Source organism: Phocoena phocoena, chromosome 6 (assembly GCF_963924675.1).
Source record: "Phocoena phocoena chromosome 6, mPhoPho1.1, whole genome shotgun sequence".
Taxonomy (NCBI): Eukaryota; Metazoa; Chordata; class Mammalia; order Artiodactyla; family Phocoenidae; genus Phocoena; species Phocoena phocoena.
This window is the reverse complement of record NC_089224.1, coordinates 101820684-101891618: the sequence shown is the minus strand read 5'-3', so window position 1 is coordinate 101891618 and position 70935 is coordinate 101820684. Positions and strand designations below refer to the sequence as shown.

Sequence of the window (70935 nt, the reverse complement as noted above, 5' to 3'; positions counted from 1 at the left end):
TATTTTGAGCTGTGTCATACTGGTGCGCGTCAGCAGCAGTCAGTAACTGTTTACAGTGCGCGGTCCCGGGCTGGGCTCCTTGGGTCTGGGGTGGGGCTCAGTCTTTCTAACAGGTATTGAGGTGCAGGTGTCTCTCCTGATGGGCTGGATGGCTGGCTGGGGCCCAGGAGTGATTGTATAGCCGCTCAGCACCACCGATCCGGGGAAATGGATGAATAGTGATCCTTTGAACACAGCTTTTGGCAATTACGGTGGGGCTCTGAGTTCAAGATCACGCTCCCTGACAGATGCCCAGAGTGTAGCTCTGCTGAGTCTCTGGGGGAGTCCTGAGTCAGGTGCTGTCAATCACAGTGGTGCTTGCCCTTGGTTGCACGTTAGAACCACCTGGAGAACTTTTCAACCCATCCTCAGGCCCAGGCCACCTCCCAGACCAATTAAATCTGAATCTCTGCGGAGAACACAGGCGTCAGCCTTTTAAACCTCCCCAGGTTATCCCAGAGGACTGCCAGGTGTGAGGCGCAGGGCTTAAAAAGGACCACGTTCTCTGGGCGAGGTCTGGTATCAGCTGGAGAGATACTGAGATGAGGAAGGCTTCCGGGAGAGCGGAGAGGATGGAGGTAAGTGGACTGTCAGGGTAAGTGTGATGAGTACTCTGGGAACCCAAATGGAGACCCCTAAGCCAGCCTGAGGGACTCAAACTCTCCACCACCCCATCCTCTGGAGGAGAGGCCTGGGCTGAATTTTGGGAATAAATACCATCCAGCCACATAAAGAAGGAGAAGGAGAATCCCAGCCAAAGCAAGGGTACAGTCCAAGACTCTGAGGCCTGAACAGAGAGGGGGAAGAGATAGAGCGGAAGGTGGTCTGGTGCAGCTGAGTCAAGGGTAGGGGGAAGGAATGTGAGAAGAGGCCACAGAGGCAGGGAGGGGCCAAATCACAAAAGGCCTTGAATGCCAAGCTAGGGAGATGGAATTTTGCCCTGAGGCTCAGAGGAACTTCTGGAGGGTTTTAAGTCCAAGAGTCATATGGATGAACAAATCCATAATGGGCTTGGGTTATCAAGGAGGGCTTCCTGGAGGAGGTCAGACTTGAGCTGAGGGAGGGGGGAGGATTTGGAAAGCTGGCCGGGAGGGAGAGGTGTGGGTATTCTGATCAGCTTGCTACTGTTAAAGCTCTTCAAAACCCTTCCCTCCCCTACGCCCTTTGAAACCATTTGAATCACAAGCTGCCCCTGTTTAGAGTTGTGTTTGTCAGTTATTTGAAAGTTGTGGTTTCTCTTTAGCAGATTCTGGGCCCCATCCTTTGACTAGGAACCAGGAAGGAATAAAGAACGCATCCTCTTGCCCAGAGAGCTAATTATTGAAATACTGTGGGCCTCACCAGGGTTTATGGCGTCACTGATCTCTGTCATCCAACAGCTCCTAAATTCTAACTGGTCAAAGTTTTCAGTACATTTTTATGGGCTGCCCCAAAGCCAGCTGGAAGCTTTTTTTCCATAAACTTTCCCTGAGACAAGTAGCCAGGTTTCACATATTAAAATGAAAACGTCAAAAGGGTTGTTTAAAAAAAAAAAGAAAGAAAAGAAAAAGATGCAGCTCAGCTCACAAAACTCACATCAGAGTCCAACAGCATCTGCCTGGGTTTTTCTGCAAGGCTGATGGTCAAGTTAGAACGGATGATGATAATCCCATGATCACTTTATCCATTCACTCAACAAACACTTCCTGGGCATTTACTGGGTACCAGGCTTGAGCTGGGCACCAAGCTGAGACGATGCCTTAGGCATGATTGCCCCATCCCCACTGCCCCCAAGGGCTCAAAATACTTTAGAGTTTACAAAGTGTTTTCACGTGTAATTTTGGGAGCTGTAGGTAATGTTATTATCCCCATTTTTCAGAGGAGGAAATTGAGGCTCGTAGAAGTTAGGTAACTTGCCCAGAGTCACAATAGTAATAAGGGGTAGAATTCAACCTTGGGTCATCCATGTTCAGAACCCACGTTCTGTCCACTCCACCCTGCTCCTTTTTAAGCAACACCATCTAACCCTTATTGGCTTAAGTTGAACAATAGCTCCAAGAGGTTTAGCTGCAACTTATAATCTGTCTAGTATCTGCCCTCATCTTAGAACCTGATTTCTCTTTTGAGGGAATTCCCCCGTTGTGAGGAAGGGAAACTAGCACCCACCTCCCATGGCACCATCACCATGTAAGCCTAGTGAAACCCAGTGCTTCCCCAGCATCTCCTGCCCAGACAGTTGATAGGCACATGTGAAATACAACCTCCGCCAATCAGATACTCCTTCCTGGGACTGACTCTTGAGTGAGTGGTGAGAGGACCCTTGGAGGTCAAAATCAGTCTCAGCAGAGGGCCCCAGGTCAGACTGCCTGCAGCATTCCCTTGGCTGGGGTTCCTGTGGCTCCCATGGCTGCACCCTTGGTCCAGACCTCTCAGCCCTTCAAGCTGCTACCAAGCTTGCTCTTCTATGGGATTCCATTCTCATCTGGGTCCTTCTGGCCTTTTAAGGGTTATGAGTGTAGAGATGGAGGCTCAGGTAAAACCCATGGGTGTGGACTGCTGAAGGAGCAATGGGCTGGAGTACACGGACAGAGGGGCAGGAGGGAGGGGAATAAGGGGACCCGAATATGTGCCAGGAGATGGTCTGGGAAGGGTCTGATCAGTGATCTGTTCTCAAGGCTCTGAAAGAGGGATCATCAGTCAGGATCCTCCAGAAAAACAGAACCGATGGAGATAGATAGATAGGTACCTAGGTACATAGATACATACATTGATAGATACAAAGATACATAGATACAAAGGTAGGTAGATTGATTGATAGATACAGAGAGGATAGATACAGACATAGACACATAGATGGACACATAGATAGATACATAGATGGTAGATAGCTATAAAATAAATATGTACATACAGTTTTTAAAAGAAATACCTGTATTTTAAGAAACTGGCTCACGGGATGGGGGGACTGCCAAGTCCAGGGCAGGCTCACAGGCTCATACGCAGGCCCGAGTTGACACTGTGCTCTTGACACAGCTTTTCTTCTCTGGGAAACATCAGTGTTCGCTCTTCAGGCCTCCAAGTGATTGGATGAGGCCCTCCCACACACTACCAGGGTCATCTTCACTGCCTGTAGATGTTAGTCACAACTACAAAATCCCTTCACAGCTCCACCTAGATCCACATTTGATTAAATAACTGGGTGCTAAAATTAACCCTCATGGAAGGGTCATCCCAGGTTGGTACCTCCTGGGATTGTCAGAGGGGGGGTGACTACGGACAGGATGGACCAGAGATTGGAGTGAGAAACACTCAACTTGGCACTGGGTCATCTCCTGACTGCAGACGAGGACATGGTCCTTGGTCTCACCAAGGGTTCATTGCCAAAGCCAGGTTGGCTGTGAAGGGCTTCCGAACAGATTACTCATGGTTTGAGCCTGTGCTCTCTCTGCTCCCGCTGCGACCTGCACATACAAGACCCCTCGCTGCGGAGTCCTGTCCCTGCCTCTCCCTTTCCCGGTGGCCACCCCCAGCCCCTGACCTTTTTATGTCCAACTGCCGCAGCATCTCTCTTTCGGCTGAATGTTCATACAAACTGTGCCTACTGTTCCCACCAACCTAAGTCCCAGGGCCTCTTTCTTGGAAGCCTACCACTCCGGATTCCCTCTCCCTTTCTCTAACCACCCCCACCTCAGCCACCACACACACCCTGGGCCTGTCGAAGCCTCCCAGGTGGGATCCAGACCCCAGTGGTCTGAACCGCATCTGAAGTGAACAGCTCTTGGCTCACGGGCTCCTACCCAGGGTGTCTCACAAATTGGGCTCCCTCCACGCACCTCTGGCCCAGATGTTTCCTGTCCATGGCAGGAGATGTACGGGATCTTGAACTGTAATCTTGGAAGGGGCAGCTGTAAGACACAGATCCAAGTGGTCCCAGCTAAACCTCTCAAAGCCATTGCCCCAGTTTAGGCCCAAAGGTTAGGGAGCAGAACAGACCACAGAGAGAGAGCAGCCTTGGGAGTTTCTTCTGAGAGCAGCAAAAGCGCGAAGATTCTCTTTAAATCGCTAGAGACTCACGGCCTCTCCAAGCTGATTGTCGCCTAGACATTCCCCCACCCAGGCAAGGACTCCCTCAGAAATTCAGGAGAATGTCATATATCACAGAACACTGAACAAGAAGGGTTTTAAAATAAATTTTGGCTGTAGGAAAACCCAAGAGGATTGCTGGAGATCTGACAAAAGCAACAGGGTGTAAATCTCTCAGCAGGCAGGCAGAAACCTTTATCAAACTATGGCTCATTTGCTGATTTACCACTTGAAACAAACAGGGAGAAACAAACAGGTACCAGTTTGCCTAACTGAACATGAGCAGTTGGGTAACATGACGTGGAAGGTCCTCTCCAGTGGTGACTACCTGACCCTGAGACTTGTGTCTAATACCTTCCAGCTGCATGACCTTGGGTACCTCACTCAACCTCCTTAACCTCAGTTTCATCATCTGCAAAATGGGGGATTCGTAATCCTAGCCTTGTTCGTCTTGTAGCGTTGCTGTGGGGATGGAATGGGAGATGTGGAAATACCCTGTGTAAACTCCAAAGAGCTATTCTTATATGAAGTATTAGTGCAAGATGAAATACCATTGTATGATGTATCTACGGTGTCTTCATTGCATAAGAAGCTACAAGACCAAATAGCATTCATAGGGGCAGAAGGGCATGGTGGTCAAAGGCTCTGGACCCAGCCTGCCTGGGTTTGTGGCTCAGCTCTCCCACCTTTACCAGTTTCCTCATGAGTAAACTGGGTTAAGAATAGCACCTGTGAAACCCAGGGCAGTGCCTGGCATGTGGTGTGTGCTCTAGCAACGCTGATGATTATCGTGATTATCCTCCTATGGTGAAGCAAGGAGGAAGGGTGGGGCAGTGGGATGGCCGCTGGTTTGTTTTTTTTTAACGTCTTTATTGGAGTATAATTGCTTTACAATGGTGTGTTAGTTTCTGCTGTATAACAAGGTGAATCAGCTATACATATACATACATCCCCATATCTCCTCTCTCTTGTGTCTCCCTGCCACCCTCTATATCCCACTCCTCTAGGTGGACACAAAGCACCGAGCTGATCTCCCTGTGCTTTGCTGGCCAGAACTAACTGGGTTCAAACCTCCATTCTACTAGCTGAATCATACAAATGATCATGTGATATCCACTGTCTTCTTTTTTGCTCTCCTCTGATTATTTCTTGAGCAGTTAATAGTTTGTCTCCTTCATGAAATGCCCAGCAAGGGGTTGGCTCCTGGGGACCAGTTCTTGTCTGTTTCCTATCTGCTCAGCTTGGGGCTGGGCGCTCAGCCACCAAGTTGACAGACTCACGGGTTGCTTGATTCTAGAAAAGATGCCTTGTAAATACTGGAATTCACTAATAAAATTCTCCTCTGTATTTTAATATGGGGATAATTTGAAAGATATCTTTACTCTTCCCCAGAAGTATCTGTTGTACAATGGCATAGATGAACAAAAGACAACAGTGCCCTTGCTTTGAGCTAGAATTCTATTTACTTATTCAATTTACTTATCTATTTATCTAATTCTATCTTTTATAATCACATTATTTGTATCATACCAATCAAAATCTCTGATTGAATATAATATATGCACCTAATTCCTAAAAAAGAAAACAAAATAACTCTCACATAATAAATGCGATGTTTGGTGGATCAAATCTCTTTTAGGGCGGTGCTGCGGCATGTGGAATCTTAGTTCCACGACCAGGGATAGAACTCGTGCCCCCTGCAGTGGAAGCCTGGAGTCTTAACCACTGGACAGCCAGGGAAGTCCCTCAAATCTTTATATAAGATTCTTTGTGCAGCAAGATTGGGAACTACTCATTTGTTTAAACGTTATGCTTTGACCAGTGAGTAAATCTGAAGCCCAGACCGGAGAAGTGATTTATTCAAGGTTACCCAGTGAGGGAGAAACAAAGCTCAGATTAAGTTCATAAAATCAAATACTTTTGCAGTCAGAGGCACTTTAGAGATCATGGGTATTTACTCAGAAACAACCACTCCTTGTCTTGAGCCATTTCTTTTTTTTTCTGTTTTTAATATACGTGAAAAAAATTTTAATAGTAATTACAGTAATAAAAATTGAAACACAATGAGAAATACAAAGTTTGTATTGGCAAAAAAATAAACTTTCTGACAATCCTGAGTGTTGGTTGATCCCATCTCTTAACAGACTATCACAGTGACGTGTTGATGTGTCTGTCCGCCAACCCTACTGCCGGATATGGGCTTCTTGATGCCAACGACTGGGATTTATTTATCTTTATGGCACATCTCCCTCTGCCCTGACCCTTATTCCTAGGGGTACCTGCCCACAGCACATTGCCCTAACCGCCTGCTGAATGTTGCAAGTGTGAATAAAGCCGTACTTTATTTTTAACAGATGGGGAGAGCAAATCAGAGAAGAGAAGGGACCCACCCCTGGTTCCATAGCAAGCTTGCGGAGAGGGTCAACAGGATCTCCTACATCCCAGTGGAGGCACTCCTGGGCTCCCAAAGAGGACAGACACTTGATGTCTCTCCTTTCCCCACAAAAGCCACAGGTAAAGGTGTTTATGGCTTAGCAGCCAACAAAGGCCACAAGCACTTCAATAGGCCACAGTCTGACCCTGTCAACTATTTCTTTTTTTTTTTTTTTAATTTTTAAATGGTGTTAAAAGTCATCCTTTCTACTATAATTTGAAAGCTCTCAGCACCTCCATGCTGAGGCCTTAATAAACTGACCCCCAAATTCAGGCAACAAAACACAGGCCTGCCTACCGGCCAACTGCTTTGATGGATGAAATCTTAATTATTTCCAAATAATTATTGTCAATGATTTCCAAAACCTTTATTATAATCATAATTATTCAAATTTGTGAAAAGTGTTTTCTTCTTTGTAGAGCACTTTCATATATACTAACTGGTCTAGGACTCAAACAAATATGTCCTCTAGAATTAAGGTACTGTTGCACGTTTGAAATAGGTGAATTTTTTAATGTGAATTACCTATACCTCAATAAAGCTGACTTAAAAAGTAAGACAGTGAAAACCACAAGTGACTTTTATTTTCTTCCTTGTGCTTTTCTATATTTTCCATGGTGTCCTTAATTGAAAGCAAAAATAGAAGAGGGCTGCAGATGGAAGAAGATGGATTCTTGCAAGGTGGGAGACCTTCTCTCGACATTCCTTGGCCTTTGCTGGTCTCCCCTGAGACACAGCTGAGAGTAAGAGTACTTCCCCCTACTTTGTGTGGCCTTGGGGAAGTCACTCCACCTCTCCAAGCTTTTGTTCTTTCCCCTGTGAACAGATCTGATGCCTGCCATGCCTGGTTCACCATGCTGTGACAAGTCTCAGGGAACAGACATGTTAGGACACTGTGAGGTCTGATGGCCCTGCATATGTGACAGGTTAGTGCTGTGACTAAACCTCCTCTGCTGTAATCTCCCAGCCCCCGCCCCCATCTTTAAAATTACCAAATATTTCAAACGTACAGAGAATAGAGAAAAAGTTTTGGACTTGAGAAGGAGAAGGATCATTGCGAAGAAATACAGACAAGACACCCAGCTTTGCCAAATCTTGACACCTTGCCATATACGCTTCAGATTTTTTTTTCTGAAAAATAGGACATTACAGATAAAATTAAATCCCCTGTGTTCCTCTTTCTGATCTCATTCCCATCCCTCCCTTCCCAGAGGTAACTACTATTCTAAATTTAGTGTCTTTGATTTCTTATGCATGTTTTAACACTTTCACTATCTGACTGTATCGCTAAAACTACATATATACCCTAGTTTTGAATTAAAAAAAAAAACTTTTGGTATCACACTATTCTACCACTTGATGTTCCCTTTTTCTTTTTTTTTCTAGACTGTATCTATGTTGAGGCTACAGCCTCGTTTTATTTTCCCTCCATTGCACAGATAGACCACAATTATCTATCTGCACTGCTGTTGATGGACAATTAATCAATTCCTCATTTTTCATAATTATGTGCTGAGTGAGTGAAGTCACTGAATTGTAGGCACGAGCATCTTCGACTTTATTAGATGTTGCCAAGCCTCTTCTTCAGAGAAGTTGTACCAATTTACACCTCCATCGAGACTGTACAAGGGTTCCCAGGGTGCCGCCTCTTCACCCCCTCCACCCTTCTCCCAACATTGATAGAATGCTTACTCCTTGCCAGTCCGGAGGATGTGAAATGGCGTCTCACAGCTCTTTTCATTTGCATCTCTCCCATGACCCGTGAGGTTGAACATCTCTTTACATTTTTGGCCACCTAGGTTTCCTCTTTTGTGAATTGCCTGTTGATGGTCTTAACCCATTCTTTAAAAAAATGATTGTTTGTCTTTCTCTGGTTTGTCCATGCTTTCAACCTACTTCTGCCAGATCGCAAAGCAAACTCGGATCATGGCCCTTCTCAGTTCTAAACTCCCCGAGGCTCTCTAGGATACACATAACTTACAACCTTGCTCAGTGGTCCTGCTTTGCTGTGGGCTGAAAACCAAGCTCAGCCCAGGACACTCAGCTCCACCTTCTCCTCCAGCCTTACCGTCGGCACCCTGGACTCCGGTCCAGCGGACACAACTCACTCTGTCCCAGGCCTACTGCACACACCATGCCCTAGGCCTGGAATGCCTCCCTCCTATCTCCACATTTCCTCTGAATGCCACCTTTTCTGTGACCGTTCTCAATTCAAAGTTGGATTTGCCTCTAAACGGTCAGGTGAAATTATACCCTTCTAGTGGCATTTATCATTTCTCCTTTTGTAGTATTTTAACCACTCCTCATCTTGCCCATCACTTTTTCATTGACAAAAACACCCGCCCCTGCATTATGCTATTTTGTCCTCATCTCTGCAATGGCCCTGTGAATTGGGGTAGTACCACTACCCTCTTTGAACAGATAGGGAACGTGGCCTACAGGGGGAATAGTTCACCCAACATCTTACTCTGGCTCAGAGGCAGAGGTGGACTTGAAGCCAGGACTCCTCCAATTCCATGTCCAGCTCGCTGCACCACGCCCCTCATATTTATATATGCATGTTGTTGCTGCTTGAGCCAACACCTGACTCCCCCATGAGACTGTGGGCCCCATAGCTCCCAGTTCTAGTCCTACCCAGGGGGGCACTCAATGAATATATAATTTCTTGACAAAGTACAATAATCACTTACTGCACACCCACTGGCTGCCGGGGGCTTTGCATACATTCACCCTAACCTTCCTCTTCCTATGAGGACACTGGGGTTTAAGAGTTGAAGTGCTATGCTCAGGGTCCCACGGCCGGTAATCAGTGCAGTTGGCCTATGGGACCCAGAGGTGCGTGCTTCCAACTGTAATCTCTGCCCTGTGCATCCTAAAGGTAGACCCGCCAGCCAGAGAGATCACAACCCAAGGCCCAGAGGCAGGGGGCCAAGGGTGGGCAACTTGACAGTCAACAGGAGGGACTGGGGGCTGGGGGAGTATGGTCCACCCGCTACACCCATGATGTCCACACTCCACAGCCTCACGGGTGTCTGTGCAGTGTGATGGTAGCAGGTGAGAAGAGGGCTGAGGGATAAGGAGAGGGGTTGGCAAGTATTCTCCAGCCCCCAACCCCCAAAGAGTAAGTCTGGATGGGGACATTGCTGCCCATTCTCCCCAGGGCAAGGACTGGATGTGACTGGAGCCACGCCCCTTTCCTCAATCTGCTATTCCTATGACTCTGTATGCTGTCTTCCACTGTGTGCCACTTATTTAAATGTTGTGTTTGTGTGTGTGGTATGTATTTGCAGCTGTATCTTTGTGTTGTGTTTCGGTGCATTACGTTTGTGTACAATTTGCTGTTGGTGTACTCTTTCTCTTGTGCGCCTGTGTTACTGTGTTGTGGCTCTATGCCTGTTTGTCTACTTTATGTGTATGTTTTGTTGTGTGTCCATGCTGTGTACACGGTGCGTCTCTCCTACGTATCTATGTCCATACTCTGTAATTGCCTCTTTGTGTGTTGTGTCGTGTGTATCATGTGTTGTGAATTTGTGTTTGTGCCGTGCGCATTGTGGATCTGTTTCTGTGTGTGCTCTCTACACCGCAAGGGCGGGATGTTTGTGTGTTCTGTCGTGCGAATCCCGTTTGGGTTGTTCTAGGTCTGTGTCTACGCAGGGAGTCCGTGTGTATCTGCACCTCCCCGCTGTGTGTCTGTGCCAGCTGACGTCTGTGCCCTGCGCGCAGAGTTGTGTTTCCTCAACAAGTGTGTGCCGGCTCGGAGGGCCGCGCGCGCCTCCTCGTGTGCCCGCGTTGTGCCTGCGCCTCCGCCGGGCGGTCGTGCCGGTGCGCAGGCTCCGCGTCCGTGTGCGCTCGCGCCGCTTGTCTGCGTCCGGCGCGCGGTGGCGGCGGAGGATGCGCGCCCGCGGGGGCGGGGGCGGGGGCGGGGGCGGAGGCCGGGGCGCGGCGCGGGGGCGGCCCGGGGGCGGGAGTGGGCGAGCCGGCGGGCGGGCGGTGCTGCTGGGCCCCGCGGCCGCGGGCTCCAATGGCGAGGCCGGCGCGGCCCCCGCTAATTACATAAGCGAGACGTCAATAATTCGCGGGAAAACGCGAAAAAGATGGCGCCCCGCGCCCGGGGGGCCCCTTCCTGAGCGCCCCGGCCCCTCCCTCCTCCTCCGCCCCCCCTCCTCCCCGCGGCGCCCCCGCCCCGCCCCGCCCCCGCCGAGACCCCGACCCCGGCCCCACGGGCGGACACTCGGCCGGGCAGCCGCGGGCCGAGCGCAGCCACCTCCGCCGCCGATGCGCCTGGTGGCCAGACTCCAAGTGGGACCGGCGGACACGCAGCCTCGCGGTAAGTTCAGCGCTGCGGGCTGACGGCCCGGGCCGGGGGACTCCCCGCCACGCTCGCCTTTCCCTGCAATCATCCCTCTTTTGGAAATTTCCTGAACTTTGGCGGGTCAGACGCCTCCGGGGGCGTTGGAGTCCTGGGAAGCCGCACGCCTTGGGGGTGGAGAGGGGTGAACGGTGTCCGCGGGGTGGCGGGAGCCCCGCCCGGGTCCCCGAGCCTTTGGGGGGCGTGTGTGACAGGTCGCTAGTCCTGTGCCTAAAATCTTTATTTTTCCTGTTGTGTGTATCGGGGGGTGGGTGGCTTGGAGACCGACGGGGGCGTTTGGGATTTTGCTCACGTCCGAAGTCAGGCTGCGGCAGGATTGGGATGGGGGAGGCTTGGCGTCGGAGCGGCTAAAGAGAGGAGCGCTTGAACCCGAAGGGGGTACTTCTGCAAGCTTTTTCCCCTCCCAAACACCCTTTTTAAAAAGCCAACGGCCGCCCTGGGAGAGGCCCCTGCGCATGAATCATCCTCGCTTCCTGCCCCCGCCCGGCCCCGCGATCCGGGTGCCGCGGATTTGAACTGGACGCCGACGGGAACCCGCAAACAGGCATTTCTTTGCAGATGGGTTTGAATCAGCCAATCACAGCCCGCGGGGGCCCGCTCCGGGAGGATGGAGGCGCGGTTGGGGGGGCCGCCACCCGAGGGCCCCCGCCCCGCCAGGGGGGGTGCGGCGACCGGGCCTGCTCCCAACGGCGCGGCGGGGGAGGAAGTGTCAGTTTGTGAACCTGCCGCGGGCCCGGGCCCCAGGCCCGGCGGGCAGGGACCTTGCAGCGCCCGGGAGCCAGGTGGCAGGGAGAAGGCAGAGACTTGGACTGCACACCCTGCCCGGTGCCTGCGCGCTCTGCCCTGGAGAAAAGAGAGGAATGGGGGGGGAGGGGCGGGGGCGGGAGGGGGGAAGGCAAGAGGGGACGTGGCCGCGCCACCATCTGGAGAGTGAAGACCCCAGCAAGGCCCTGCCTGCCCCAGGGCCCTTGACATGCACACACATGTATTCCATTTCATATGCTCACTGACATAAGGCTGTAGACATCAAACGGTCTCACAGGAGTACACACACAGGGAAAAACACAGGACTCTCTCCCTGTCTACAGGTAATCATAAAACCAGGTGCCCAGCGCCTTGGCAGAGAAGGAGGGCACCAGAGTAGCGGGTGCAGGGAACAGAGGGATGCTGTGTTTTTGGCTTAGTGGAGAGTCTGTGGAGGGGCCTGGAGCCAGGTGAGCCCAGATTGAGGAGGAGGGGGCCGTGGGGGGTGCTTTGAATGCCATTGAAGGTACTGGGGAGCCACAGAAGGTTCCTGGGAGAATAAGAAGATGGGAATTGAGGGCCCTGTGGAAGAGTCTCGTGGGGAGGCAGGAAACAGGGAGTGGTCTGTTTAGCACTGGGCGCTGGTGGTTCCATTCCGAATCCCAGGTGCCCAGCATAGGTGAGTGAGCACAAGGCTCAGGAAACAGTTCTTGAATGAATGAATGGCCCAGGCAAGGTGAGGCCTGAACTCAGACCAGGACAGGGGGATGGAAAAGAGGAGTAGGGTTGCCAGAAGTCGCTGTGCTTGGCTGCTGTGGCAGCTCATCGGTTGGAGAAGTCTGAGATGCTTGGGGGTCTGGGGACCATAGTAGTACCATTAGCAGGAAGCAGCGAAAGCAATGGGAGCAGCACATTTGTAGGATGGTGAAAGACAGATGTGGAGAGGTTGGCATGGCAGTGACTTCACTGCTTGGAGCCGGTTTGCATCTGAGTAAAAGCATAAGTGAGTTTAAATGTCCCAGAATTGGTGTCCATTAAATCATCCCATAATTGAGAACAGAAAAGGAGATTGCAGAAGACACAGATGGCCAAGTCTATACCAGTTCACAAGCCACCCAGGAGTTTCCCTCTCCAGGTGAGTTTTCTCTGGCCAGCTCTCAGGGTAGGGGTCAGGGGTCTGAGAACTTCCCGCTGCTCCCCTGGAGAAGGTCCTCCACTCAGAGAACACAGAGTATGTTTGCTTTAGGGATAAAACCTCTGGCTGTGAAGCCAGGGAGTGAGGTTCAGGCCCCACTGGGCAGGGAGATTTTGCTCCGTGGTTGGTTGAGAGAGCCTTTCTATTTAGAAGGCTGCATGGTATGGGTGGGGAGAGAGCAGGACTTAGAATCAGCTCGCCCGATTATGGACCATGACTCTGCCTCTGACCCCATAGCCACTTCCCCTTGCCAAACCTCAGTTTCCTGACTGGTAAAATGGGAATAATAATGCCTCCCTCACAGCGTTGTCAGCAGGATCCAGTGAGATGATAAAAGCATCTGGCACGTAGCACGGGTTACATAAATGGTTGTTTCTTTCCTTCCTTCCCCTTCTCCTGAAGTAAGGAGTAAAAACCCCTTTCTCTTTCTCTTCCAGTGTCAGTGGAAGCTGATGGAGAATCGAGGTCTGGACCCAGGGACTCGGGACTCCTATGGTGCCACCAGCCACCTCCCCAACAAGGGGGCCCTGGCAAAAGCCAAGAACAACTTCAAAGACCTGATGTCCAAGCTGACAGAGGGCCAGTATGTGCTGTGCCGGTGGACAGATGGACTGTATTATCTCGGGAAGATCAAGAGGGTAAACCTTTCCTTCCTGGCCCCAGTTCCCAGGCTCAGCATCTCTCTGCTCATCCTCTGGTCTTGGCCTCAGACCAGTGATGGAGGCTGGGAGACTGCTGGGAAATTCCCGCCTTGTTCTTACGCTCCAAACTGAAAGTGGAAGGAGGCGGAGCCTGCAAAAGCAGGTGCCATCCTTAGGGCCAACATCTTTAGAAAAGTGCTCTGTGAGCCTACAAAACAAAATAAAATCAGGTTGGAGAGGATCACAAACGATCACCTGGCCTGTTCTGTCCTTGGCGTTCCCGCCAAGTTGCCGTCCCCCAGTCCCTGACTGCACAACTCCAGTGAGTGGGTGTGCAGTACCTCCGGAACTGCCATCCTCCTTCCCCTTCTAGCCTGGCTCTCCTTTTTGCAGCACAAGGAGAGGTCTAAAGCCTCTGACCTGTGGGAACAGAAATGGGAGAGGAAGACCGTGTTCAAGTGGCTTTTCCCCAGCTACTGTCTCACACTGCCCCTCCCTCTCTCTGCCCCAGGTCAGCAGTTCTAAGCAGAGCTGCCTTGTAACTTTTGAAGATAACTCCAAATACTGGGTCTTGTGGAAGGACATACAGCATGGTGAGTATTCCTGTGATTTCAGGCACCACCCCCCGCCCCCCCGCCCCCCCGCAGCCCAATCCCCGATCCTCTCTCCGCCTCTCCCTCCATTTTTTCCTTCTCTCCTTCTGTCTCTAACTTCTGGCACCTGGCCTTGTCCTTGGAGCCCCAGGCGCACCTGAGATGCTGATCGGATTACCAGCTGTACAGTTATGTGGAAACACACTTGTGACATCTGTCATCCCCTTGAGTACTCCTACCTCATGAGGGAGGCAGGCAGATGGAGAAAGTGGCCCAGGGAGGTGCTGGGAGAGCAGGTTTGGGTCCCAGGCCTGTGTTTGCTTCCTTGCTGCCCAAAGCTCTGGGTCACTCTGGGGCTAGGGAACAGGGAAGGGCCCAGGCAATCAGAATTGTCACCTTTCGATATAAGCACAGTGTCCCCTATCAGCATGGTAAGAAAACGAGGGAGGCAGCTTTCTTCATGGGGGAAAGACCAAACAAGCAGATATGAACCAGGCAAGGTGATGACAGACTTACCGGGATGGAGCTAGACCAGTTTTCAGGGTTGAAAGGTAGCTGGGTTGGGTACCATCCCTGCTCTCAGAGAGCTGATACTGTCTTACAGAGATGACAGATTGGGGGCATTCTTGCCACCTTTCTTCCTTGCCATGTACATGACAGACATCACTAATCAATCACAACACTTGTATATTTTCAACATGGAGCTCCAAGCAGCCACTACCAGTCAGAGTTACCGTGAGAGAAGAGACTTTTTTTTTTTTTTGCCATTTATGCTCTAACAGGAGAACCGACATGGCGGTATGTGGGGAAGAGGCAGGTTTTAGGGTCCAGTATTCCTCGGACCAAGATATTCTAGCTCTGCCACTTACTGCTGCGTATCTTTGGGTGAGTGACATAAGCTCTGTGAGCCTGTTTCTTCATCTGAGGAAAAGGAGACTGAACGTACTGGCCTCACAGTGTGGTTAAATGCTTAGCCCAGTGCTGCTGAGTTACAGGGAGGCTGTTTCTGAAGAATTTGTTACCGTAAGAGATGATTTCAAGAGCCTGCCAAGCAGAGGCCACAGAACCCAGCCAGTTAGTCGAGCTTCCAAACTGCCTTTTTCTCCAAGACGTTGTGGCTAATACAGGCTGATGCTTCTCCAAGCCCCTCTCACCCTAAAGGTATTATTTAAAAATCCAAAGCAACGAGGGTCTCCTCTCCTGGGCTACCTTCTTTTTCAAAGCAGAAGGAGCCGGCTGGTGAGGAAAGACAGTCTAAACCATGGATCGAAGTAGCACACCATGAATAGAAGGCCCACTGTGTGCCAGGCACCAAGGAGGTGCTGCAGTGCTCACCGTGTGGCTCCCCAGCCAGATCACTGCTCATCACAGGTAGGACAGCAGCCCTCTGGGGTCGCCCTAGAGCATAAGGCTGAGCACACTATAGTTACTGACCCATCACTTCATTAAGCCAGTGAAGACTTACTGTGACCCACAGTGGGTCCCGCCTTCCTGGGAGCATATTCAGGGATCATTTACTCAACAAACATGGCTTGAACACGTGTTATGTGCCACACCCCATAAGAGGTCCTGGGGACACAGAGATGAACAGATACCTTTTCTGCCCTTACAGAACTTTCCGTCTGCTAGGGGAAATGAGACAGAAACACAATCAAAATGTATCTTACTTTATTCACTCAAACCCTTCAGTCATAAATACATATTTCTTCTTCAGCAACACCAAATTGCAAAGGAAAAAAAAAAGAGAGATGGAGAGGGAAACTGTAGATTAAAAGCAATTGATCAAACTTAAAATTGTTATGACTTTTTGGAGACAATTGAATATGTGAACACTAACTGAATTTGTTGATATTCAGAATTTAATTTTTAGGTGCAATAAAGGTGCTGCAGTTATTTTTTTTTTAGAGTCCTGAATTTTCAGCAATATGTACTGAAATATTTAATACAGGAGGGGGGGAGGTGAGTGGAAATATAGTCAAAACAAGATTGGCTGTGAGTTCATGATTGTTGATGAGAACATGGCGTTTCATTATAACATTCTGTTATTCCATAATAAAATTTTTTTAAAAATTATTTAACATAAAAAACTTTAACAGATCAAGTTAAATTAAGCAGGAGAGGCAGCATGACACGGTGAAAAGGACAAATAATGTGATGTCAGATAGCTGCGGGTTTGAATCCCCCCCCTCCTCCTTACCAGCTGAGCATGGGACTTAACCTCTCCGAGCTTTAGAATGGGCTAATGGTAATAGGCAGCTCAGACTGGTCGGGGAGATTCAGTGAGTTGGCCTATGGGGCCCAGCACTCAGTAGAGGCTTAGCACCTGGAATGTAATTTTAAAACTGCTGTTTCCTGTGAGCCCGACCTGACCCTAGAGGGCCTCTTTCTTTCAGCTGGTGTTCCAGGAGAGGAACCCAAGTGTAACATCTGCCTGGGGAAGACATCAGGACCGCTGAATGAGATCCTCATCTGTGGGAAATGTGGCCTGGGTGAGTGTGATGAGCAGGGCATGGAGAAGGCCCAGACCTGTGGGTCCCCATTCCCCGCTGGCTCGGGACCTGCGTCGCCCCAGACCATTAGGGCCTTAGCTGGCTTCCTGTTTCTTTTGGAGCTCCAGAGTGACAAGGGGCCAGTCTCTGGGAATGAGGGCCCGGGGAGGTGATCCTTGGGGAAAGCTGGGGCTTCTGGAAAGTGAGAGAAGTTATGCACTTTGGAGCCCCCGTGGGTGGAGAGGATGGGTAGGAGAGATGGGGCACAGAGGCTGAAGCCAGACCTTTGGTGCTTCCCGCCCTGGGCCAATGCTGGCTCTTAGTGGCCTGCTTGGACACCAGCCTGGCTGCCTGGTGAGCATGACCAGCCAGTCCCCTGGCGGCTGGCAGGCACACAGCTCCTAGGACTTGCCGCAGCCCTCCCCAGCCTGCCGCCTCTGGGCTGACTGGCCTCGGGCGACTGCTTCCTCGTGGGCACTCACCCCCTCTCCTTTGCCATAGGTTACCACCAGCAGTGCCACATCCCCATAGCGGGCAGTGCCGACCGGCCCCTGCTCACACCTTGGTTCTGCCGACGCTGCATCTTTGCGCTGGCTGTGCGGGTGAGCCCTCCATCCTTCCCACCCTGCTTCTCCCCATCCTCCAGTCTGGAAGCCCAGAGGCCCCCTGGGCCCGGGCCTCACTCCTGGTCACAGAGCCTGGCTTTGGAGGCAGACAGCGACTGCCACTTAACCAGCTGTATGTCCTTGTGCAGTTCCTTAGCCTCCCTGAGCCTGTTTCCTTGGCTGTTAAATGCATACAGGTTTGGGGACTTCCCTGGTGGTCCAGTGGTTAAGACTCCACGCTTCCAATGCAGAGGGTGCGGGTTCGATCCCTGGTGGGGGAATTAAGATGCCACATGCTGTGTGGCCAAAAAAAAAGTACTCTTTAAATGGATACAGGTTTGGTGTCAGGAGTAGGAGGCCCCCAACAAATAGTGAGAAATCACTATTAAGAGAGAAAATCCATATAAGCGCCCACTCTCAATATGTGTTGGTTATTATTGTTACTTTTACTGTTGCGCTTATTACTATTAATATTATTGAAAATGCAGCTCCTTGGGGATAGAGAGAGGATGGATCTGGGATTGATGAGAAGAGGCTTTGTGCGTTTCTGACTACATTGGAATATCTTGTTCCACCTGGTCGGCATTAGCCTTGATAGGGAGCCACGTGTGGCCCAACCGGGACCCCCGCGGGTAACTCGGGCCCTCATCTTCCCGCAGAAAGGCGGTGCGCTGAAGAAGGGCGCCATCGCCAGGACCCTGCAGGCTGTGAAGATGGTGCTGTCCTACCAGCCCGAGGAGCTGGAGTGGGACTCGCCCCACCGCACCAACCAGCAGCAATGCTACTGCTACTGCGGCGGGCCGGGAGAGTAAGGCCGCGGGGGCGGGGCGGGGCGGGGCGGGGCCTCCCCGAGGGGCGGGGCGCGGGGCGGGGCCCCAGGGAAGCCGGGTAGGCGCGGCTGGCTGGGGGAGCCAGACCCCCATGGAAGAGCCCGTATCCTCCCTCAGGCCTCGGGGATGACACCTGAGCGCGCGCGGGGCTCGAGAGCACAGGGCTAGCGCTCTCCGCAGCGGGGTGCAGGGGAGTGGTGGTTGTTTTCTTGGGGCACCGTGGAAAAGAAGGCAGTATTGAAGAGTGCTTACCAGACTGGCCCCCAGTGTCCAACCAGCCCCTTAGAGCTGTGCTACCCCTGAGCCTCAGTTCTCATCATAGTTTCCCCGTGACGTGGTGGTTGTGAGCGGTGGGTGAATTAGGTCGTTCACGTAAAGGCTCACACAGTTCCTGGCTCTTGGTAAGCACTTGAACAACTGTGAGCTGTTACTGTTGGTGCATGGACGTTGAGATAAAGCTTTCCGTTGCCAGAGTCAATGAGACAGGCTGCTGATGAGATATGAAGGTCCTTTTCCCTGGAGGTGTGCAAGCAGGGGTTGGGGGGAATACCTTGGGGACGCTGTGGAGGGGGTTCTTACCCTGACTGTATGTAGGATGGGAGTCTTTGATTCTTCCTTGGGGCTTGGGCCTCCATGCAGCCATGGCTGATTGAGCCTGTTCCCTTGGGCTGACTGCACCAACACTGTGGGAGGAACCACAGAAGTGAGAGATGGAACCTCTGCCCTCAGGAAACAGCCTACAGTTCACCCTGAAGTCCTGAGTCTCATCCCCAAGTTCTGCTGACAAGCACTAGGGGTCTGGAGGCTGTGCTTACGACCTCGCCGGGTGATTTGGGCAAATCACTTGAAGTACTTCATCTCTCCAGTGGGATTAATAACCTCGGCCCCATCATCCTTCCGTGGGTGTTGAGGCCTTTGGGATAACAGATGGAGAAATGCTTATAGAGACCTTTGCAGCATTGAGGTGGTGGTTCTCAGTGCTTACTGGGCAGAGTTGCTCGGGTGATTGTCGGAAATGTGTCTCCCAGGGGCTATCCCAAGGACTGAGTAGGCCTGGAACGGGTCAAGGAATCTTCTGCATTTTAACCTGGACCCCAGGTGATTCTGATGCAGGTGGTCCAAGGACCACATCTGACAAGGTGTGAACAAAGCATTGACTGTTAATTAAGAAAGCACCTTTTTGGTTTTCTTTCTTATTCAATGAGTAGTTGTTGAATGGTTGTGATAGGGTAAATACATTACCAGGTGAGGGGCTTATAGGAGCCTTTATTCTCCCATGAAGCCTCCAGGACAAACCTTTCCCCATCAGTAGTGTTTGGGAAGCAGTGTGTGAGGCACAGACCAGAGATGGGGGCTCCAGTGTGGCACAAAGAGCGTGGGCTTTGAAGTCAGGGAGGCTAGGATTTGAGTCACCATCCACCACTTGCCTCCTGAGTGACCTTGAACAATCTGTCTAACCTCTGACTCACCTGTAAAGTGTGGTCAGCGGCCCGTGTTTGACCAGATGGTGAGATCGAATGATATAGCCTAAGCCCTGCTGCCAGGGCTTCCCCCGGTACAGCCCAGTGCTCAGTAACTGTGAGTTCTCTTCCCTTTCCCCCGCTGGAGAGCGAGTTTGTGTTGGGAAAGGTTGCTGAGGCTGATCCCTGGCTGGGAGTGTGGGCCTGGCTGACCCTGGCTCCTCTGGCTCTCCAGATGGTACCTGCGGATGCTGCAGTGTTACCGGTGCAGGCAGTGGTTCCACGAGGCCTGCACCCAGTGTCTCAATGAGCCCATGATGTTCGGAGACCGGTAGGTGCTAATCTGGTCTGGCTCAGCCTTGGGGGCGAGGTGGGGGGATGGGGGCAGCAGCTGCAGCAACTCCTTCAGGTTGCCTGCCAGGCCCTAGACCCCCAGTGGGGGGCTGGGACAGTGTGTCCCTGTCTACAGAGGCAGCTCAGGGTAAGGAGGCCTTCCCAGTAGAGGGACACTCTGGGCCACATCCCCAGTCGCAGCCCCACCTTCCCTAAGCCCCAGACGCTTCAAGTGTCTGGGGAAGGGGGAGAGACACAGGCCCTGCCCCAGCCCTGACCGGGGTTGTTGGAGGAGGCAATGGGGGAAATGGATGACTTGATCTGGCCTCTAACCAAGGGGGCTAAGCTAGTGGAAGGCTTATGTGTGTCAAACAGGATACTGTGTGTGTCTTGGTTGGTGTCTCACGTTGTTTGTGATTGAGTGCGTGTGTGTGTGTGTGTGTGTGTGTGTGTGTCAGGCAGAGGGGAAGAGGGTGGTCCCTGCAGCCCAGCCTAGTTCAGCTCACTCTGAACTCAGCCACCCTCCAGGGCAGTGATATTTGGGAAAGGGTTTGAGGTACGGGTTAGAAGGGGTAGGGGAGTAGTTCTTGGTCCCTCTTCTGCCCCATTTTTATCCCCTCCCCAGAGGGAATGAGGACAATGCTGACTCTGGGAAAGTGGGGCGGGGGGGGGGGGTGGTGGTGAGGGCACTGGACCAGGGTCAGGTGTCAGAGCCCCTCCTACCACAGGCCCCCTTTTCACCCACCCACAGGTTCTACCTGTTTTTCTGCTCCGTGTGCAACCAGGGCCCAGAGTACATCGAGAGGTTGCCCCTGCGATGGTGAGAGGGTGGGGCTTGGCCCAGGCCCACTCCTGTCCCTTCCCAGTTTCTCCCTTCCCTCCTCCCTCCGGGAACAATTCCATTTCCAGCCACCAGGTCCCAGCCTTGCCCCTGCCCTTCAGCCTGGACCCAGGATGCTCCAGCCCTGGCTGCACAGGCTGCCAGCTCACTCTGGGCCTGCCTCCTTGCACCCTTGCCCAGGGTCGATGTGGTTCACCTGGCCCTCTACAACCTGGGGGTGCAGAGCAAGAAGAAGTACTTTGACTTTGAGGAGATTCTGGCCTTTGTCAACCACCACTGGGAGCTCCTGCAGCTTGGCAAGGTATGCAAGACCGTGGGACGTCAGAATGGCGAGAATCCGTTCCACAGTGGGGTTCCCTAAGTCCAGAGAGGTGAGATGTTTGCCCAGGGCCACATGGCGCCGCACTAGGATCTGGGTCTCTGAGCACAGTTCTTCAGGAACGCTGGCTGTCCGTGAGGGCTGCTGAGTGGGGACAAAGACCCAGAGCCTTTGAGCCGTTGCATCTCTGAGTCCAGGCGTCTGAGCCTTTTCCCTGCAAGGAGCTTCCTAACCCAGGCTTTGGTAGTGGGTGGGTTAGGGCCTCACCAGCTCAGCTGTAGGGAGCTGGGGGTCGAGTCTGGCTGGAGGAGATCTCCCTACAGAGCTATGTGACCCACTCCAGATTACCTGGCTAGGATGGAAAGTGAAGTGGGCCTGCCCTCTGCCGGTCGTACTCTGAATAGCAGAAGAGATCACCAGGGGTCTGGGAACTTGGATTCACGGAGTGAAGTCACAAACCAGAGACTTTCAGGATGTCAGAGGTAGAGAGCTGAGCCAGGGCTTCCCCAACCACTTCCACGGCAGGGCCATGCACCCTTTAATGACACCCTCTGAATCCTCTCCACCACATCCAGAGTGAGTCATCTCTGCTGACTGCCCCAAATCCTTTAGTGAAATAGGGCTTTTTTTTTTTAAAGTAACTTTATGCTCGGCAGAAGTTCTTCACATAGTAACATCTTCATTTACAGTGTTTGATAATTTACAAAAGGCATACATATTATAAAGCCCTAAAAGATAGGTAGAGCTGGGATTTTTAAACAATTTTTTCCTGATTTATTAAAAAAAAATCATACATGCTCCTGGTAGAAAATTTTCAAAGTACCAAAAAGTATAAGAAAGTACACTTAAAAGAAAACCATCCATACTCCTGCATCTCACCACTCAGAAACATCCACTGCTAACACACATAGGTGCACAGAGTTCAATCCTCTCATTTACGTCTATTTTTCTTTTTATAGGGCTTAGATATACGGTATTTACAATTTTTTATTGAAGTATAGTTGGTTTACAATATTATGTTAGTTTGAGGCATACAGCAGTGATTCAGTCATATATATATATGTATATATATATATATATATATTCAGATTATTTTCCATTATAGGTTATTACAAGGTATTGAATATAGTGCCCTGTGCTATACAGTAAATCCTTGTTGTTTATCTATTTTATGTATAGTAGTGTGTATCTGTTAATCCCATACTCCTCTAATTTATCCCTTCCCCCTCCTTTTCCTCTTTGGTAACCATAAGTTTGTGGGAATGTAAATTGGTGCAGCCACTATAGAAAACAGAATGTAAGTTCCTTAGAAAACTAAAAATAGAGCTACCGTATGATCCAGTAAGCCCACTCCTGGGCATATATTCAGAAAAGATGAAAACTAATTCGAAAAGACACCTGCACCCCCAATGGTCATAGCACTATTTACAATAGCCAAGACATGGAAACAACCCAATTTCCCATCAATAGATGATTGGTTTAAGAAGATGAGGTGTATATATACAATGGAGTATTACTCAGCCATAAAAAGAATGAAATATTACCATTTGCAGCAACATGAATATTATACTAAGTGAAATAGGTCAGACAACTATTATGTCACTTGTATGTAGAATCTAAAAAATAATACAAATGAATCTGTATACAAAACATACAGTATATACAATTTTAAGTCATTTTTTTTGTTTACATTATATCATAAATACTTTTCCATGTTATGAAAGAGTTTTTAATCAACATTTTTCATGGCTGCATGGTTTCCACCATAGTTTACTTGCTTGTTTCTTTCCTGTTGGGCATGTAGTTTCTTTCCCATCATTAGGAAAATGATGCGGTGAACTTTTTTGTACATAAAGCATTACTTGTGTGTCATGTCTGTATGACGGGTTCCACGGAACAGCATTACTGGGTCAAGGGCATGGACATTTTTAAAGCTCTTGATACATTTAGGACAGGAGTTACGCTCCTCATTTACAGATGGCGATGTGAGCTCAGAGGTGAAAAGACTTGTCTGAGATCATGGAACAAGTCAGTGGTCCTCGCCTGGAAGACTCGGGGCATCAGGAGATTGAGGGGAGGGTGGGGACGGGCTGAGGTCTTCTCAGATGCCATGCGCCAGGTCTGACTGTCCTCTGCCCTGCTCCCCCGTAGCTCACCAGCACCCCCGTGACGGACCGAGGACCGCATCTCCTCAACGCTCTGAACAGTTACAAAAGCCGGTGCGTGCAGGGAAGGGAGGGAGTGCTGTGGGCCCCCCGACAGGTTGGATTTCAGTTAAAGCGTCTTCCTACCTCATAACCTTTGCACAAGCTATGCTCCCACCTGGGTCTCCCTCCATTTCTCTTTGACTATATGAATATTACCCGTCCTTCAAGATCAGGGAGCACCCACTTCATTTGGGATGCCTCCCCTGACCACTCCAGCAGCCAGACACATTTTGATACTGGACTCAGCTCCATAGGGGGCTGAAACCCCTGCTCTCTGAGGGCCCCCTGCTGTCTGAGGTCTCCCCTGCACTAGCCATCTATGGTTCTGGGCCAGGCACTGAAGCATGGACTCATCACCTGTCCCCAGCCCATGTCTGCCCATCCACACTGCTGAGTTCTTCTCAGAACACATGGCTGGCATGCCCCTCGCTACCACCACAGAGAATGCCCAAGCTCCTTAGCATGGCACTCAAGGCCTCTTATGATCAGACCCTGCCCATACCTTCTGCCACGGACCCTTTGCTTTATTTATTCTGGGCGTCAGCCATTCTGAACCCTTTGCTTTCCTACTCAGTGCTTTTGCTCACACTCTTTCTTCACCTAGGATGCTCTTTGATGCCTTTCATTCATTTGTTCCATCAGTGACTATTTATTGAACTGCTCTGTGTCAGCCCTGTGTAGGTACTGAGGACACCGTGAATAAGACACGGTCCCTGCTTCTGTGAAACCTCCCCAGACATCTCTAGACAGAACTGTCCACTCTCTCTTTCATCTTGTCACGGTTTGGGGCCCAGACACAGCCCTCTACTTGAGTACGTGGGGCCTCCTGACCTCTCTGTGGACGGTCTCCTGAGGGTAGGACTGTGGCTAAGTCACCTCTGCAGCCTCATGGCAGCTCAGCCAGTGATGAAAGGGTGAGGGAAGTGCCTGGAGGTGCTTTCAGTCTCCTTGGGGAGAGCAGAGAACAGAGTGGTGTGGAATGCAGTGTTTTGACCACAGGGTTCCACGGGGAGCTGGAGGAGGGCTTCCTGTAGGCAGAGGCCTTGGGGCTGGTTGAGGCAGAGAAGAAAAGGGAGGAGGAGCAGCAAGAGCCACACACAAGACAAGGAAACACCGGGACGAGCCGCCAGCTGCGTTCTCGGCCGCCACCTGGAGCCCCTGATCCCACAGGCTTCGAGGAATCAGTGTCTCCACGGGCCACTCTGGGTCCGGGGAGGCAGAGAGGGAGGTTTTAACACTTGACTCTCCTCCCCAGGAGGATGGACGGACAGGCTCCAGAGCTTTCTCCTCTCCCTGCCCACCCCCAGGTTCCTCTGTGGCAAGGAGATCAAGAAGAAGAAGTGCATCTTCCGCCTGCGCATCCGCGTCCCGCCCAACCCCCCCGGGAAGCTGCTGCCCGACAAGGGCCTGGTGCCCACCGAGAACGGCACCTCTGAGCTGCGTAAGAGAGGAAAGAGCAAGCCTGGGTCAGTGCCTGGGGCCCTTGGGCCGGGGCCGCAGCCGACCTCGGGTCCTCTGCTCCCGGCTCCGGCTGCAGCCCCCTCCGATGGGCTGTGTGGTGGCATCCAAGTGATCAAGGCAGGCCTCCAGCCAGTTAGTCCCAGCTGGAGGCACCCTGAACCGGCCAGTCAGTGGCTGAGCCGGGACCTGATCCCACGTTCCCGCTCCTTCAGCCACAGCCCCTTGTGGCCTCGCTTGGAGGGAAAGCCAGATCACGGGACCCAGTCTTGCTGGCTTAGGGCTGAGGCAGAGGTCAAGGGGCAGTCAGTGTGTAAGGGGTCCCTAGCGCTCCCGGCTGAGCCCAGCCCCCTCTTCCTGGCATGGGGGGTGAGGGGCAGAGCGCCTGGATGCCCGAGGCAGGAGAAGTACCTCCTCTCCTGCCTGCCCACTATACCCCGCCACCCTCGCACACCTGCTGCCCCAGAGGACCCCCCCCTCCCCAGGTCTCCTTGTAAAGGAGAGCCTGTGCCCACCCCCACGCTGTGACCCCACCCCTCCCTGCCCAGCCACTCCTCCCCCGGGGCCACCCCCTGGGCCTTCAGGCTCTGACTGGGCCACCCTTTCCCTTTTCTGTCTCCACAGTTTGTTGCCTCATGATTTCCAGCAGCAGAAAAGGCGAGTTTATAGAAGAAAAAGATCAAAGTTTTTGCTGGAAGATGCTATCCCCAGTGTTAGTTTCTCGTTTTCTCACTCTCCACTTTCACACTCAGGGTCAGCACATACTAGGGATTCCTGTGCAGAAAACTAAGTCCCCCAGGCCCAGGGGACTCTCCCACGTCCCCGAAAGGATCCTTTTACAGCTGGTTGAACAAGGAAGGGCCAGGCACTGCGAGACTCCTCCTTCATCTCCCCAAGTTCTCCCAAGAACCCAGAGCGGGGCTGGGCAAGGGCAGGTAATATCCTTGCCTCCACTGTCCAGGTGGGGAAACTCAGGGCCCAGGAGGGCAGTGGCCCTCCTGAGGTCACACCTCAGGCAGTGGCAGAGCCCAGCCCAGAACCAGGGCTCCAGAGCATTCTTGCCTTCTTCAGTAGCCCTGCATCCTCACTGAAGCCCTCGCTGTGGGCAGTAACATTAGCCGTGTCTCCAATGGACCATTTATAAGGCACCTTCGCATCTGTCATTCCATTCTGCCACGCTCCCTGACACCTCTTAAGAGTGAAGCTCAGAAGGGGTTATTACCCACCTTTTGCAGTTGAGGTAACTCAAGCCCAGAGATGGAACAGTCAGACAACCGGCCAGAGACAAAGCCAGGACTAGAACCGACATGACCTGGCTCCCTGGTCAGGACTGGAAAAAAGAGGAAGGGACAAGTCTGACCCTCAGAAGGCCAGCTGGCCCCGTGCAGCCTGTGCGGCCCTCAGCGGGGAGGAGGGTGCTGTGAAAGGTGGAAGTGATGCTTGCCGGCTGACCGCCCCTCCTTCCTGTGTCCACAGAGTGACTTTACCTCGGCCTGGAGCACCAACCACCACCTAGCCAGCATATTTGACTTCACGCTGGATGAGATACAGAGTTTAAAAAGGTAACAATGAGGGACCTGGCAGAGAGGTCTGCTCTGGAGACTGGGATGGAACCAAGCAGGGAGACCACCATTCCTCTAGCTATGGAAGATGTGAAGCAGAGAGCCTTTGGAGGGAAGGGAAGCTCCCTTGGGGTCACTGAGTTAAAGGGTCTGCATTGCAGAAGGCTGCCTGAAAGGTCTGTCTGCATTAGGGCAGCCTAACACCCATGCTGTAAGCCTGCAGGGCTCCCGGGGACAGCTCCGCAGGGCAGCGCTCAAGGCCTGCCTAGTCCGGCCCTCCCTACCTCTCCCACTTCTCCTTGCCTCACGCCTGACACCAAAATTGCTGTGATCACCCCACATTCACGTTCCTCCAGGGAGCCTTCCCTAACCCTCCCCAGGCTGTGGCGGATGCTCCTTGTGTACTCCCCCAGAGCCTCGTGCTTGGTACACCCAAGGGGAGGGGCTGCATCCATCGTTTTATTTCCAGAACTATTAAAGGTCGTTTCGTGCTTTCCTGTGGGCATGGAGGAGAGAGCAAGGGCTTCAGTCAGTCAGGCCTGGGCTCCAGCCCCTACTTACCAATTGCCATCTGTGTAACGTTAGCAAAATTCTTTAACCTCTCTGAACCTCCTCACCTGTTCCTGCGTGGTTGTTATGAGACTCAAAATCCTGTACACGAAAGCACTCCCGGCCTGTAAGGTGTTGCACGAGTGTCTGGGGTCATGGTGATTATCATCTCTAATGACGGTCACAGTGCTTATGTCAATGCCAGGGGAGGGTGGTCAGGGAAGGCTTTTGTGACTCCTTGGACTCTGAAGGCTGGATGGGTAGGAAATGTTCAGGAGAGAGGAGGTGCCACTGCAGCTGTGGTGGCGGGAAGCTCAGTGGGAAGGTGGCTTCGGCTGGGACGAAGGATGCATGTGAGAGGGACCAGGAGACGACGGGGAGGTCCCAAGGGGCGCTGAGGATCAGCGGCTGGCTCACCCTCTCCTCCCTCTTAGCGCCAGCTCAGGCCAGACCTTCTTCTCGGACGTGGACTCCACCGATGCTGCCAGCACCTCTGGCTCCGCTTCCACCAGCCTTTCCTACGACTCCAGGTTAGCTTCCCAGCACGATGGATTCAAGTTCCATCGCTCCCCCCAGAACCCCCAGCCCCCTTTGGGATGTGTGGCTCACTGTGCATCTGAGTCTCAGGACCTGGCCGCCCTCAAGTGCGTGAGGGTCTGGGACCCTCCGGTTCTGAGTTATGGGCATTCGGGCTGCTCCTCTTAGCCGGCTACAGGTTATGTGACACCTCTTGCTGGGCAGTTTCAGATCCAGGGTTCTTCCATTCTGGGGTTCTTGGCCTCTGCTTGCCATGATTTTGCAATGTCTGTGCCTCTGACTGCAGGGTCCCCTGACCCTGGTTCTTGGCTGTCTGAACCTGGTGTCTGTCTTGTGGGTCTTTAAGGAAAAGAGCCTGGGAGAGGGGAAATGGCATCCTGCAAAGTATAAGGACTAGGAGAGGGCACAGAAATCCCTGGAGGCCTAGCTAAGGGTACAGCCTGCTTGGCAACAGCTGGTCCTCAGCAGCAAAGGGAGGGTGGTGCTGCAAAGCACACAGACAACTTTTTAACTGAGGCTCTTTTAACTGTATTTAGGATACTTGAGGCCCTTGCAAAAAGTAGAATTTAAAGCATCGATGTAATGCCTGTTGAATGTCTTGTCTCCAAACATCTCTGTCTTTCTCTGCTGTTGCCTCTGTATTTTCTTTTCTCTCTTCGGTTCTCACTAGCTCTTTGGGTCTTGGTTTGTTCCTAAGTATCTGTGACTGTGTACCTCTTCTTTTGTGAGTTTCTTTCCCCCGCTCCGCCTCTTTCTGCCCCTGTGGAGGGGAGAGGGGAGGAGAGGGGACACATGTCTGCCTCCCCATCCCTACCCGTGCGTGACGCCTCCGGCTACAGTGAGTCCAGGTGACCGACTAGGCAGAGTAAGCAGGGCCTCTGCACTGCACGGCTGCAGGAAGCACCAGGATGGTGCTCCTGGACTCAGGCCACACTGAGCTCCTCAGCATAAGAAACACGGTTTTAGAGCTGGACACACCTAGGTTTGAATCCGGGCTCTGCCACTCCCCGGCTGGTGGTTTCTCCTCTGGAGCCTCCTCAGGGCTGTGGTAGGGATCCAGGGGGATCATCGGTGCCCAGGGCCTGGTGCCCGGAGTGCTCAGGGACAGGGACTTGGTGGGATAATCCCGTTTCATTCCCGTCGTCGTCCCCCTCCCCTTCCGATACAGACGGACAGTGGGCAGCCGCAAGAGGAAGCTGGCAGCCAAAGCGTACATGCCACTGCGGGCAAAGCGGCGGGCGGCCGAGCTGGGTGGACGCTGCCCCTCCGACAGCAGCGCAGAGGGGGCCTCAGGCCCTGAGCGGCCCGACGAGGGCATCGACAGCCACACGTTCGAGAGCATCAGTGAAGATGACTCGTCCTTGTCCCACCTCAAGTCATCCATCACCAACTATTTTGGCGCAGCCGGGCGGTTAGCCTGTGGGGAGAAGTACCAGGTGCTGGCTCGGAGGGTCACGCCTGAGGGCAAGGTTCAGTACCTGGTGGAGTGGGAAGGGACTACCCCTTACTGACCAGCCCCTAAAGGATGCCAGCAGTCCTGGAAACCAAAGGAGAGACAGCGGAAGCCACAGGCTCCCCAGTTCTCTCCAGGCTGGGGTGGGGGAGGGAAGCAAGACGGAGCTGCAAGTGCCTGGCCAGAGCCCTGCCTGCCCGCCTGCCCGCCTGCCCGCCAGGGCTGTGCCTCCACTGTGCCTGTTCTGCTCTCCGGCCCCCTCAGGCTCACCACCTCTTTGCCTGTGTCTCTGAGGTCCCGCTGGCTACTTCTCAGTGTCTCCACACACTCCCTCAAACTGTTTACCTGTTCCTCTGAATTAGCGTCCTGCTGGCTCTGTGGGCTGTTCCTGAGGCCCGAGTCTTTGTCCCCAGTGCGTCCCTTTACCTTTCCTTCCCCTTTTGGGTGTGTGTGTTTACACACCCAACCCTCCACTGGACATCCTTACACCTGACCCATCCCAGGGACCACATCATGAGAACAGAAACCTTTGAGAAAGACCGGGTGAAGGTGGGTAAGAGGATGCCTTGAGGAGCCTTTCCCTCTCACTTTCCTGCCTCTCCTTCTGCCCTTGGGAAGAGGTGGTGAGGGTGGGAGAGAGAATGCCTCTGGAAAGCCTGTGTGGCAGAGGCCCTGGGACCCTCAGGATCTGAGGCGTGAGGAGACTCGGCCTCTGCTTCCGAAGGCACCAGCACCAGAGCCCAGTTATTAAGGCCGAGTGCAGGCTGCAGGCGTCAGCTTCTGAGACCCGTGTTCCCTCCCCTGGCCATATCCCTCTCTGTTACCATGGAGCTGGGCCTGGCCTCGCAAACCTGAGGCTGGAGGAAAGGAAGCCGTGTCCTGCTACACCTCAGACTGTCTCCTCTGCCTCCCACCCCCAGACTCACCCCCCCACACAGAAGCTTCCATCTGCATGTGTGCTTTCACCTCCAGGCACACATGGGCCCCGGCCTCCAGGTGTACACACACACACACACACACACACACACACACACACACACACACACAGCCACACGTTCCTTAGGGTGCCAGCGTGGCTCCTGCCCATGGCTTTTCCTTGGGCCTCTTCTGGGGGCCACGTGCTGCAACTCAATGTGAACATCCAGCACCTGCCCGTGAACCAGCCGCGACCCTAGAGGGAGGCACGGGGGAATCATACCCTCTTCCTTATCCCCTGCCCCGTTCTGAAATTGACAATCACTTTTGGGGCAGGTTGGGATTTTTTTAAAGGGCCTGAGTCATTGAGTCCCCTCAAAGGGAAGCCTTTGTCAGTGGGAATATACATAGAGTTCTTAGAACCAACATTAAAACTCAGACCCACCTGGAGGGAGACCAAAAATGGGAGGGGGAGGAGACCCCTCATTTTTGCTGCTTCCAGAGGTATTAGAAACTGACTCACTTGATTGGAAAGAAGTGCCTTGACTGGGGCGAGGGGTGTTACCTGAGGGGGACCATCCTTGCCAACTGCTGCTGTGGCCTCCAGCTCGGCTGGGTTTTGGAGGCTGCCGGCTGCAAGGTGAAGGGGGGTGAACAATGAGCTGAGAGCAGCAGGCCTGGAGCTGGTTTTTCCATTAGGCTGGCCCCCCCCATCTATGGGCATTCGGGGGGGGTCCCTGAGAGAGTTCAGATGCCCCTTGCCTCAAACCTCAGCCCCAACAGTGCCTTTCAACTGGGACCTCACCTCCTGTACACAGCCCACCCACTTCCTTCTGCTTCCCAGCATGGTCCAGGCAGGAACAAGCTGGTCGGGCCCAGTTCTCTCCCTTCTCAGCTCCCCAGCTGCTGCCACTGAAGCCCGCAACTGGGGCCAGGTGGAAGGGGAGCTGAGAAGGCAGCCCCCAACCGCCTGAAGTACGGGGCCAGGCCTAACCGGATGCCTCCTGCCTGGCTCCAGAGAACACAGCAGCCTCCCAGGCCTGCCTTCCAGGCTTCTGAGAAAGTGCAGGATGAACACAGCTTGTCAGTGTACCTGCATCTCCTCTACTCAAGCTCCAGAGGCTCTGGCCTTGAAGAGGAGGACGGTGGGGGCGGGGGGGGGGGGGGGGGGGGGGAGACAGAGACAGTGTCTTCCTCACCTGGAGGTCAGTGTAAGGCCTGGCAATGTCACACTGACTCCACACCCCAGCATTTCATTCGTACCTGAAAATAGCTGCATTACTGCCAACTGACCTTATCATAACCCTGTGCACCTTCGAAAAGATTTATGGTTTTGAATTGCTGCTTTTAATAACATTTGTTATATTAAAATTATAATTAATGTGTCTGATTTACAATTTAAAGGCTCACTTTGAAAAACTGCCTGTCATTCCCCTAGTGAAATATCAGCTGTTGGGTACCAGGAGGAATTAGCTCTGGTTTCCTGGAAGGTGAAGAGGACTGGTGAGGCCCCATCCTCTCTCTGGCCACCGTGCCACTCCTACCACCACCACATTCTCTCAGCAATATTCTCACCTTTGCCACCAGAAGGATGTGGAACCTTTTTTCTGTGAGTACCTGACCCACGGGGGCAAAAAACATTTGCTGAGGGCCACAGAGAAGTGAAAGCTGGGGACTGAGTTTAGAATGCGACCCTATGAAGATGCTTAAGCACAGGCACTGTGAAACTTCGTTCAGAGTTTGCAAGCACACAGTTGCAGAAATCTGAAGTGCATTCCTGGCCTGGCTCTGCTGGTTGGAACCTGCACCACTCTGTCCGGTTCCTTTGCTCCAGTTCCTCACCCTTCACATGCCTGGGAGAATCCCTGCTGTATTCAGCACCGCAGATATTGAGGGAGCCCTCTCACATATAAATATGATGGATTACCACCTTAAATAAACTTCTCTAAATCGGGGGTAGTTTGGAGAGAGAAAAAGAGGCAGCATGAAGGGATAGGAAAAAGCTACAGGGAACTGAAGGCTATGAGTTCAACTGAACTCTGTTTTCAGAGGTTAGTGTAGCATGTTAAACCCCAAGTGTTAATGTCTGCCCTTAAAAATCTTCTTTAACTACGGCTCCCGCTTTTTCCTACCACTCTTTCCGCTGCAACTTTATAACTGCCCTTGGAACAAAACCACAGTTGGAGCTAGGGCGGGGTAGAGGATGGGATTATTCTCTGGGCTGAAATCAGTGTAATGGAATAAAAAGTGAATGGCACCAAGCATCCAGAGATCTGGGCTCTAGTCCAAGTTCTACAGTGAATAGCCCTATATACCCTCCTGAGGTGAGCGGTCTCCCCAAGGTGGGGAGTCCCTGCTGTTCCTCTGTGGTCTACGTTAGTGTTTACAAATTTACAACACATATCTATCTACGTTTAGAATTTAGGAGCAAGAAATTAGAACTCTCAAAAATTTCCCAAATCATAACTTATTCTTAAAATACTGCAAACATTCTTCATACTTTCCCCGTTATTACAGATATCTAAAAAAAAAAATTAACAAATAGGAATAGTAAGCTTAGTAGAATTTAGAGAAAACTACAGCCTCTAGGGAGTACTTAAACACTGGAAAATACCAGGGAACATTATTGGATAGTATTCAAATAATGTAACATTCAAATATCCAAACAAGGTTAAGAGTATATAGAATCATGTGTCAAAATTGCCAAATTAAGAATTTATTTTGCTTCCAAAGCTTATTTCTTGGAACACTGCTCATAGGATTTGTATAAAGTACACTACATGTATAAACTTATCTTATTTGCAAGAATCACTCACAGTTTGCGGCAGACAGGGCTAGACACATGCTCTTATGACGTGCCAACAATCAAAGGCAAGACTGGCTTGGTGGAAACCATCTTTCTTCTACATGCTCCTGTCCTGGTTCTCTTAGTCTTCAACTCTATGTTAGCATGTCTTGCTCTAGTTTTTTATTTGATGAAGCTGGATTCCCTCAAAACAGCAACGTCTTTATGCTTTTAAGCTTTAGTGTTCACAGATAAAACTTTAATACTTTTTCACATTTCCTCAACTGACTCTCCTCTCCCAGGGATTCTGGGATCAAAAAACGTAAGTTTCCTGAGAAATGCTGGGAAGGAATTCCCGCGTGGAAACCCTGATGAAGGTCCTAGCCCCAGCTCCCACAGCATCATCTGGGAGGACAATGTGGTATAGTGGCCAAACCATGTAAGCTGGAGTCACACAGACCCTAACCATTAAACTCCTCTAAATCCGTTCCCTCATCTGTAGAACTGAAGATATTATCACCAACATCCAGATCTGTGGGGAGAAGTAATGCAATATATCAACACCAACTACCACATGTTTTCGGAGCAAATAACTCTTCCTTTAGAGTTGGCTACAGCAGGTTCTCTGGATCTTTGGCCTACAAAGGGATACATCCAACCTCTTTGAAAGAGGCAGTAAGAGCATCAGATTTAGAATCAGAGACTTGGGTTAGGAGCCTAGTTCTGCCATTTAAGTGTCTCCTGCTCTCTGACCTCAGGTTTCAACTGCAAAATGAGGATAACATTGACTTGTAAGGATAAAATAATGTTAAGAACCTAGGGCAGTACCTGGCAGAGACAGCTGGTGTCTTGTCCCTGTCTTCTCCTATTTCCTATAGTCAGCTGTGACACTGTCACAAAGGAAACAGTTTTCAACGCACAGTCAGCACAGAAAATGAAGTAATGAAGGCCAGAGATAGAAAGAAAAACCTCCTTTGGAATTAGTCCCACCTAAAAAAAGTTGAAGGAAAAAAAGTTGGATTTTTGCCAACTCCATAAATTAGGAAGTAATTGTGGACCACAGAGAAAGCTTCAGCTATTCAAATCCTTGAAACATCAATTCAGGAAATTATCTGCCAAACCCAGTGCAAGAGACCAAATGGATTCAAACATATCCCTCACCTCGAGCAGCTCACAGTCTAGAAACAGGAGACTGACTGGGACACACAAGGATAACAGGACATCAAGGCAGGAGAGATTCCTTCCAACCAGGGATGCCAGGCCTTGCCAAGAAGACTTCTTAAGCACTCATGCAGAAGGGTGATCAGGCAGAGGGGATGGCCTGAACACAGGAGTAACAGCACAGCATACTGGAGCACCCACATGCCAGAGTAGGTGAGGATGGAAAATTGAGTTGAGACAAGGCTCCGAAGGGCCTTGAAATCCAGACCAAGAAATTGACTTTATCGTGAAAGCAATACGGACAGTCCATTTGGGGTCCCCAGTACATTTTCGGTAGGGTTTACTTTACACAAGATTTTCACATGCACCAGAAACATCTGTCATAAAAAAAAAAGGACATCACCATTAACATTTTCTTTCTTCTTCTGAGGCAGCCCACCAAACTCCCCACTATCACAGACAGGATCCTCTGGACCTTTGGAAGGGGCTCAGCCTGAAGTCGCTACAAGGTCTTCATGGAAGGGTCCTTGAAGATCCTCCCTCATTTTATATCTGGAGGAACTAAGGTCCAAGAAGCACAGAAGGTGTCAGAACCAGAGCCTGGCAACACCCTTCCCACACACCCTTCCCTCTTGAGAAGGAAGACCTAGGATACCACAGATGTCTGTGGACTCCCACCCAAACTGCCCATGGTGTCCCCAGAGCGGAGTCACCTTGTGACAGAGCCATGGAAGCAGCCTAGATCAGGTCTCTTTTCTCACCCCACAGGGATCTTCCCCGTGGAGAAGACACCTGTGGAACAGGTTTAGGAGAGCACCAGACAGAGTGAGCAGCCTTGGCTAGCCCATCTGTAACTCAACATTGCCACCTACTTTCTGGACCTCACTGCAGTTCAGTTTCCTTTCCTATAAAATGGAGACTGGCTTAGGCCACTGGTTTACAAACTTTTAACAACAGAAACTTAGCTCAATACATAAAAATAATAAAAGCACAGTTGCACTGGTTGAAGTATGAGTAGCCCCCAGCATACCTTCTGTGAATCCCCGGAGTTCTGTGGAGCAAGTCTGAAAAACACTTGTCTAGCAGTCCCCCCGGGCTCTTCCTCCTTCAGGATGCTCAAGTGGAGAGGTTAGTATGGTGGGCTCAGAACCCATGTCTCCACTGAGCAGGGCACCAGAACCTTCTGATGTCTGCCCCTTCAGGCTAGGAAAGAGTCAAGACCTACTCCCAATCTGTGAGGCTATGTCTAAGCCCTAATACTCCCTAGTCCTACGTGCACTCAGGAAGCCCACTCCCAGTCCCACGTCCTCAGGACTCAGGAATAACAAACACCATCTTTAGCTAGAAGAAATAAAATTCTGCTTGTCCCTGAAATTCCACCATTAGCAATTCATGCTTTTGGATAAAGCACTTCCAGTTCCCCTAGAAGGTGGCATTCACCCCACACACTTCTGGGTGACAGGTCAACAGGTCCATTCCTCATGAGAGGCAGGAGAGTAATAACATACTAGGCACTCAATATAGGCTCAGTGAACGTAGATGACAAACCTCACCCTCACTGCTGCCTCCCCTTGGTCCCCATACACAATCACCCTCGCCCTCCCACCCCCAGCCACCTTTACGCATGATGCACTCAGAGACAAGATCCACGGGGTTCTTGCTTGGCCTGACTGGCCCAGCATCCTCTTCCAGCCTCAGAAGCCTTGGACCTTCACCCTCCACAAGTTACTTAACTCCTCTGTGCAGACAAAAGCATGGAATCCAGAGATGCGAGGGGGCAGAGAGAAGCCTCCCCTCCCCCAGAGAACAGCTGATGAAGGTTAGAGTCAGCCAGCAGGAGGCACAAGAAGCCCCCACTCATTCCTCCTCCATGCCCTCCTCCAGCCACTTTAAATAGTGCACATCTCCTTGGTCCATGGGAAGACTGAAGACCTCTGGGATTTCAAAAGGATGCACCAACCTTTGGAAAGAAAGCAGAGCTCTGTGAGTGACCAGGATTAGTCAGCCTATGCAATAAAACCCAACTGGGCAGCCTCACTTGAGGCCCTCTCTGCAATATGCCTGCAGCCCACTGCTCCAGCCCCACAGCCCACCACTCCTACGCCTGTTACCCATCTGTCACCAAGTGATGAGTTAGGCCAGATGGCTTTAGAGTCTCACAGACATGGGTTCAAATTCTAAGCCTGCCACTTACTAGCTATGTAAGCACGGACAAATCACTTAATTTCCCTAAAGGCCCTGCAAAAGAGGGGATAAAAATAGTACCTATGTGACTGGATTGCTGAGGATTACATGAGACAAGGTATATAAGGCACATACCTGGTACACTGGCGCTGTATGCATTCAGTAAACGTTAGCTACTGTTTTTATTACTATCCTTCACTCATCACTGTGCCTTCCGCAAACAACTCCCCCTTCCCCTGTACCTCGGTATTCTCTTCTCCACCTAGAAAGTTCTCCCTGTTCCTGCTGATAAATCAAAAGCCTCTCTGTCCCTCGAGGCTCAACTCAACCACTGACCTTTCCCCAGGGATCTTCCTTGACCATCCAAACCCACAGCAATCTCTCCCTTTTCCCCATTTCTTTCACCCAGTCCTCACCTAGTCCTGGCACAAAATGCCAGTTCTCTTCACTTTCCAAATGGAAAAAACATAAGGCCTTGGGCCCTGGTCCCATCATTACACACAGGAGTAATGATCCTCTGCTGCTTTTTTGCTGACTTAGGCGCTGTAAAGTTCTCACGAGATAGAATGTTTACTAAACCACAACATGTGTATGTATAGGTGCTTAAACATTCGCAGTAAGCTGGGTAATTTTATCTAATGCCTGAGAAAAATGAATTTTCTTATTTCATGGATACCTAGACCAGTGTATGTGTTTTTATAAGCAGACACACAGAATTCAGTGTATGTATGTATGAATAGCATTCAGCATAAGACTTTTTTTTTTTTTTTTTTTTTTGCGGTACGCGGGCCTCTCACTGTTGTGGCCTCTCCCATTGCGGAGCACAGGCTCCAGACGCGCAGGCTCAGCGGCCATGGCTCACGGGCCCAGCCGCTCCGCGGCACATGGGATCCTCGCGGGGCACGAACCCATATCCCCTGCATCAGCAGGCGGACTCTCAACCACTGTGCCACCAGGGAAGCCCCCAGTATAAGGCATTTTAATAACACTTTAGTAGTAAGAGCTGTCACTGATACAGCAATTCATGCGTATACTTGACATAAATTCTTTCCAATATGCATAACAACCCAAGGTACTAGTATAGTCCCCATTTTATAGATGGGGCAACTGAGGCACAGAAAGTAATTTGCATGCACTTATGCTACAACCAGCAAGTGGAGGAGGCAGGATTTGACGCTGGAGGTCAAGCTCTGGGGTTCACTGTCTTAACCCTGAAGCTGTCTTTCACCAGTCAGGCTGTAATTTCTCAACAGCACTGGTTCTACCAAAGATGCCCTATTTCCACACCTGCGCTAAGGCAGTAACATGAGGGCCTTCTCTACCAATAGATCTGAGACCCAGTATAGCCATATAACCATAGAATCCTGCCTGGTTCCCTAAGATGTGAAAGGAAAGGGTTTTATCATCCAGACAGGTGACTTGCATCCTGGCTGCAAAGAGAGTCAACCTGGGTGCTCTGAAGAACACCATATTTGATCCCCATTCCAGATGAATTAGGTCAGAATCTGAGGTGGAGCCCAAATTGGTAATTTGAGAAAGTCTCCATGTGATTATAATATGTAGCCAACATCAAAAATCACTGGTTTAGACCAGAGAATCTCAAGCTTTTACTGTGCATAGGAATCACCTGGGGATCTTGTTAAACTGTAGTTTGATTCAGTAGGTTTGGGGTGAGTGTGAGATTCTGCATTTATGGCAAGCTTCCAGGTGATGCCAATTATTACAAAACTACACTCTGAATGATAAATAAGGATTTATACCAGTGGTTCTCAAGTGGAGTCCACTGACCCCTGGGGAACTCCAAGCCTCTTTCAGGAGGTCCATGAGGCCAAAACTATTTTCATAATAATACTGTTATTTATCTTTTCATGTATGTTGACATTTGCACTGATGGTACAAAAGCAATGATGGGTAAAACTGGTGGCACCTTAGCATGCATCAAGACAACGGCACCAAACTGTACTAGCTATCACCGTATTCTTCACCACCACGATACTTGCATTTTAAAAAAGCCAAATTCACTTAAGAACATTCTTGATAATGTGGTAAAAATTACTATTTTTATTAAAGTTTGACCCTTGAGTGTGCCTTTTTAATATTCTGTGTGACAGAATGGGAAGTATACATAAAGCACTTCTGCTATATACCTACGTTCAATGTTGTCTTAAACTTGTCTGACTGAGACACAAGCTAAACTAGACTTTTCCCAAAGAATACCATTTTTACTTTCAAGCCTGAGTAACCATCATTTGTCAGTTTTACAAATTAAGGTTACTCAGGTTTGAGTATTAGGTAGACATTTTCTCAAATATGAACAAAGTGGGCCCATCACTCAAACGAAGACAATTTATATCATTTAATGCCAATTTAAAAATTCATGTTTTGGGGGTTGGGGAGGGAAGGACTGGGAGTCTGGGATTAGCAGATGCAAACTATTATATACAGGATGGGTAAACAAGGTCCTACTGAATAGCAGAGGGAACTATATTCCCTATCCTTTGATGAACCATAATGGAAAAGAATATGAAAAAGAATATATATATATATATAAATGAGTCACTTTGCTATACAGCAGAAATTAAACACAATATTGTAAATTTTAAAAAATCATGTTTTTAAGCAAAAATGAGAAGTTTGGAAAACCTGAATTTATCATCATGAGCTTAAAAGTGTCCCAACACTTAAAGATGCTTTTGACAAGATCCAGCTCTCTCATTAAGCCAGATTTTGCAAAAATGTAAAATGATGCCATTCTCACTTTTTTGTGTTTTGGAAGATATGGTTACTTTCCATAAAAATACATTACTAGCATACCTTGTTTTATTGCACTACGCTTTATTACAGATACTGTATTTTTTTAGAAATTGAAGGTTTGTGGCGACCCTGCATCAAGCAAGTCTATTGATGCTACCTTTGCTCACTTTGTGTCTCTGTCTCACATTTTGCTAATTCTTGCAAAATTTTGCTTTTTCATGATTATTATATTTGTTATGGTGATGTCATCAGTGATCTTTGATGTTACTATAATTGTTTTTTGTTTTGTATTTTTAAATTAAGGTATGTACATTGTTCTTTTTAGACATAACGCTATTAACACACTTAATACGCTGCAGTATAGGTTAAACATAACTTTTATATACACTGGGAAACCAAAAAAAAAATCATTTTATTGCGATAAATTCACTTTATTGCGGTGGTCTGGAACCAAAGCTGTCTGAGGTATGCCTGTATTTATGTTAATATGTAATTGTTCTATTACTGTTAATTTAAATGAACTAAAAATACATATTTTTAAAATTTCTCAGCTTTAATTTCTAATACAGTAAACTTTGATATAACCCACATAAACAAAGGTCTTTTGGGTCCTTAATAATTTTTAAAAGTGTAAAGGGATCCTGAGACCAAAATTTTGAGAACCGCTGGTTTAAAACTCACTCACTTTACAGATGGAGAGTCTGAGGGACAGGGCCATACCCAGGGTCACATGGGAGGCTGGTGACTAAGCTCTAGGTATCCTACTTCTCAAGCTCATTTCACTTAGTTCCCAGCATGTCCCGGATGGGAAGAGATTGCACTATTACCTGATGTAGCTGGATAGCATACGGACCTTGGAAGTCTTTGTCTTTATTAACTGTAAAAGAAAAGAAAAAAAAATCAGTGCTTCAGGAGCTCAGCCCCAGCTCTGCAGCTGCTCATTCATCTGGCTGTTTAGGAGACAGCATTCCTCCGGGTCCCCAGGCCGTTAGTAGCTTACAAATGAACCTAGGGCATCTTATGTGGGGCAAGAACCTCAGTTAATTGATCTTTGCTAATTTTTAATTGGAACTGTGCTCTCACTCTTTCCCTATCAAGGCCGCATCCCCCTATCCTCACTCACCAGCAGGATTTCAGTGGCTTCTTCTATTTCTCCATTCCAATAGTATCTGGAGAAGAGAATAACAACAAAAACAATTATCATGCTTACAAGATGAGTTCAGTGAAATAAGCCTGGCCCAATTAGGTGACTTACTAAGGTAGAAACTTTAAAATCTTTCCAAGCCCATATAAAAAAGCCTAGAGTTGGCCAAGGCCCTACAGGTCATCTAGTCTAAACATTCTAATGCACGCTTCTAGCACCTGCCTTAACTTTCCTGGAGGTGAGGGGCTCACCATCTCCTGAAAGGTTTTCACGTGAGATGGTTTTTCTTATGGTGTGCCAACATTTGCCACCCAATTGTTTTCCCCAACTTCCACATGAAGAACCACCTCAGGACAGCCCTACAGAAACTCCTATATGTTCTCTCCTCTAAACTGGGCATCTCCAGCTTTTTCAATGCTCATCCCATACTCTTGGCTTCCAGGTACCTCCCCATCCTTTGGACTGCTGCTATCTGTATCACTGACTCTCAAAGCTGAGTGCCCACCAATGGGTAAATGAAAAAGCACAGGAAGATTCAGGGAAGAAGTAAGCCTTATAAAATATGGAAACAGGTCCAAAAGTTAAAAACAAAGTCAGTGACAATGTTTAGAAAAGAGTATGAGAACAGCATCATGGGAAGGGAAAGAAATTCGGCCTGAGAATGCCTATGCTAACCCAGGGCAAATCTAAGATGACTTAGGCCACTGGCCTCATCTCACAGAGCTGTGGTAAAAGGATGAATTACAAGGAAGGATGAACACATGAGGGGAAACAGTAGGCTAAAATTCTGTTCTAGCTCCAAAGCAGTAGCTCCCAGACTGGCTTTATGTGAATCACTTACATAACCTCTTAAAAATTCAGATTCAAGGCTCATCCTCAGGGAGACTGATTGAGTAGATCCAGGAGGGAGCTCAGGAATCTAAAGCATAGCCAAATTTGGGAACCATAGCTATAGGTGATGTGAGCCACTGAGGGAATGACACTGCTGGGCAGGGGAAAGCTTTCATTATATAGCACTTTTCTGTTCTGACCTTTAGAGTAGACGTTATTTCTCTCCCTCCCTCCCTCCCTCCCTCTCTCTTGCTCATCAGGGGAAGAAGAAGATGAGAAACAGGCTAATCAGAGAGATTAAGGCACAAGACAAATCCTGCACAGCCAGTACTGGGATACTGACATATTTTGATGAGGGAAATGGTGCAGACCAGGCTTAAGTAAAGGAGCTGATGAAATGAAAGGCAGACAATACAGAGAAACAGCCTGTCACATATGCTAAACTCTCAAAGTTTTCCAGAGAATCCAAAAGTAATGGAAATTATAATCTTTGATATCCCTAGTTGGCTTACTCAGGGATGGAATGCCCAGTTTGACTTCTTTGCTAAAAGCAAGCTAATTGATTTAAACAAAGAATGTGCAGACAAGATTCACTGTTCCTAAACTATAGATTTTTTTCTCCCTTCTCTAAACAGCCTGTTTTTGCTTTTGTTGAATGACATAAACCCACTGGTTGATTTCCTCTGAATAGAAATTGACAGTGAACTATTGATTAATTAAATGCCTTTGAGTTGTTCTTTGACAATTCCCCATTAGTTCAGTGCTCTTTCCACCAGGCAGGACCTGACCTAGCACTCCCACACCCTTCCACTGGCTACAGCAAAACTCACAGTGAGTATGCCTTAGGCAGGATGTTCACAGAGGCAGTCAGCTTCTTATCCAGTATAGCCCTAAAGCAAAGAGAGAGTGACAGTTACTGGGGCAAGTGTCCAGCAGTTCCTGGGAACTACTCAGGAAACCTAATTCTAAATAGATAACCATTTAGAGTGCCCCTCCCAACTCAAACCAACATGTTTCATAACTACTGTGCACAGAACCTCTGAAGACAGAGTTGTTTATAAGTCCTTCCCTGGGTGGGGAGAGAAGTAGGGAAGCAGCTATGGGAAGGCAGTTTTAAAGGACAGGCCTAGTCTGCTTGGGGAATGGGAATTTATTAGCAATGGACGGAGAACAAAAAGACCTGGATTCCAATCCAGCCCTGCAGTAGGATGGCTGTGTGACCTTATGCAAGCTCTTTCTTTCATTCCAGAAATAAGTATTTGAGCACCTATCCAAGACAGGCACGACCCCCTCACTCAACCTGACTCCTGCTGTACAATCAGAGGATTGGTTCAGTCGGTGGTTTCCAACTCTTTTCACCACCAAAAACTCCTTTTATTATGTCACCTTCTTCTCCTTTTCTCTCTTGGATATGTACAAGGCTGACAGGGTGTCTGACTCCTGCTGTACAGAGGACTGGTTCAGTCGGTGGTTTCCAACTCTTTTCACCACCAAAACACCTTTTATTATGTCACCTTCTTCTCCTTTTCTCTCTCGGATATGTACTAGGCTGACAGGGTTTCTGGTCTGTAGATATCATGTGACCACATGGAACTGATATAACTCCAAGGGAAAGCAAAAAAAGGCATCCTATCCTATTGTCTGTCTTTGGCAAATACAGGCTCTTTTCACTTTTTATTTTTGTGAAGGTTCCTACCACAACCCTAAGAGCACAATTATCATCACCTTTGCAGACCTCTAAAAACTTTCTTTGACAGACCACAGGTTGGAATTCCTGCTCTGACAGTCTGATTCCTGTGCAGAGCCCTGGTGAACACAATAAAAAGTGCCTGAACTAGTACAAGTGTCATAGAAACAAAAGCACCACCAAGTCATTGATGCAAAGAAGTGTCCCCAAGTATCAAACCTCAAGCCCTCGGAATCAGGCAGGCCCTGACAACCCCCTCTCAGGTCTCAGTCAGCCAAGGGGGCCTGGTCTCAGTTCTCTGAAGTGTGTGGCCCCTGCCAGATAACCCTAATCTGAGCCCTGCTTACTGATCTCTCCTTCTCTTGACTGCTGCCAAGAGAACTGACCTACTTTCTCTTCCCCTGAGTTCCAGGCTGAACAGTGCTCTATTTAAGGCTCCACTTTAATGTATTACCACCACCCTCATTCCCTTGGAAAGTTCCAGGTGCTAAATAAATCTGACTGTAAGGAGAGGCACACGGCACAAATTTGTTTAAGCAACGTCTGCAAGTCTCACTCACTCAATCAAATGATCTGCTGAGAAATTACACTTCATTGGTTCTGAAGGTGGCACACAAACAGAGGGAGTGAGTTAAACCTCTAGAAAAAAATAATCCATTGCCTCACGGGCCTCCAATCTCTTTGGTAGTGTCAACTCCTGAGTAATCACAGCAACCTGTCCTTGGGTAAAAGACTGTAAAGTTATGGAGGGCTGTGTTATTCAAAAAGCTCCTGTGGCCAAACAAATAAAACACAAATACACACACTAAAGCCCAGCAGTGAGTCACAGACGGAAAGCTCAAGCCCTCATGCTCATGTGAGTAAAGCAGAAGACAGAGCTTCTGGGGTCTCTAGAAACTGCAAAGTTCACAGACTAGAGGCTCACAGACCAGATACATGGTTTGGCTCTCACGGCATTTAAAAAAAATCTTGATTTTGCTACCAATATTTACTATCAGGGTATTTCACATTAAAAAAAATACACATTACCTAGCTTCTCACCAAAAAATGAATCTTATAACATTTTGGACCTGTAGTCCTACAAGGTCAGATTTAGCTAGAGCTGAGCAGGGGCTACTCCCTCTAGGCATGACATACGCTTCTCGGGTCAGTTTCCACTGTTCTCCCTCTCAACACCTGGGACGAGTAAGGGCTGCTAACTACAGTCATTCTTCAGCGCGACACCCCAGCCCACTTCACTCATTTAAGTTGCCTGCTTGTGACATCTTTGTCTGTGACCCTGGCCTAATCCAATTCCCTCTCCCTACGTATGAAATCAAAGCCCAGAGAAGGAAGACTTGTCTAAGGTCGTATGTGGTGTTGGCAGCAAAAAGGAAACTAGAATCCAGGTCTCCTGGTTCAACATTCAGGTTTTCACCCTAGCCCCAATAAGAGATTTTTCCAGTTTAGAATGTATCTGTCAATGAAGAGCTCTAAGAACACGGCCAGGAACCAGAATGGAACTGAACCAGAACTGAGAGGCAGCAGACTGAACGCTAAAGAGCACTAAAGAAGAAAGAGCACTAAACTGGAGCTGAAAGACCTGGTCCCAGCACTAGTTCCGCAGGCAGAGCTGGGGCTCCTGCCGGCTAACATTTGTGGGGCCCTCCCCACCATGTACCCACTTACTCTCCTTCTACAAATCCTGGAAGTGAACCTATTTGCCTCTCTTCTACCCAAATCATTAACGAAAAATACTGAACAGAACAGCTGCGGGGAGAGCTCCACTGCCACATCACTCAGGACTCCCACTGAGACTTCCAGCTCAGCTGGTGGGCAGCACACACACTGCAACCTCCCTTTTACACCCCACACCAGAAACAACAAAACATTTCTTCACCGTGCCAGAGCACAGTAAGAACGCTTTATGTACTAGCAACTAGGAGGAGGCCCTAAAGAAAAAAGGCAGCCCTGAGACATGCATGGGAGCATGTAGGGGGACTTCTTAACTTAAGAGCCTTTGAATCTTTTAAACATTGGCAGTGATCTGGTTTTCTTGGCCTCCAGCAACCTGGAGAATTTTGAAGAATATAAAATTATAATTTTTTCACTAACATAGCCACAGTTTGAATCATATAAGTTGACCATCCTAAAAATTCTTCTTGAGGTGATAAATTATTCTTAGAAACTGATTTTAACTGTTGAATCCTAGATTGTAAGTGTATTTCAAGAATCTTCTTAGTAAGTTTTGCCTACATCTGCTATGTAAATATGTATGCCTATTATTTTATTTCCTTTATTCCTTATTACATTTATACTGTTCCTTTGTAAATAAATGTGCCTTTTTGAACTTGGGGCAGGAGGTGGGGGAGAGAATATGAAAGCAACAGTTTGAAATCTAGATGTAATGGGAACCAGAGCAGGCAAGAACTTGGAGGCAACCGTCAAGGTAAATAGTTGGAATGCCACAGCAGGAGCAGGTAGACCCCCTAAATCTCCCATGGCCCAGGCAACAGTAATGGGATGTTTGATACAGGCAGAGCAGTGAGCATGGGAATTTTGGACAAAAGGCAAAACACTGTCCTAGTGGCCGGCGACAGCCAAGGACAAAAGGGAGAGTGCATGCCCAGAAGACCAGTTACTTGGGTACCCCAGCCAGTAGAATGTCCACATGCCCCACACGCACACTGCAGAGTACCACCTAAGGTCAATTCCTCCATTTGTTTCTACACTTCCCCATAAGCATAGCTAAGAAGATGAGAGAGGCTACAAGTAAGAATTACAAAGTATTTGAGGAAAGTCAACACCATGAGAGACTAAAATTCAACAACAAAAAAGAATTTACATGAGAAGGATAATTGAAACCAAGATTTAAAAATAAGTACAATTATGTATACTTGAAAATTGCTAAGAGAGTAGATCTTAAAGAGTTCTTATCACACAAAAAAGTAAGTGAGATGATGGATGTTTAACTAACCTTATTGTCGTAATCATTTTGTAATATATACACATATAAAATCATCATGTTGTATATCTTAAACTTACACAATGTTATATGTCAATTATATCTCAATAAAGCTGGAAGAAAATTAAGCATAAAATAAGTATAATTACTATCCACAGAAAGATAAAGCAAGATCATTGCATTTATAAAACAAGATCAGACAATTACAAAACAAGAGCAGTTGGTTATTAAAAACAATCTGAAATCTTGAAAAGGAAAACTATAAAATTCAGTCTAAAGAAAACTATAAAGTTCAGTCACAGAAAACAAATTCAACATCTATAAGGAGTTCCAGGAAAGCATGATGCAGATAGAGAGAGTAGAGAGGCTATATTTAACAAAGTAATACTTGAACATTAAGACAAAGAGAAATTCCTAAAAACTAGGAGAAAAACCAGACAGAAAAAGCATTACCTATGAAGCAATGAGACCCCATTCCTGACCTCTCATCAGCAACCTTGTATGCAAAGACAATAGAGACCCCTCTTCAAGATGATACTGATCCATTTACCTGAATTGGCCTTTCAACTACTGTATTTAGAATCCAGGCCTTAGAATCCTTCTCCTCCTGATACCCAACACCTCGCAGATGTCAGCTCAAGTTGTTCCCTGACAGGACCCAGAGTGGCTAGTCCACGGGTCCAGAGAGTTCAGCACAGATCCTGGGTATACCAGAAGCACAGGAGGGATTTCAATTCCTAGCTGCTAAATACAATACTAGGTCATATTTCTGGAGTAATCACATGTTCTTTTAGACAAGAGCTGTTCTCCAAACGTAATGTAAATAAGGAAAAAATAGACATTCTGGTTAGAGGCAGGAAAGACGGAATCAAATGCAAAGTTAACCTGGGACCATCAGTTTGGAGGCTATGTGCCCCCAAAGACCGAATTCAACACATAAAACACTATAACTTAAGCTATCATCAAACCTCAAGAATGCTGAGTTGTAGAGCAAGAAGAAAGGGAGCCAGGAGCCAAATCCATTACCCCTCAGCCCCACTAACCCGCTTCAAAGCTGTAGCTATAAAGGAGTGAAGGGCAGGGGAGCTTCCCTAGCAGTCCAGTGGTTAGGACTTGGCGCTTTTACTGCCGTGGCCCTGGGTTCTATCCCTGTTCAGGGAACTAAGATACCGCAAGCCTCAAGGCGCGGCCAAAAAAAGAAAAATAAATTAAAAAAAAAGAGAAGTGAAGGGTGGAAATTCAGATACAACAAACATTTTTTGAGCATCTACTACATTTGAGTTACTGGAATAAGGACTGTACATATATCATATAATCCTCTCAACAACCCTGTGAGGTAGGTGGCATTATCCTATTCTATAATTCAGAAAACTAATGCTTAGAGAAAGGAAGCAACTTGCCTGAGGTCACACAGCAAGCGGCAGAGCCAAGATTCAAATTGTTCTGATTACAAGTCCAGTGCTCTTTCCACCACAGCACAGCTGCTTTTAGAAATCTGCCATATACTTGGAATTGGTCTCCTCCTCCTCTTGTCATGGTGGGCACCTCTGGGACTAAGCAAAGACTATCTCCAAAAAGAGAGCTGGGTCAGGAATTAGGACTCTTAAATTCTCAACTTGCAGAGTTCCACTGTTCTCTTATCTTAACACCTTGAGCAAGCCAGCTATCTCTCTGGGTCTCATATCACTTTTACGCCCCCATGCACCACTCAGCATTTTCAGGCCCAGCCGCAGGATCCATCCAAGTGTCATTCAGCCACGCTTCTCATATCACCCCAAGCAGACAGCTGTGTAGTTCATCACTGGACAGATGGGGTTGTCAAAAGCAAGAGAAGTACCCCAAAGTGGCCCCTCTGGAGCATCCTGGTAGCTCCCGAGCCTCCTGGGGCAGCACCTAAGCCCCTTCACCATACCTGGCAATATCTCTGGCAATCTGCTCGTTGGGACAGTTGACAAAAACGATGGAGTAAGTGCCGGAGACATAGCTGCCAGTGACAACTGAAAGGAGCTGCTGGCTAAGGGTCCTGAGCATGGGGTATGTCAGGAAAGAAGCAGTCAGGATCTACACGGTGGGAAAAGAGAAGCACAGATCAGCAGTGACATGGCCAACTCACTATTTGCCAGCTCAAGCAGACTGGAACCAAAGCTGAGCACCATATTTTCATCCCTATTTCCCATCCACAAAATAATTCCTGGGATCTGTATTGAGTTTTAGTGCTTAAAGTTTTCATGTCTAGATTATTTGCCTCTGCATTTTACAAATGGTAAAAAAAAAAAAGAAAAAAAAATAGAGGCTCAAAAATCAAGAAACTTGCTCAAAATCACACAGCTTTGGGAATTCCCAGGCGGTCCAGTGGTTAGGACTCAGCGCTTTCACTGCCGGGTTCAATCCCTGGTAGGGGAACTAAGATCCAACAAGCCATGCAGTGTGGCCAAAAAAAAAAAAAAAAAAAAATCACACAGCTTTTAACTGAAGCCAAGATTAGGAGTCGAGTCTGGATAACTTGAAATCCATTCCTACTGTACAAAACTGCTACTGGAGGTAACGCCAAACGGCATACACTGAACTGCTATCATCCCATGGAGGTTATTATGAATGACAAGTTCTTACACCTGTCGATGTTTTAGGGAGTTAATTTCACCTTCGTTCAATTGTGTATGTGCCAGGTGCTACAGGGAGTCTAGTGGAAAAGGAAGGCTGATTCTAAAGCAATGTGACCTGTACTACTGTGACAGACAACTGGAGGGTCCAGGAGGAAGGCTCTACCTGTTGGAGACAGGAAAAGGCTTTGAAAAGAAGGTACTATCTAAGTTGGAACTGAAATAATAAGCAGAATTACAAAAGAGGGAGATATGATAATATGTACAAACTCAAGAGGTATGTAGGGACAGATAAACTATCTAGTCTGCATGGGTCTTAGTCTGTGGGTAAGAGATTGGGAGGAGAATGAGACTGGCTAGAACTATAAGGGGTCAGGCTAAGGAATGGAGGGTTCATACTCAAGTGATAAGGTGCTTTTGCAGGTTTTAAAGTAGAAGAGTAATAATATGATCAAGCTGAAGGAGGATGGGGAGTGGCCAGAAGGCAGTCTATTCAAAAGGCCATTACAATGTTCCAGGAAAAAGACATTAAGATCTTGAGCTAAGAAAATGGCAGTGACACCGTGAGAGGAAAAGACAGGCAAGATATACTTTTTCTTGCTTTTTTAATGACAAACTTTTAAAATAAGAGGAAATGAAAAGAACTGGAGGACATCTTCTATTCCAGGGTTCTTTGCTGGGGGAATACAAAGGAGTCATTAATAGGGATAGAGGCAACTTGCAAGGAGTCCCACTGTGACTCAGGCAAGACTGAACAAGAGCGTGCTTCTCCTGCCTCCCAGCCCGGGGCTCACATCTCGCTCAAATAAACCTCTGTCCTCCCACTCCTACGTTATTGCCTGGCCCTGCCTGGCTCCTACTTCTTGGCAGGGCCTGAGTAGCGTTTTTATGTCTTTAGCTTCAGTTTGACTAGACGCCTGTCTGGGGTGGGTTTCTCATTCCCTCCCACTACCTCCACCAACACCTCCAATCCAACACACTAGTCCTCTGCACTAAACCAGTGACCACACAAGAAAAAAAGAACCAGGCTTTTCAATGAAGCTTTTGGTGACAACTCAATTAGATTATATAGGGAAAAAATAAAGGCACTAAAGAGCAGGATTTAAATCCTAGCGCCAGTACTGATGCCTGTGGTCTTCAACAAGTTACTTCCTTTGCCTTCTATAAATGTTATCTAGAAACTGGAGATTATGACATCTGTGCTGCCTGCCTCAGAGCTGCCATGGGTTCAAACAAGATAGGAAAAACAATATATAATCACTAATCCAATAAAGGAAGGGACTGTGGTTTGCTCATCACTGTGTCCCCAGGACAGTTCACGGCACACAGCAGGTTCTCAAGAAATAACTTCTAGACTGGTGAATTAGTACACCAGCAAGATGTTGATATTGAGACAAAATAGCCTTGTGAAGTAAGTAGGGCTTTTGGGTCACCCACAGAGCTTTTGGCAGAGAATCGGACAAACTAAAAAACTGTAAGGGGTCAACTACATGACTCTAAGGTGGCTTCCTGTACAGACTCTAAACAAAAGGAGTAATGGTCTGTCCCTCAACCAAAAAAACCATTCCTAAGGAAGATCTAGGGCATTTCGGCCAGCAGTTATCAGTGTAACACTGAGCTAATAGGATTAACTATAAACTCACCTAAAATGCATTGAAACTCTTGTATGAACTCATAGTCAAAAAATACTAAGAGGGGGCTTCCCTGGTGGCGCAATGGTTGAGAGTCCGCCTGCCGATGCAGGGGACACAGGTTCGTGCCCCAGTCCGGGAAGATCCCACATGCCGCGGAGCAGCTGGGCCCGTGAGCCATGGCCGCTGAGCCTGCGCGTCCGGAGCCTGTGCTCCGCAACGGGAGAGGCCACAACAGTGAGAGGCCCACGTACCGCAAAAAACAACAACAACAACAAAAAACAAAACAAAACAAAATACTAAGAGGTACTTTGGGCCCTCAGGTATTATCTAAGATAACCCTTCATTTAACAGATAATGTTACTGAGGCAGAACATACAGAAATTCTGTGACAGAAGCAAGACTTAAATCCAAGACTCCTGCCTCCTTTTCTGGGCTCTCTGAACTGCAAGGAGCACGACTAGGAATTGATACAGTGGGCTTATTTCAGCTTCACTTAATCCAGCGCCTCGCAACTTGGGGCAATTTTTCCCCCAGGGGACATCTGGCAACATCTAGGGACAATTTTGATTGTCACGATTGGGGAGGAGATGCCACTGGCATCTAGTGGGTAGAGGTCAGGACTGCTGCTAAACATCCTTCTATTGTACCATCAATCACACTGAAATACAGACAGTTGTTTACATATGTCTCCCTCATTGGACGTGAGCTCTGTATCCCCAGCATTTTATAACCCCCTGACACGGAGTATGGGCTTGAGAAATGTTTGTGGACCATATCAACAAAGAATCAGAAGCATGTAAAGGTTGGTTTAGAACCAAAAGTGGACTACAGTATATTAGAAAGTGATATTATATGAATGCAAAATACACACATCACCATATTCCCTAATAGAAACATTAAAACGGGAAAAGATTTACTGTAAGTTCATAGCATTTTCATATTTATGTCTTTACTATATACCTTTTCTAATTTTACATTCGTTTAAAATATTTTATGTACCCTTTCAATTATTTCATTCTCTTTTCGTCCTGCAGTATTTGCCTAGCCTTTAAGAGATTATGGTTGACTTTACTATCTGTGTTAAGGCAGAAGGGGCCTCAGAAACCACCCAGTGGTTCTAAATTTGTAATCCATCTAGTTTTAAGGAATCTGTGAATACTCTGAAATTGACATTGTTTATACACTTTCCTTGGGTGCAAATCCAGACTTGCACTCACACACATAGACACACACACACAAAATCAAGAAACGTCCCCAAAATGTTGAGCCACCGATTTGTGCCAGTTAATTAAGGGCCAGAGAGGGGAAGAAATCACCAAAAAGTGAGCAGCAGAGCTAGGCTAGACCCCTAGGCTTGTGACCCTCCCACACAGCTCTCCCTTACACCACCCCCGCACCCCACCCCACTCAGCCCACTGCGACCACCAGCACCACTGTAGGGACTCTGTAGCCACTGCCAACCTTAACATTTTAACATACTTCAGAGATGAGAAAACAAAGCCCCCAGAAAAATGAGATGGTAACTGCACTGGAAAGGGGGAAAGAACCTATCATGTGACCCTTACATGAGAACTCACCAGCAGACACCTCTCACCACCCCAAGGACCCTGGCAGTGAAACACAGCCCAGTCACTCCCCCTCACAAGGCAGGGCATAAAGAGGTGCTGGTAATCTTCACGTTCACACCACAATCTCCAAGACACAGGGTGATGCCTCCAAGGATTTTACCGTCCACCCACTACCTGCCCGCCCCCAGCTCAAAACCCCAGGAAGAGTAAAAGAGAAATGCACGTTCTTCCCTCAATCCCCAGGTTGGAGGTTTAGAGGTGAGAGGGTTCATAGCATTGTAGTGTGGAACACTCACCAAAAGGCATAAAAGGACAGAGGGCCGCGTGTAGCCTGGCCAAGGGCACCGTAAGCCCAGCCTGTCCATGGCGTCGCTGGTAATTTAGCAGCACAGCCTATTGGAACTGTGGCCTGAGGCCGAGTTGCTGGCTGACGGGCGGGCACGAAGGGCCTGAACTGCCCTCTCCCCTTACCACCTGCTGCCTGCCCCACTGCCCAGCCAGGTCCCAGCCAGGCTGGCCGGAAGGAGATAGTGGAGGGGGCGGGGAAAGAGGGAGTAATTTTTCACTGGGCAACTCTCCTTCTGGAAACATACAACCCAAGCACCATATGCAAACCTCCAACCCCTGCAAAAGTAAAAATACTAATTTTCCCTTCCCATTCTAACATACACATACAAAAAAACCCATAAAATCCCCAGAGATGTACAGATTAAAAGACCTAAGTTTCTTAGATATATAAAATCGTCAGCCCAAACACAAATACACATACACAGAACTCTTCCACTTTGCAGGGGTCCCCAACGCCCGGGATCTAATGCCTGATGATCTGAGGTGGAGCTTACGTAATAATAATAGAAATAAAGTGCACGATAAATGGAATGCGCTTGAATCATCCCGAAACCATTACCCCCCACCCCCACCCCAGTCCCTGGAAAAACTGTCTTCCACGAAAACAGTCCCTGGTGCCAAAAAGGTTGGGGACCGCTGTAGAGGACCATCCCACCAAATAAACCCAAATAAATGAAGCACACACGTGGCTGCCTTCCCTTCCCTGTCCCCCACACATCACTCTCTCCTCCTAGGACCTCCCTTCTAATCCTCTCTGGCTTAGAGCACACACTCTGGCTCCTCATTGCTCTCCCTGTGAACTCATTTGTCTTTCCAGGCCAGCTGCTCTGTGCAGTCTTTCCCAAGGTTAATCCCCACAGTCCTCTCTTTCCCCTAAGGCACTTTGTCCACACTTCCGTCGCAGCATTTAACATCAACTATTAAATCTTTAAAAGCAGCACGCTAAGGACTGACTGTTGCCCTTTGGAGATGCAGAGTCCACTGCTGTCAGGGTTTCCAATTTTTTAATCCAGCTTTTTAATGTGAAATATCTTAATTTTTAAATGACAGCACTTCAGGGGAAGAAACTGAATACACAAGGCCATAAGTAAATTTTAAGCCAAGGAAACTATTCTATAGTTTGACTGTGGTAGTGGTTACACAAACAGTAAAAAATTCAACAAACTATACACTTAAATTGGTGAATTGTGTTGTATGTAAATAGTACCTTAAACAAAGAGGGGGGAATGCTGAAAACCAATTCAAAATTGTTTTAAACTGGGCAGACGAAACAAAATACACCTGTTAGCTAAATTGGCCTGCAGGCTGCCAGTTCACAGCCTCTGTGTCTATTTTAATTACCTGTTTACCTGTCTGTCTCATTCCTTGGGACTATAAATTCTTAAAGGCCTGATACACTTCCTGGCAAAGTGTCTAACAAAGTCAGCTGTAGCCCTAGTCCTATCATTTACATCAATAGCTATGTGGACTCAGGCAAATAACTTAACCTCTCTGAGTTTTTTGGGGTTTTTTTGGTAAAGGAAGGGCTAATACCTCCTTCATAGGTTTAAAGTGAGGATTAACAGAGAAGATTAATATAAGAGTGCTTCATAAAATGTAAGACCATGTCAGCGTTTCACGAGCAAGTAGTCTCATGTCAACTACCAAACAAGGTTAACTCAGAAAATCTCCATTTGTGATTGAAAAACTTAGCGTGTGTGATAAAAACAGGGTTAGAGAAAATAAGGCTGAGTGATCCTAAAAAAAACCGCTTTATATTCAAAGTCCACTAAAATAAATCAAGGCTATGATCTTTTAAATCTATTACATTAATAAGAAAGGCCACTGTTAATGACCATTTTACCTTAGATCCTGAGATGATGTCCCAGAGTTTAGCACAGGATCCCACAGAGATTATGCTCAATAAACGTTTGTTGATTTGGTGATTATAAGGATGGTCATGATGAAGGCGATGCTGGGGCAGCAGGGGAAGGATGGCAAGAGATGAACTGTTATTTGGAAGAAACCGCTTCTGGATTCTCTTCTTACTTCAACTCAGGCACTTCTACTCTCTTCAGATTCAATTCCAAGGTTAGATTCCAAAAGTCCAATTCTGCATTTATGGCCTTGGCAGATTCTTCAGCTCTAGTAAGAGCCTCAGTGCCACTGTCTGAGATTATAAGCTCTTCTTCTGGAGGCGTCTTACCCTCTTTCTCTCCTCCTCCTTACTGGATTCAGATATGGACTCAGAATCCTCTTCAGAGTCAGATTCTGTACCCATCTCTTTCACCCACACTACTTCCTCTTTATTGTGTCTTCCTTCTCTTTCTTCATCTCCTTTGCTTTATTTTGAAGGTTCTTTTGGGCCTCTTTACAGGTGTACAACAATATACTGAAATCTTTAAAGGCCAAACTTCAATCCAGTAAAGATCAATTGCAGCTTCAATGAGGTCTGACACCTGGTGTAAGACAAAATTGTTTCCTTAAGTTCAACTTTATCTCTGGTTCCAGAGATTTGCCTTCTTCCTCATCTACAGATATTGACTCTCTGTTATTGCCAAAGCTTGAAACTTAAGTAGCTTATTAATTTCACTTTCATCAATATCGATGAATTTAAAGCCCATCCATTTTCAGACTCTATGATTTTTTTCAACTTCTTCATTAGCTCTAGGGAAACATGCATAATCATTCACAACATCATCCCAAAGGTTCCACCAAGCTTTATTAAGAGAGGCTGGTTTTTATATCATCCATCACCTCTTTTATCACTACCAAAGCATCATTATGTTGCCATGTTTCTTTCAAAGTGAGGCAAGGGTTTTTTTCAAAAAGTCGGCAAAGTAGTCAAACATATGCTTGGTGTATTACCTCCTGAATGCTTCAATTATACCCTGATCCAAGGGCTTAAGATAGCTACTGCCCTCCAGATGGAGAAACACAATATCATCATTGCGATGAGCAAAGAATGGAGTCTGGGTGACTGAGACCTCTGTCCAAAAACAGTAACACTCTGAAGGCAAGATTTTTTTCTGTTAAATAACTCCAGGTTCAATGAATAAAACAATTACGAAGCCAATCCAAAATGAGGGCAGCTGTTAATGATACTGTTAGTGATCGCCGGAAAATAGGAAGGCGTTTTATATTTTTTCCCATAAAACAGGTGCTGCTTCATAAAGCAGCCATGGTTTTGTCACCTGCGGCACTGGCACAAAAACTGAAAGAAATCCAGTCCTTAGCTTCCTCTAAGCTTTCCGGAATTTTGTCTTTTTCCCCAAAAGTACGCGAAGGCAAGCACTTCCAAAACAGGCTCATCTGCTTGGCGGTGAAGACCTGCTGAGGTACAAAGCCACTAACTCTGATCAGTTTCTAGAGTTGCTTGGAATACGTGGGTGCCGACTGGGTATTTAACGGTTCTTCCTCCCCTATCAACCTCGAATTCAGCAGCCTATAGCGATTTCTAAACTTCTCCAACCATCCCTTGCTCGCATGAAACTTCTCTGGGTTGCCCTTGCCAGTGGTTTCCACCAGTTGCATGTAAACCCGTTTGGCCTGGCTGCAGATGGCCTTCAGCGTCAAAGGCTGCCCCCTCCTCCTCTGGTCTAATCCTAGACCCCAAAGATTAATTCGTCTCCATCTTCTTGATGTTTACGTCCTGAGGAATGCACAGCACCTAGGAGCAGACGGGCGAAATACTCTCCATGCTGGTCCTGACCGCCTCCTCGTTTTGCTTAAGGGTGCGCAAACCCTTCTTCCAGCTTCTCGAGAATTTTCATCTCGTCTTCCAGACACATGACCCTCCGCCTCCTCTTAATACGTGTCTGGCCCGGGAGCAGGATGCCCACCGCCTCCGCCCCGCCCCGGGCGGCCTAAGCCCCTGCCCAAGCCGCAGCGGCGTCCACCATAGCCGCTGCTAGCCTGGTTTTAGAGCCAGGGGGCCGCCCCCAAGGCCGTTCAACCTCTGGCTGGTCCTCATTCTCACCACACCGCTTGCTAGGCATTTACCCAGCCTTCGCTCTCAGTGAGACAGAAGCAAAACCAACCGGAGAGTCGGACAGCAGTACCAACTGAGCACCGTCCTACATAACACCGCGATGCCACCCCCTAATCACCAGCGACTCTAGTCAGCCCCGCTCTCGCGAGGCTTGGCAGCCCCCGAGCGCGCGCTGCCCGGCAGCTCCGCAACTCTATTGGTGCAGCCCGGGCCGTTTTGGCCCAGCCAAAACTCGGGGAAGGGAGTCTGCGCCGGGCAGATCTCGCGAGGCTTGGAAAAGCGCGCCGGGAGCTGGGAGGGTTGACTGGCGAGTCCGGGCGGGAGGGGGCATCATGGCGGCCCAGGCGCTGTCGCTTCTGAGGGAGGTGTCTCGGCTGGAAGCGCCGCTGGAGGAGCTGCGCGCTCTGCAGTCGGTGCTGCAGTCGGTGCCTCTCAGCGAGCTCCGCGAGCAAGCGGCGGAACTGCGCCTTGGCCCGCTTTTCTCCCTGCTCAACGAGAACCATCGGTGAGATTACCCGGCAGCTTGAGCGGGGGAGAGCGACACCCCCAAGTATGGAGACGGCGATGGGAGTGGTGGTGACGGGGGAGGCTTTTCCCAGTCACAGTGAAGGTTGAATATCAATGAAATTTCAGAGAGGGAAGGATCCCGGGCTGAGAGGCGAGAGACGGGATTCAAGCCCAGGCTCTGAGGTGGCCGTCGCCTAGCCTCACTGCCTTCATCCTTGGAATAGGAGGAGGAAAGCAAGGTTGCCCACCTACGGGGAGGACTCCACAACCACATATCCACGTCCTTGACTTTTTCCCACCTCTTAAGAAGGGGTCCTATCCTGGCAATTTGGAAGGATCCATCGATATTTTAAATTCACATACCTTTGATCCAGTAATTCCCTGTTACAGAAATTTAACATGCAGGTATACTCACACACAAAATGTACTGTATATACAGGAATATTCATAACAGAAGGAGGCAGCAAACAAACAAAACAAAACAAAAAAACTAGGAACCACCTGAATATCTATTAAAAGGGGATTCTTAAATTATGACACATGACTGTAATACTATGTAGCTGTTAGGAAAATTGAGGGAGATCTATATATGTGGACATAGAAAGATCTTTAATATATGTTGCTGAATGAAAGAAGAAAATTGTAGGAGTTTATAATCCCGTTATGCGTAATTTTTAAAAAGGATTACCACCCTCCTACACCCACTTGAACACAGGCCAGTGTAGCTTTTGGAATAGCTGAAAGATACATCAGTAACTATTAATATGGTAGTGGGACTTAGAATGGTAGGATGGCAACTTTTACTTTTCATTTTATGTACATCTGTGGTATTTGATTTAAAAACACTTTGTATTTGATCATCTGATAACTTAAAAAACTTTTTAAATGTTTGTGATCCAGAAATTTAAAAGTGGCCTTTCTTCTTGAAAAGATAATGAATCACTGAATCAACACTGGATGATTTCAGAGGGCTTTCTTGGCTCTGACCTTCTAAGAATCCTCCCTTTTTCATATGTGTTCTCCCTTCATTAATTCTGTTAATTAACATTATTCAGGTCTGCCTATGAAATCTCTATTTGTCCATTTTAATTCAGGCCTTCATTTTCTCCCTCTCGCTAGGTCTGTTGCATTAGTCTGACTTCTCATTACCTCTGAGTTTCCTTTTCTAGTGTGTCCTTCCCACGTTGCAACCACAGGGAACTTCTCAGGATATTTGGCTCACATCTTTGCCATGGTTTCCCATTGCCTCCAGTGTAAAATCATGACTTGTTAGTCTGGCACTTGGACCTTTACAATATATTTCCATCCTACTTTTCCAGCCTCATCTTTTTCCACTCTACACATATTTCATCTGCTCCAGCTACCAAGTGGCACTACTTTCCCTTGAGCATGACTTGGCACTTTCCTAACTTTGTTCATGCCAGTCCTTCTAACTGAAATGCCTTCCCCTCCAAATCTGTCCATCTTTTAAGGCCCAGGTGAAGTGCCACCCCCTCCAAAAAGTCTTCCTTGGTCACTCCAGTTGCAAGTGACTGGCCTTAGATCTCCTAAAGGACATTATCATTACTTCTCTTAATAATACTTGACACTATTGCCTTATGTTGTAATTCCATATGTGTTTCTGTCTAGTTTGTAAATTCTTTGAAGAATTCATCTCTGCATCCCTCTTGGGATGAAGCACATAATACAATATATGCCAAATAAAAGATTAAACTCATAAATTTTAGAGAGCCCACCTAGTCCAACCACTTCATATTATAGATGAAGAGACTTTCAGTGATCTATAAGTTAACACCAGAGATGTACTAGGAACTGAAATGAAGGGGAATTTGAAGAATAAGGTCTGTGGGGTCATTGTTTGCTGAATGAAGGAGCAGCTCTCTAGGAAACAATTTTAATGGAAATTTAAAGACAAGGTAATTCAGAACTTAGTACACTGTAGATACCAATTGCAATTTGTGGGAATAATTCTCTGGATAGTGGATTGGCAGTCTCTAGATATATTGCTGTTTTCCTGCACTATATATTGGTTCAAGATCTTTTCTGATAAATGTAAACCTAGAATCTTTTTTTTTTTTAGTAAATTTATTTATTTATTTCTGGCTGCATTGGGTCTTCGTTACTGTGCACAGGCTTTCTCTCTAATTGCGGCGAGCGGGGACTACTCTTAGTTGCGGTGTGCAGGCTTCTAATTGCGGTGGCTTCTCTTGTTGCAGAGCACGGGCTCTAGGTGCGCGGGCTTCAGTAGTTGCGGCATGTGGGCTCAGTAGTTGTGGCTCGTGTGCTTCGGTAGTTGTGGCTCGTGGGCTCTAGAGCACAGGCTCAGTAGTTGTGGTGCACGGGCTTAGTTATTCCGCGACACATCGGATCTTCCCAGACCAGAGCTCGAACCCGTGTCCCCTGCATTGGCAGGCAGATTCTTAACTACTGCACCACCAGGGAAGCCCGGTACTAGGTAAATTTGAATAAACTAGTAGAAGTTGGTGTTTCAAAGGGAAGTCTGTGTGGAGAAGAGCCTCATTAAGCTAGGTGTCAGATATTAGGTTGTTGCTTCCTACCTGGTAGGACATGAATTGATGAGATCTGTGGTGTCTCTTTTAGGGAACAGACTACTTTGTGTGTATCCATCCTGGAGAGATTGCTGCAAGCTTTGGAGCCAGTTCACATGGCCCGGAACCTCAGGGTTGACCTGCAGAGGGGACTGACTCACCCCAATGATTCTGTAAAAATCCTCACTCTGTCCCAGGTATGAAATTTTATTAGCACATAATAAGGGACTCAACATTTAGTGACCACCTGCCCTGGGCCAGGGTGTATGCTGGGAGCCAGAGACAGACAGTTGAAGAAAACACGTGCTCTCTGTGTAGGGAGTATCTAGTCTATTCTAGTATGCGTAGCTAACTATAACCGGCAGCTACAAGCTAAAGTAAGAAGTTCCACTGAGTACCATCTGAATCAGTTAGTCATCAAATACTGAGCTCCTTTTATCAGGCATTGTACCATATGCTGTTAGAGCTACCAAGATAAATAAAGCCTGTTTCTTTCCTCCAAGGAGCCCCTAGTCTAGAGAGAAAGATTGCCATGGTAAGTCTTATTATAGTGGCATGAGTGAAGTACTATTATAAAGGTCACTATACCAACAAATTAGGATAGTAACTCTTACCACCCTGGTAACCAAACATGCTAGTGTTTGGGTGAAGAGCTGCTGCCGAGGATTATCTTGAAGGGATAGAAGCTGAGCAGTTAGTTACCCACTAGATGTTCAACTACTGTTATTTCTTTTTTTCTCTAAAGTATTTATTCAAGAAAAGGAGAAAGGATCGATTTATCCATTGACCATTTATGTGCAAAACTCTGTAGGAGGTGCTTTACCTATTTAGTTTCATTTAATCTTTATTACTGTCCTGCAGTTAAGTATTGTATTCCCATTTTACAAACAAGAAATTAGGCTCAAAAAAAGTTACTTAATTTGCTCAAGATCAAGAACTGAAAGTTGGTAGAACTAAGATTTGTATTGTTTTCACTCACTGAGGTGTCTCAAGTCTTAACTCACCTGTTTTGTTTTGTTTTTTCTTTCTTTTCAAAGATGTGACTATACCATCTGTGTGTTTGGCTTTAATGAATTTGGGTCATTTGGAATATTTCAGTGACTCATCGCTGTAGTTAGTAACTCCTAAAATAACTGCACACTAAGGAAATTTGACCATCATGTGTTTCCATGTTGCCCTACCTTGGAAGAGTATTTCTGATTGTTTTTTTCCTTTCAGGTTGGAAGAATTGTTGAAAATTCTGATGCTGTTACTGAGATTCTAAATAATGCTGAATTATTAAAACAAATCGTTTATTGTATTGGTGGAGAGAATCTATCTGTAGCTAAAGCGGTGAGTCATCTACAACCGTTAGCCTAAACTTGCAGAGACATTAATGTCCTAAAAGACAGAGAAAAGCCTTCCAGATTGAGAGGTGGAGGTTTAGAATGAATGATTTGTGTAATAGAATTTGCAGCCTCATATCGATGGTATGAAATAAATAAATGGCATCAAAATAAAACTAGTAAACCCCTTTTATTTTCTAGAATGCACATTTCTAAATTAACCATCATAGAGCTTACATTGGGTTGCTTGATAAGAAGCTTTTTCTATTTTCTGTTGGGAATACTATGTATTTTTTCCAATTATAAGTAATTATAGCTAAAATGTAGTGAATGCTCCTTGGGTAAGCTGCGTTCCATACACTAATTTTCACATAAATCTTACGAAGTAGAAAGTACAGTTTGGTATTTTTATGACTTAAGAGATACTTTCTTTCCTTATAAGGCCATTAAATCCCTGTCAAGAATATCACTGACCCAGGCTGGACTGGAGGCTTTATTTGAAAGTAATCTGCTGGATGATTTGAAAAGTGTAATGGAAACAAATGACATTGTTCGATACAGGGTGTATGAGGTAAGACTAAAAGCATCGTTTCTGGTGCCTATAATTCAGAATGCATCAAGGCTTACATCAGAAGGCGAGATGGCTCATTTAACATGTATTTATTGAGTTTATAGTCTATGTTAGGCCCTATATATACCAGGTGCTCGGGATGTAGGGATGAACTCCCAGCCTAGTGTGTGAGACAGTCATATAAAAACTATTTACACTGCACTCTGAGTACTATAATAGAGGAGATCCCATTGAAATTAGACTGAAAAAATTAGTGTAGTAGTGGTAGTAAGAAGAAGCTTTGTACTGAGCAGTGTGCTAAATCCTCTCATATATATTCTCTTCAATTCTCACAGTAAACCTGATACTTCATTATCATTAATCTCGCTGTTGATGGAGTCATTGACCCAAGGCCATGCAATTAATAGATTGTATATTCAAAACAGAACCGTTTACAGTCTGATTCCCTCTTCAGAACAATGTCTTACTTTGCATTGTTAATATTACGCAATCTTGATTTTCCTTCTGCTTCTGTAGCTGTTTCTTCTTGGTCTCCTGGCTCCTTAGCCTCTATTGACCTTTAATTGTTGGAGTTTGTGAAGGCATGCTAGGCCTCTTATGCTCATGTTCAAACCAAACTTCTGATCTTCTCCATCCACCTCATGCCCCTAATAAAAACAGCAGCAACAAATTGGCCCCGTCTCCCAGTCCACGTGGCTGGCTGTTGGACCTCCAGCTTATTCTCTGAGGCCCTGTCCTCCCTGCCACGTATCCACTCAGTCATCACATTGTGTCAGTTTTACGTAAACTCGTGCATTTCTCTGCTTTGCTATAGCCACCACCACCCTAGTCTAAGCTACCAGTATCTCTCACCTGGACTATTGTATTTGCATCCAAACTGGTCTGCTCCCATTTTTGTCACCCCTAGTCTATCGCCACATGTAGTCAGAATGATCTTTTAAAAATCGAAATCTGATTCTGTCATTCTTCTGCTTAAAATACTCGGTGTCCTGGATCTCTCAGTAAGCCCTCAGAACATACTTGTTGAACGAGTAAGTGAATGGCCGACTGATTGAATGAATGAATGATTTTTACAGTCTGTTCGCTATTGTTGATAGGGGCTTTTGTCCTGATTGATGGTTTCTTTTTTAAAAAGGGCAGATATACCCAGGTATATCTGGGTGAGTGTTTCTGTGCCAGAGTAATTTCTTGTGTGTTCAATGAAGTTTTCTTGCTTGTGGAGACAAATAATGGATTTTTAAAAATTCAATTATATTAAGTATATAATTTATACTAGTTTATAATAGTATGTAATATACTTCCTAGTCCTGCATTTAACTTAAAATGCCATCTAACAAGTTTGGGGCTATTTTGACCTTTCTGCTTTTTCTGTTTTCTTTCAGCTAATTGTGGAGATATCTTCTGTGTCACCAGAATCTTTAAACTACTGTACCACCAGTGGATTGGTAACGCAGCTCCTCCGAGAACTGACCGGTGAGGATGTGCTAGTCAGGTATGTTGATGGAGAGAGTTCTTAAAGCAAAATGTCCTTTCTTGGGGGGACAGGCGACAACCTCGGAACTTAGTGTGATCTCCCCTAGTGGAGCCTATGCTCAGGTTGCAATCTCATGACTGATTATGTCCTGAAGAAGGGGCTTTTTGAAAATTGCTCAACTTACATGGTGACAACATACTGGAACTTAGCATGACAATTCAGCTACTTTTGAATAACAGTGTTCCCTGTCCTTAGGCATGTGTGCTGTTTAAAAGTTGCCAATCACATGGTAACTGTCATTTTGTATGACTTAATGTGTTAACATGCACATTATATATATATAGATAGATAGATAGATAGATAGATAGATACACATATATATATATGTATGTATATAAGTTTTTTCTTTGGCCATGCCGTGTGGTTTATGGGAACATAGTTCCCCAACCAGGGATTGAACCCAGGCCCTCGGCAGTGAAAGCGCCGACTCTTACCCACTAGACTGCCCTGGAATTCCCAACATGCACATTTTTTGATGTTGTTAAATAATAGCACTACGGCATGATAGAAGAAACATGGACTTTTGAAAATGAGTGAGAATTGGGCTTACATGCATCTCTACTACTTAGTAGCTGTTTGACCTTAGACAAATTATTGTAACCTTTCTGCACCTGAGTTTCCTTATCTCCTAAATGGAACAATGACAATTCTGTAAAGAAGATAATATGAGGATTAAGTGAATTGACCATAGAGACCAATACAATGGCCGATATAGGCTGTCAAAGAAATGTTAATTCCAGTCTCTTTACTTCCAGCCCCTATTCCTTAAGTCCCCTTGAGTATCTGCCAAGTGTTTCCTTGGATACTCCACAATTTACTAACACATCCCCACTGTTGAATACTTGGTTCAAGTATTTTGCTGTTATAAGAGCGCTATAGTTACCTTTGTGTACACAGGACTTTGTTTTTCTTATCTTAAATGATTTTCTGATTGTCCTGTGTTCTTTAAATGTGATTGAATTTGTTGAACTCACATACATAAACCAGTCCTCAGTCATACTGTTTCAGAGCATTTGAGTTACATTGTTTCAAAGCCTTCCTAATAAGGAAATTATTTCGTTAAATTTCTTTAACTTAGTATCAGACTTTGTGACATAGGAAAAAACCTTGCAAATAGTCAGTTAAAATACCTTAGGATCAACTATAAAAATACTTTTTTTAGTTAATTGAGGAAATTTGGTCATGGTTAGGCTTTAGATGATGCCAAAGAATTATTTTTTAAATATGTGGTAAAGGCATTATAATTTTGTGAGAAAATATTCATGTTTGACATTTCAAAATAAAACAAAGGTTGAAAAACTCTTTGAGGAGGTAGTTGTGTTATAATGAAAACAATAATGGGCCTCAAGTCAGAAGGTCATGATTTAAGTCTTAACTGCCTTGTTAAAACAATGTGATTCTGGACAAGTTACAATTTTCTCATCCTTGTGTCCTGATCTGAAAAGTAGAGCCAGGATCAGTCACCTTTCACACTTGGTGGGAAGAATTAAATAAAATAACCTATATGAAAACAGTTTATAAACTATACTAATCATATGCAAAATCTTGGCATTTCAGAGCCACCTGTATAGAAATGGTGACATCACTGGCATATACTCATCATGGACGACAGTACCTCGCTCAAGAAGGAGTAATTGACCAGATTTCTAATATAATTGTTGGGGCAGATTCAGACCCTTTCTCTAGCTTCTATTTGCCAGGTAAGAAATACTGACACTTGTGGAAATGACAGTGTATGTTTGGTTTCAGAGTTATCTCTGACAGGGGAGGCCAGGGATTGTTTTCTGTAGAGCTGATTCCCTTAAGATGATGTGGAATCTATTGCTCTGGGAGCCATGCACTGTTGATTCTAATTTTCTGGAAACATTGCTGTTTAGAGCATTAGGCTGTTTCCCTTGAACCTTAGCCAAAAGAATCATAATAAAACTACTAGCAGTGATACTTACAGTATATTTCACCGATTCATCAAATCTTGAGTTGGAATCTTTATCTAATATAGAATTATTCTAGCCATTCTGTTCTAGGACTTGGTTGATTAGTTTTTCTTGAGCACTTCCAGAAATTGGATATTAATTTTAGATAGCCTCGCTTATTTCGTCGATGAACATCTCTGTTTAAAAATTTCTTCCTGATAATGACTCCAAACTTGCCTTCCTATAATTTGTATCCGCTGGTCCTAGTTCTTTGTTCCTCCCTCTTGCATATGACAATGCTTCAGTATTCGGACCCAGCTCCGTTGACACCCTGGGGTTTCTATTCCATCAGGACCACACATCACAGGTCCTTCAGTATCTCCTTATGGTCTGTCTGATTTCCAGGCAACACAGTACTGTAACCTTTCTCCTCTTTCTGGCCTGAAGTTTATTAACTGTCCCATGAAAACCTAGGGCCCACAATTTATGCTATCTTCTTTTTCTATTAAAATACATTCTTGTAAATATCTTTAGGATTTGTGAAGTTTTTTGGAAACCTGGCTATCATGGATAGTCCTCAGCAGATCTGTGAGCGTTACCCTGTCTTTGTGGAAAAAGTCTTTGAAATGACAGAAAGTCAAGACCCCACCATGATTGGTGTAGCAGTGGACACAATTGGAATTCTAGGATCCAATGTTGAAGGAAAACAGGTTTTACAGAAAACAGGTTGGTATGCCTTGTTTTGGCTTTCCTTAAGGATATCTCTTTTTTTTGCGGGGAGACAAGATTTCATCATATAAGTTCATTTGCTTGTATGTTAACTGCATAGTAGAAACTGCTTTTACAGATGGCAGTCTTTTTACCATGACGGACTAATCCCTAAAAAGTTTCATAATTATTACTGAATTTTTTTTTTAACTTGGCTGGACCAAGCACTCTTTCCCCTCTACATCTTTCTTAAATAGTACTCATAGTACAAAGGCCATAGTCTGGAGTCAGACAGACCTGGATTCATGTTCCAATTCTAACACTAACTTAGCTTTTTGAGCTTCACTTACTCACTTCACTACTATAGGCCTCACTTTCCTCATATATAACAAGTGTATAACAACTACTTCTCAGGGTTGTTGTGAATATTTACTGAAAAGACACATTTGTTTTATATTTGTATGTCAAGGAAGGAAAACAAAAATATGTTACAAGATTTTATGTTAAGAGTGATACTCTCATGGCACATTCATGAGTATCTTGCAAGTACTATGAATTCTACACACAAAAAAATGTACAGGGCTTCCCTGGTGGCGTAGTGGTTGAGAGTCCACCTGCCGATGCAGGGGACGCGGGTTCGTGCCCCGGTCCGGGAGGATCCCGCATGCCGCGGGGCAGCTGGGCCCGTGGGCCATGGACGCTGGGCCTGCACGTCCGGAGCCTGTGCTCCGTGGCGGGAGAGGCCACAGCGGTGAGAGGCCCACGTGCCGCAAAAAAAAAAAAAAGAAAAAGAAAAATGTACAGCACTGTTAAAACCCTTGTGAAATATATGTTGAAAATTATATATGCTGTTGTGTATCACAGCTAGTATCCAGGTTATGTGTACTTTTCTAACTGCTTGTACCTATGACATATGATCCTTTTACAGTCTTGCAAAGAACATACTATTGTCATTCTCATTTTACAGATAAGGTAGGTGACACTCAGAGAAGTTAAGAAAATTTTCTAAGATCATTCAGACTGTGGGGCAGCTGCTACTCAAATCCAGGTCCTTTGATTCCAGAGTTCTACACTTTAACTTATATATGCTGTATTGCATATGAATGTGTTTTAGGCCTGTCACTTGGTTTCTGACTACATGTTTATTTTTATATTGGTTTAGGTTGGTAACAGTCATAGTATATGAAAGCATACTTTTAAAAATCTCATTGTTCACTTAACACCCATTAGGATGGCTATTATTTTTTTAAAAAACAGAAAATAACAAGTGTTGACAGGATGTGAGAAATTGGAACCCTTGTGCATATCTGGTGGGAATGTAAAATGGTACAGCTGCTGTGGAAACATGGTGGTTCCTCAAAAAATTAAACATAGAATTACCATATGATCCAGCAATTCCACTTCTAGGTGTATACCCAAAGGAATTGAAAGCAGGGGTTTAAACAGATGTTTGTACATCTGTGTTCATTAACAACGTTATTCACAATAACCAAAAAGGGTAGAAACAACCCAGGTGTTCATTGGTGAATGAATGGATAAAAAAAATGTGGTATATACATTCAAAGGCATATTATTCAGTCTTAAAAAGGAATGTAATTCTGACACATGCTACATCATGGGGGAACCTTGAAGATATAGTGCAAAGTGAAATAAGCCAAACACAAAAAGACAAATATTGTATGATTCCACTTATACATGGTACCTAGAATAGTCAAATTCACAGAGACAGAAAACAGAATAGTGGTTACCAGGGGACGGTTGTGGGGGGAGGGGGAAGGAGAGTTGTTGATTAATGAGTACAGAGTTTCAGTTTGAGATGATGAAAAAGTTCTGGAGATGGATGGTGGTGATGGTTTCCCAACAGTGTGAATGTACTGAGCTGTATGGTTAAAATGGTAAATTTTAGGTTATGTGTATTTTACCACAGTAAAAAATATCTTGTTATTCTTCAAAGGAACTCGCTTTGAACGCTTGCTGATGAGAATAGGATATCAAGCAAAGAATGCCTCAACAGAGCTCAAAATTAGGTGTTTGGATGCAATTTCATCTCTTTTTTATTTACCAGTAAGTAGATTGGGAAATTAATGAAGAACAGTGGTATATCTGGGGGAGAATATGTCTGTATAATACTAGTTAACTTACTATAAATGTTGACCAAATAAATGCCATCTCTCCCACTCTTAGTGAAAGAAGATAACCCTCATTATGTGACTAGAGACATTTTTAAAGTTAAAGTGGAATCGTAGAGTATTAGAACTGGATAGGACCCTAGAGATTGCTTAATCAACCCCATTAAAAAAAGAAACAAGACAAAACTGGGGAAGTCTGGGCTGAGTTGGGGAAGAATGCTCCAGACTTGGCAGAGCTCACACAGCTAGTTAATGACAGGGTATGATCAGAACCCAGGTTTCCTGACTTCCTAATGTCTTGAGGTTTTCCTTTTCTGTCTTGTAGGCTGAGCAGCAGACTGATGACCTCCTGAGGATGACAGAATCCTGGTTTTCTTCGTTATCTCGGGACCCGATGGAGCTCTTCCGTGGCATCAGTACTCAACCCTTCTTTGAACTACACTGTGCTGCCTTAAAAGTGTTCACGGTAGGCGTCCTCTTTTCCATGCCTGCTGGGGCTCCACCAGGTCAACACATGTGTACTATAGTGAGCCAGTCTCTGCCATGCCCTGGGGATGCACAAGTGCATAGGAAGTTTCTGCCCTCTACTATTATTGTAGACTAATTAGGGAGACAAATATGTAAACAAATGGTTTCAGTAAAAGGTATTATGTGCTGTGGCAAAATGTTCGAGGGTGCTGTGGGATCACAGAATTAATTCCGCATTCCTTATCTGCCATCAAGCAAGCCCTCGCTACCTTAGCCCTGGTTTCCCTCAGCCTTATTTCCTGCCATTCGCTTCTGGCACTGGCAGCCCTAGTGATAGCAGACTGCTTGCTTCATATCTCTGGACCCTCGTGTACGCTCTACATTCAACACTCTTCCCTGACTTTGCTTGTTAACCTCTTATTTATTCTTCAAGGACTAAGTTGGGTGTCTCTTCAGCAAGCTTTGCCCAAACCCACAAGGTTGAGTTAAGCAGTGCTGGCTTTCCTACTTTGCATTTATTCAGCAAATATTTGTCCGAGTTTCTTTTCTTTGCTAGGTTCTGGGGATATAGTAATGAACAAAAGATACAAAGACCTTCCTTTCATGTAGCTCATCGTCTATTGAAGGACCCAAGCAGTAAATATAATTATAAAGTTAATTGTATAATTATAATTGTGGTAAGGATCATACCTCTGTGTTCTGTTTATTACACTTTGTTGAAAATGTTTATTTATTGACCTATTCAACAGAGTTTATTGAAAATAAGAGCCATAGCTGATTTAACTCTGTAGCTTCAGCACTTGCTGTGGTTCCCTGGGCTCATAGAAATGTAGTCATCACTTTAGTAATCTTAATAATGGGATCTCGGGCAGCATGCTTGGCCTAGAGAGGGAGGGAACAAGGAGGGTGGGGACAACAAGAGAGGGAAGGCTGGACTTCCCTGGTGGCGCAGTGGTTAAGAATCCGCCTGCCAGTGCAGGGGACACGGGTTCGAGCCCTGGTCCGGGAAGATCCCACATGCCACGGAGCAACTAAACCCGTGCACCACAACTACTGAGCCTGCGCTCTAGAGCCCACGAGCCACAACTGCTGAGGCCGTTTGCTGCAACTACTGAAGCCCATGCGCCTAGAGCCCGTGCTCCGCAACAAGAGAAGCCACCACAGTGAGAAGTCTGCGCACCGCAACAAACAGTAGCCCCCGCTCGCTGCAAGTAGAGAAAGCCCGCGTGCAGCAACAAAGACCCAACGCAGCCAAAAAGAAAGAAAATTTTTTTAAAAAGTGGGAAGGCTTCCCACCAGATGTGATACAGGATCTGCATCTTGAAGGGTACAGGATACCTGTCAACTTCAAGAATGTTGTTTTTAGACTGTTTCACCCTTGTCAGTAGTCACTGTGATGGTCATTTTGGCTCCTGCACTGGTATTCTCATGATTTGTTTTTTTCCCACTCTTCTACGTTATGCTCCACTTAGCCATAGTTGTAGAGATAATTTTTGATTTACTGGTTTGGGCAGCTGTTTTTATTTCAAGCCACCCATCCTCAACTATTGTTAAGTAGGCTGATGTTTCTCAAACTGTAATGTCTTGTTAAAATGTAGATTCTCATTCATTGGTTCTGGAATAGAGCCCGAGATCCTGAATTTCTAACAAGTTCACAGGTGATGCTGAAGCTGATGGCCTGCAGAACACATTTTGAGAGGAAGACGTAGGCTGTAAACTTGATTGTGCCTTGTTCTTCATTAAAATATAGTAGTGAGGTTTTTAAAAACATTTTTAATAAACGTTGCTTATTCATTAGTTTTAAATTTGGAAAAGATTGAGACGTAGAAATTTTTTAAAGCACATAGAGTCATACCTGTTTGGTATGACTTTAAGGTGTTTCCTTTTAGTATTGGTATTAATATTTATCTATTTATTGGTGTAATATTTCAAACATACAGTCATACCTTGCTACCTCTGCCCAATCCAATTCCCCTTCCTCCCTCTCTGAATGTAATCACTGTCATGAATTCAGGGTTTACAAGTGCACGCGTGATTTTGTACTTTTACTATCTATGCATATATGCTTAAATTACAGTATTTTAAATATTCTTAAACTTTGCAAATGGTATCGTGCTCTTCATATCATTCTGCAATTTCCTTTTTCTCCCTAATGTTATGTTTTTAAGATTTATCTATATTAAAAGAGGCAATTAGAAAGTCATTAGTATTTCATTGTATAGCCACAGTGTGTCAATCTCCAGTAAATGAAGATTTAGATAGCATCTATTACAAATGATGCTACAATGAACATTCTCGAAAATATCCTCTTATGCACATCTATGAGAGTTTCTTTAGGGTAGTCTTCTTCTCAAGTCTTTGTCTTGATTTTTCCACTGTTGTAATTATGCCATATGTATAATTTGGATCTACTTTTTTCATATAACAGATTTACCTATCCTTTATGAACTTTATTCTTAATGTTTATTTAATTTATTATTGCTATATACCGTAATTTACTAACTCATCTTCCCACTATTAAGGATTTATAGTGTACCTTTCACAGTGTGATGAGCATCTTTGTTTACAGATTTTTTTTAATATTTTGATTATTTTCTTAAGTTAGAGTTTCAGGAGGGAATTTACTTGGGCAAAATGTAGCATTTTTAAGGTTCATGTTGCCGAATTTCTTTCTAAGGTTTGTGCCATCCTATTAACAAACTTAACTTAAGGCTCAGAGGAATTGTGTTCTTTCCCCCTTCTATTTCAGGCCATTGCAAACCAACCCTGGGCTCAGAAACTTATGTTTAACAGTCCAGGTTTTGTAGAATATGTGATGGACCGGTCCGTAGAGCGTGACAGAGCTTCAAAGGATGCCAAATATGAACTGGTGAAAGCACTTGCCAATTCTAAGACAATTGCAGAAATCTTTGGGAACCCAAATTATTTGAGGCTCAGAACTTACCTGAGCGAAGGTCCATACTATGTGAAACCTATTTCCACAACAGCAGTGGAAGGAGCAGAGTGATTTCTTCTAGAGTCTAGACCATTTATTGACCAAAATTTCTCCTGAGGCATTTGACTCCATCTGTATTTTACAAAACAGACTTCCCTCCCACCAGAATTATCATGGAGTGTCTAATGTAATTTTATCACCAACATTTGTTCTGTTTCTACATTGAAATTCAATGTAAAGCCAGGAAAGCAGGTAAACTTGATCGTAATTGAACCAGATGTTTCTCAGATTCCTTTGGCTGCCTTAATCTTTGCAAGAAGATGGAAGTTTTGTTCTTCTCCCAGAAAATTTTCATGGACTTACCATCTTATTTTAAAATCCACTTTAACTAAAATGGAACCAAATTGTTTCTGACTTCTTTCTATCCCCCCACTCCCTTAGTTTTTTGGTCTTTTTTTCCCTTCTGATTCCACTTTCAAAGTCTTGGATATAAATATTCTTTGAAAAACAAGTAATATGCAATCTTAAAATTATGTTCCCTATACTAAGAATAAATACTTTTAATAAGGTCTCTTTTGCTTTTTTGTTACTATTATTCCTTTGAAAAATAGATAATAAATCTTTTAAAAATGTTTCTAGTGTTCCTCGATGCATTTTTTTGCTGTTTATCAAGGCATCTTACTGTGTTGTGGTTTTGGGTGGGGAGGAGTGATAACATGCTAAACCAGAAAGGTCCCCAAACTGTTATTTTATTTATTGGTGGGTCATCGTTGTTGAGAGCTTTGCTTTTATTTCTGAGATCCATCAGGTCCATATTGAGTTGATCAGAGAGAGGGAAACTGACTCCTAATAACTAGAGTCAGAACGGAGGGGTCACTATGCCTAAACCAGGATACCATCTTACTGATTAACAAAGGATGCGCTTGCTTTTCATTGACAAAAAATGTTCCCACCTGTTTTCCAGTGCTCTGCTCTCTAAACAGCAAAGTGATCACCAATCCAGAGGTTTCTACATGAATATGTTACCAGAGTGTGATGGTTCAGAATGGAG

General features: G+C 46.6%; 2 protein-coding genes across 4 annotated transcripts; both read left to right on the top strand.

Annotated features, from left to right (window-relative positions):
• The first annotated feature begins 13283 nt into the window (after positions 1 to 13283).
• On the top strand, positions 13284 to 28778 carry PHF19 (PHD finger protein 19). 2 transcript variants are annotated; one of them, XM_065878854.1, is made up of 14 exons: positions 13284 to 13481; positions 13996 to 14077; positions 16471 to 16566; positions 17068 to 17168; positions 17831 to 17979; positions 19697 to 19792; positions 20546 to 20614; positions 20816 to 20936; positions 23106 to 23173; positions 24469 to 24627; positions 25244 to 25331; positions 26096 to 26181; positions 27165 to 27260; positions 28436 to 28778. In XM_065878854.1, the coding sequence occupies exons 1-14, from the start codon at positions 13296 to 13298 to the stop codon at positions 28776 to 28778; spliced, it is 1740 nt and encodes a 579-aa protein (XP_065734926.1). In that variant the 5' UTR covers positions 13284 to 13295. The 2 variants fall into 2 exon arrangements, with proteins under 2 accessions (XP_065734926.1, XP_065734925.1); XM_065878853.1 differs by lacking the exons at positions 13996 to 14077; positions 16471 to 16566 and having other exon boundaries at positions 13296 to 13347; positions 17098 to 17168.
• Positions 28779 to 55573: 26795 nt separating this feature from the next.
• PSMD5 (proteasome 26S subunit, non-ATPase 5) lies at positions 55574 to 70288 on the top strand. 2 transcript variants are annotated; one of them, XM_065879230.1, is made up of 10 exons: positions 55574 to 55750; positions 58354 to 58498; positions 59520 to 59633; positions 60069 to 60197; positions 61580 to 61689; positions 63289 to 63431; positions 64179 to 64370; positions 66307 to 66416; positions 66807 to 66947; positions 69699 to 70288. In XM_065879230.1, the coding sequence occupies exons 1-10, from the start codon at positions 55578 to 55580 to the stop codon at positions 69954 to 69956; spliced, it is 1515 nt and encodes a 504-aa protein (XP_065735302.1). In that variant the 5' UTR covers positions 55574 to 55577; the 3' UTR covers positions 69957 to 70288. The 2 variants fall into 2 exon arrangements, with proteins under 2 accessions (XP_065735302.1, XP_065735304.1); XM_065879232.1 differs by lacking the exon at positions 60069 to 60197 and having other exon boundaries at positions 55578 to 55750; positions 69699 to 69956.
• Positions 70289 to 70935: the final 647 nt, after the last annotated feature.

Coding starts and splice junctions, on each gene's coding strand:
- PHF19 (XM_065878854.1), top strand. CDS start 13,296: ATGGAGAATCGAGGTCTGGACCCAGGGACTCGGGACTCCTATGGTGCC. Junction 17,980..19,696: donor TACTGCGGCGGGCCGGGAGA/GTAAGGCCGCGG, acceptor CTGGCTCTCCAG/ATGGTACCTGCGGATGCTGC. Junction 19,793..20,545: donor CCCATGATGTTCGGAGACCG/GTAGGTGCTAAT, acceptor ACCCACCCACAG/GTTCTACCTGTTTTTCTGCT.
- PSMD5 (XM_065879230.1), top strand. CDS start 55,578: ATGGCGGCCCAGGCGCTGTCGCTTCTGAGGGAGGTGTCTCGGCTGGAA. Junction 58,499..59,519: donor AAATCCTCACTCTGTCCCAG/GTATGAAATTTT, acceptor TTTTCCTTTCAG/GTTGGAAGAATTGTTGAAAA. Junction 61,690..63,288: donor GGTGAGGATGTGCTAGTCAG/GTATGTTGATGG, acceptor TTGGCATTTCAG/AGCCACCTGTATAGAAATGG.